This window comes from Numenius arquata, chromosome 24, assembly GCF_964106895.1.
Source record: "Numenius arquata chromosome 24, bNumArq3.hap1.1, whole genome shotgun sequence".
Classification (NCBI taxonomy): domain Eukaryota; kingdom Metazoa; phylum Chordata; class Aves; order Charadriiformes; family Scolopacidae; genus Numenius; species Numenius arquata.
This window is the reverse complement of record NC_133599.1, coordinates 559,344-628,963: the sequence shown is the minus strand read 5'-3', so window position 1 is coordinate 628,963 and position 69,620 is coordinate 559,344. Positions and strand designations below refer to the sequence as shown.

Genomic DNA, 69,620 nt, shown 5'->3' with positions numbered 1-69,620 from the left:
TATGGAGATAAAGCTAATTAAATTGAGACTCATGGATATAAAGGAAGGTGCCTTATCTGGTGATGAGAGCAGAGGGGAGGGACCGAGGACACCTGGCTTCTAATCTCAAGCCCCCCCTTAATGTATTCTGTGGCCTGGGGCAAGTCACTTAATTCCCTTTTTTTTCCATTTAGCCCTGCACTAAGATAAACCATCCGGCTCTTTACATGCTCTGCAGCATTTCTGAAGCTTGGAAATGTTTTGAGACCCCACATCATGGTACAGGCACTGGGCAGCCACCACCCCTGAGTGGGCACATCCCGGCAGCAGTTTCACCCTGGGGAGGGATGGAGAGGGGAATGTCCTTTACAGCTGGGGGCAGGCAGCGCGGAGCCAACGCAAAGGACTCTCGGTGCAGACGCAGGGTCACCAGCAGGGTTTCAGAGGGAGATGAAATAATATTTATGATATCAAAAAAGCCTGGGGTCCACAGCTAGTGGTGAAGGTAGCAAAAAGAAGATCAATATGACGGCTAATGGATACAGAAGGGCAATTTAATTGGGTGCTGTGTTTGATAAATTATTTGTAAAGTTAAACACACAATGAAGGTATTGCAGGCTTGCCTGCTCAGGAGGTAAATGAGTCAGCCAGCACAAATTGAGCCCAGATGATTAATGGTTATAAGCACCATTGTTTGCTAAACTGACAAGTCACCAAGAGTAAAAACAAAGCTAGAGTATTTTTAATTGGTTTTTATGTGCGTCTCCCTGTTTGGAACTGCTTTGGGAGCAGGTCTTTATTTGAGCAGCGGATCCAGACACGCTGTGATCACAGACGTTGTCCCTGTGGCTCGTCGCGTGGTGCCCAGATTGCCCAGGGAAGCTGCCTCTTCGGTGGCAGTGGAGGCAGGAGCAGCATCCCTCTGACCCACAGCATCCCCCCGACCCACAGCATCCCTCCACTCCAGCACCTTCCCCCAGCCTGGCCCAAGAGAGGAACAGGACAATCACTGCCCACTCGAAGCTCAGAATGAACGTATTATAGCAGATTAAGTGAACCTCTGCTGCAGCGAGCTTTATGCTCATACTGTTGGATTAGTGCATAACGAACAGCTATATGCATTTACATTTCAAATTAACTTTGGAAAAAGTATAGTAGTCTGTTGATTGCCTAAAATACATAACAGTTCTTTGGTCTCACATTTAAGCCCATAAAAATGCTGCTGTTACTAAAAAATGGCTATTTTGGGAATTTGAGCACCACATAAGCCAATTAAATTTAAATACTGACACCATTTCCTTACAACTTTTCCTATTATTTAAAAATGACTCCCATTCAGTTCTCCTGGCTGGCACTGAGCAGTGGCCGCAGACAGGCCGGGGCTGGGCAGTGTGTGACAGTCAGCCTCGTGCTCCCACACATGGGCACGTGTGGGGATAAAAGGGAAGTTGATTTAGCAAGTGATTTTTAAAAAATGCAAAAGATCCTTTCTCAGTAAGGACCAGGCAGAAGACAAGAGGTGGCAGCTTTCTCCTCCCTGCTTTGCTTATGTCCTGAGCCGGGACAGCAGTCCCTGGACATGCTCCTTAGCCTGTTATTTTAAGCCTTATTTATGTAAATCTGTGAAGAAAGCACGTGTGATGTCAGTGGAGAATTCGCAGGCACAAGCAATGCAGCCGCCGTGTCTTTCCTCCTCTGTTCCTGGTGGTGGCCGTGCCTCTGCTCCACAAACCCATCACCTGGAGTCGTCTCTCCATCACCTCCAGCTGCTCTTTCTTCTCCGTCCTCCTCCCTTCCTCCCCTCCAGCCTCTGGCCCTTGGATGCCTCAGCCGGGTGCTCCTCACATGTGGCTGTGCCTCGCCGCTTCCCCGGGCGCAGGATCCTGGCCGTCGGGTTCCCAGTAAATCAAGTGGGGGAGAAAAGCAGTTTTCTGTGAGAGGTTCTGCAGGAGGAGGGCAGCCGCCACTCCCCCTGGGACCCAGTAATTACAGCCAAACAGTTTGGAACTAATGAAAGAAGTGAGGAGGTCTCACAATGACCAAGTCTGAATGGAGTGGTTTCTGGCACCCTTTCAAATTGATTTTAAATATGAACTCCCTTTAATCCTCCTCCCTGTCTCATTCCCTCCATCGCTGATTCCTCATCAAACAGTTTAAATTAATTTGAGCCTGCCGTTCTATGCCCTGTTATCTTCTCCCCCCTCATTTATGAATTTTAAATCAACTTGTTAACAACCTACTTAGTTGCATAATTTTGCTATAATAATCCCTGCCCCTGGCCGATTGCATATTAATTCTGGAGATAACACGCTCTGCAACCGACGGCGCGGCAAGCTCACGGCCGGGCTCTCGCTGCCGGTGGTGACCACAGCACCGGGAAAATGCCTTTGCACAGACCAGTAGCCTGGTGGCCACCGGGACTTGGGTTACTGGTGCTTTGCCTCCTGCCCACTTCTCTCCAGCCCAGACCCTTCCCCACCGCGCTGGGGGCCAGCGCGGAGGGACCATGGCTTGGTGCTGTGTGGGGACACCAGGACGCGGGGTGTCTCCAGTCCGGGCAGGCGGCCGTGCCATCCCTGCCCTCCCTGCTTGCACCCACCGCCTCGGTTCATCCTCACAGCCCCCAGGCTCTGGAGCAAGCTGCGATGCAGACAGGTTTCCAAGATGGAAACTGAAGATACAATCTATAAATCATTTCCTAAGGGTTATGATAATGGCTTATTGATTAATAGGAGAGGGTAGAGAAAACATGGGAAGCACTGGAGGTCATAAATCCTGTAAATGAGGTAACTCTGCGTGTGCCAAGCGATGCGAGCTCCGCGCTCAGGTCTTCGTGTGGCAGCAGCTGCATTCCCTGCCTTGGAGAAGTTTTAATTCTCCCCGGCATCAGGGCCATCCCTGTCCTGCGGCACCGGGCGCTTGCCCTGGGCTCCCAGGCTGCAGGAACAATGATGAGTCCCCTGGGTTTTCCTCTCAGCTCCGCAGGTGAAGATCACTTCAATGAGATGCTCAGAGGATCCCTCACTCTCAGCTTCTCTGCTTTCCATCCCGGTGAGGTTTAATTCCCCTCCCACACTATGCTTTCATTCCTCCTTTCTTGTCCCTCTTAAGTCACTGAAAGCAGCACTTCTTCATTTGACCATGCTGTGCATTAATCCTCTTGTTCTACTTCCATGGAGACATGCTGAGAGTGCTGGTTCTTATTTCTCCTGCTTTCTGTTGTTTTTTTATAAATTTCATGGCTAAAGAAAAGCTGTCCATTACCTCTAATGACAACAAATTATCCAGAGGACTGCAATGAGTAATCTGTTCCAGCAGGGAAGTGTTTTACCTTAATTATAGAACATACCGCTCTTTCCTAAGAGCTGGTGACTCCTGTCTGTGCCAGTAGGTGACCAGGGGCCGCCAGCATCGCTGGCCCCAGCCCTCCTGCCGCTCGTCCCACGCCCGGGACCTGCTGTTCAGCGCCGGGCACTTGTGGGTCCCGGGTCCAGGGCACCCGAGGCCACCGGCGCTGGGAGCAGCAGCCCGGTACCGGCCGCACGGTGCCCTCTGGCGACTCCGCGGGGAAGGGCCACGGGAACGGAGCTGGGGTGGCCCCGTCTGCCGGGGGCTGGCCATGCCCGGACCCCCAGGGAAAAGCAGGGGCTGAGAGAGGAGTTAAAGTGGGGCTGAAGGGACCGAGGCGGGGGCTGAGCCCGTCCCGGACGGACCCTGCCTGTTCCCCGGCTCCAGCCGGCACCCACCTGAGCAGCCAAGGCAGCCGGAGAGACCTTCTCCTTCCCGCCCCGAGCTGAAAAGCGGGCTGCATGGGGCTTTGAGCAACCTGCTCTGCTGGGAGGTGTACCCGCCCAGGGCGGGGGGGGTTGGAACTCGATGATCTTTAAGGTTCTTCCAACCCTAACCATTCTGTGACTCTATGAGGTGTGACAGGGAGAAAAGGGGGCAGAAGCCGTTTGCGTGGCCGTGTCCTTGCGGAGCAGGGACCCCCCCCAGCCCATCCTGCCAGAGCACAAAGTGAGGTGGCATTAACTCCTGGGTGAAATGGTGCCGGGCACAGGAGAGCACCATGGGCTGCAGCCACCCGCGGCGACTCTCGGTGCCCTGTCCAGGAGATTATAATGTGCATTCAGAAATCATTATAAATAATTAGTAAGCTGGTATTCCGGGGTGATATCCCATAATTAAACATAATGATTTCATAGTGTTTGGCTGAGCTAGAACCAGACATTTCAAGATAATGGCTTGCTTTGCCTTTTATTTGGCATGTATTAGATCCCCATATGGTCTCAAAAGCAGTTATTAGCACAAGTGTATTTTATAATTAGGTTTGTTCTGACTTGTATGCTATTCATTACATGCTTAAAGTCAAACCTGATAAGATCTTGGTTTTAGGACAGGACAAAACTGTAGTTTCACCTAATGGGAGATCGTACCGGTTTTGACACACCACGGCGCAGTGAGGGCTGCCCACCAGGACCCTTTCTCCCCGCAAGGCATCGCTCCCGCCTGCCTGGGCTGGGGTCGGCTCCAGGCTGAGCAAATTCCCCCCCATTTTACTGGTGCTTCCCTTTGTGCAGGAAGAAACTTGAACGAGAAGCTCCTAACTTGTTTCATAGCCATTTGTGAGCGTTCCCTGAGCTCCTGCATGGGACCCGGCCCACCCAGGCCACTCGGAGCCGCTGGTTACGGAGCCCCGGAGCCGTGGGTTTGGTGGGGACGCACTTTGAAGGGGCTGATGCACTATAAATGTGTCTGTACATCCCGGCTGGGCTCGACGCTGGGGCTGCCTCTGTGCCTTTGCTGCGGGCTGGGACCGTGGCCAGATGTGGCTTTTCCCCCTTTGGCTTCGCAGAGGGACAGCAGTGGTTCAGGATGGTGCCCAGCGCCGGGCCAGGGTTTGTGCCGGGACGTGGTGCCCCGACTGGCTCCTCGGCCATTTCCTGACCTGCTGTTGTAGCGGGAATTGTTCTGGGTGAGATCAAGTGTTTTATTTTAAAATGTTGCTAGGGTATTAGTCCCTCACTGGCTCTCTGCTCTCACCCTGGCCCCAGCCTCAAGCCCTGTCACCAGCTGCGATCCCCTGCACAGCCCTCAAGGGAGTCCTCCTGGGAGCCCCGTGCTGCTCTTGGCTCTGCCTGGGCCACACTCGCTGGCAAACAGCCCCCGACCACCCTGCCCACGCTCACTGGTGCCAAACTGGACGTAGGTGCCGGGCAGAGCCGGGTCCCCGTGGCTGGGGACGGCCGGGGATGCTCCTCAGTGCCCGCTGACAGCGCAGGACCCAGCTCTCCGCCGGCAGCCTCCCCTCCTGCCCCAGTGCACTGGGGTGGATCAAGGGATTAACCTCTGGAACGTCTCCGGGAAGGGGATAATCACCAGCCCGTTTGCTGCAGTCTCAGTTGAAAGCCGGGGAAATCTGCTCCCTCCATGCAGATAAAAGCAATGAAGATATCAGAGATGTGACACTCCGCAGTGTGGGACTTGACTCTTCATTACCGAGCCATCCGACTGCAGAATTGATTCCATTTTCACACGGTTTATTGCAGTTCAAAGCCCGGTGAGCTTTACCCTCCCGCTGGCTGCGGGGCTGTGGGCGCTCCTGGGACAGACATCAGAGGGAGGGGAGCGATGGAGGGGTCAGCGGGGGCTCGGGCTCCGCACCCGGCCGGGCTCTGGGCCGAGGAGCCGCCGTGACAGCGCTGGGGTCCCCCGCAGCAGGGAGGGGGCGGCGGGAGAGCAGCAGGGCTGGGGGAGGGATGCAGCTCACGGCCTGATGGGGAGGAGATGAAAACGAGGCACTGATCAGTAATTGCAAACAATTAAATTCACAAAAACAGGCTCATTCTTATGCACAACATGCGGCCTCTAATTAAATTTTAAACATGTTTCATTTTCTGTCTCCCCCCCCCCCAAATTTTCCATACAAGGTAATTAGCTATCTTTTCTTTTTTTTTTTTTTCCTGTGGGTACGTAATTAATTAATACTTTGTTAATCGTGGCTAGGATCATACTGTTTTGATTTACCCGGCGTTAATCTTTCCCCGGTGCCGTTACTCCCAGCTCTCAGCCCGCACCTCCCGGCTCCCCCCGCCCGCACCGTGCCCCCTCCCCCCCCCCCCCGCTGCGGGCCGGGCTCCAGCAGCGCCCTTAAACGGCGGGAGGTGCCGGGGAGCAGCGCCCGGGACACTCGTGGGGCGCGGGGGGCAGCGGGGCCGGGGGGGTTCGCCACGAGGGGGTGCTCACGCAGCGGGATCCGCCGCCGGGATCCTGTGCGTGGGGAGGGGAGGAGCTCCTGCCTGCTCCTCCTGCCTGTTCCTGCCTTCTCCTGCCTTTCTCCTCCTGCCTTCTCCTGCCTGCTCCTCCTGCCTGCTCTTCCTGCCTTCTCCTGCCCACACACCTGGCAGCACCCCAGCCCCCCAAAGGCCACCCCCCCTGCAGTGATTTAGGCGGTGGGTTTGCCCCTTGGGCTGCCTCTGGCAGCGCTGCAGGGGGATGCCGGAGCCCGGCTGGTCCCCGGCCTGAAGCCCATCCCTCCATTCTGGGGCCGATGGACCCACCCTGGCCCCTTTCCCCCACCTCCCACCACACGTAGGGACAGTTGCTGTTGCCAGTTCTCGCACAAGAAGTGTTTCTCCCGGTCTCTAGCGCCGTGTCCCGAAACGGGCACATCTTGGCACCCTGCAACATCCATCACCCGGGGAGCGGGGCTGGCTCGGAGCTGCTGCAGGAGCAGGGCTTTGTGCTGCGCCGCAGTGGGACCAGGCCTGTGCCCTTGCTGTGGCAGAGGGTGGTCCTGTGGCAGCCAAGCCCGGAGCCATCCCCGGTGCAGGTCATCAATGCTCTGCCCCAGCCCTAATTCTACCAGCAACCGGCTGCTCCGGCTGTAAATCTTGGTGTCTGGCTCTGCAAGCCACCAGCACAGCCCCTTCTTGTGATTAATAGTAATAATTAAATTCATATCAAGCCACAAAGCAATGTCACGGGGCAGCCTGTCAGTAAAAGCCACTGTTGGGACAGTGACAGCCCAAGAGGGATGAGCAGGCAATGCACCATTGCCCCAGGAGGCTCTGCTGATTTACAGCAGGGTAAATCCCATCCCTGGAGGGGTTCAAGGCCAGGCGGGGCTTTGAGCAACCTGGTCTGGTGGGAGGTGTCCCTGCCCAGGGCAGGGGGGTGGCACTAGGGGGGCTTTAAGGTCCCTTCCCACCCAAACCATCCTGTGATTCCATGTGTGTCTGCCTGCCCGGTGTGTGCCTCCTGCCAGCTTTTCCCACAAACACCTCCTTTTCCTTGTTGGCCCGGAGCCACCCTGTGCACGCTGCGGGCACCCCGGCTGCAGCGTCCCAACCGTGCCTGGGCAGCACCACATGCCGTGGCTGTCCTCCAGGGCTGCACCTGAGCAACACGAGGACGCCATGACTTCCATGAAGCAGGGCAAAGGTCTGGGGTCCACCCAGGGAAAAGGCCCGGGCAAAGTGCAGCAGCGATTGTCCTTGGTGGTGTTTGCAGTGAACACAGCCCATCGGCCCCACAGGAGCCACCCCGGGGCACGCGCTGCACCCTGCCGTCACCTCTCCCTGCCAGCAGCAGCCGAGCATCGCTCACCTCCCCTGCAACAGCTCCACAACACCAGCAAAGGGCTCTCGTTAACAGAATAGAGTGTGCAGTGAAAATAATTGATGATCATCTTGTAGCCATTGATTACTTGTCTCCCATAAGGCAGTTTTGCTCACACGTTAAGGGGCTGTTGCTTCTCCCTGTGCAGTCCCAAGGGGGTGGTGCAGGCTGAGCCCCCAGCCCTGGCCATGGGCCCGCTCCTGCCCGGCTCCCACCACGCCACGGCAGGGCTGGGGGTCTGGGCCACCCTTGGGCTGAACCGGGCACTTGCTGCACGAGGGCTCCCTGGGGTGTGAGCCCAGAGCCAGCCCTTCCCGCAGGCAGCCCAAGGAGGAAGAGGACCCAAGGGTAATGAGTTCCTCCCACAGGTTCCTCCTTCTCCTCAGCCGGGGTTGGGTGACGCCTGAGGAAGCGTCTCTGCAGCCACAGCTCGTCTCAAAGCCTCTGTGGGAGCTGCAGGGCTGTTGTCATTCCCACGCACCCGCCTGCAGCAAGAAGGTGGCAGCCAACAGCAGCCACATGGATGGCACTGGCCACCCCATCACTTCTCCTTGCCCCTGTCCCAGCCAGGGCACCCGCTGTCACCCACTATGGCTGAGCCCAAGCTCTGCACAGCCACCGCGGGACAGACCGGACTTTCCCGTGGCTGTCTGTCTGTCCCCATCCCGTCCCTCGCCTCAGCAGGGCCCTGGCGGGCAGCTGGGAACTGCAGCGGTTGTTTGCAGAGCAGCAGCCCCGAGCGCTCGGCTGAAGTTGCACACTCAGCAGAACCCAAATCTCCCAAAAACCTGAATAAACTCGCTGGGCGGAGCGGGAGCCAGAGCCGGGCAGGGACCCAGATCCCCTCCTCATGCCTGTCACATGAATGAGCTCTGTGGCTGCCCCCCCCCCCCACCCCCCCCGCCGAGGGGATTGTGCTGCATTGTGGGGAGGATTAGGCTGTTTCAGAAGGCGGGGGGGGGGGGCTGCCCTCTCCCCAGTGTGCCACGCTCCCTGGGGGTACCAAGGCCACCACTGCAGGAGCTTCCCACCCCACAGAAAGGGCAGATGGCCCCCAGGGAGGTGGTGGGTGGGTGGAGGATGTCCCAACACCAGGGCATAGGTGGCAGCAGCTCCCCAGCCCCTCCATCCACAGCAGGGGGGGCCACCCAGTGACATCTCCCCCCACATCCCCTAAACCCCCTGAAACAAGGAAGGAGGGAGGGCAGCCTGGGTTTGCCTGGCTCACCCCCAGCTCCCACAGGCAGCACCGTCCCACCGTCAGCCGGCCGGGGCTGTCACCCGTGCTCAGCAGCCGGCAGTAGTTCCCGTCCGGCCGCTCCTCCGGAAGCCCCCCAGCCTCCCCCCCACCCGCTGCCCAGCATTTCTGGCCAGCGACCTCAGATGTTTGGGAAAACAAACTGCACGGGAATTAGCTCCCAAGTATTTCCTCAATTCCACCCGCTATGAAGAGAATTTTATTTTGCTACCCCCGGGAGGAAGGAAGGCCGCCCGGCGGAGCGCGCGGAGGAAATCTCTGCAATAACTCACGGCAGTCAGCGGGGGCCGGCCGTGCCCACTCTGCTCACCCGCTGCCACCGGGACCTCTCGGCCTGGGGAGGAGGGAAGCACCGCATCCCCACGGGCTTTCCATGGCCCTTTGCAGAGGTCTGGTCTCAGCAGCTCCCAGCCTGCTGTGATTTAAGCAGCCCCCCCCCCCCCCCCCCCCCCCCCCCCCGGGTTCAGCACACAGGAATATCCCTGCAACAGAGCAGACTCCCCCCTCCCCAAGGCACCAAGGGCTGGTTTGAGCAGCCACCACCCGCTCACCCATCACCACGTTACACCACACCACACAGGTTATTTTAGCTCCCGTTTTATGGGTAGGTAATGGTGAGGCACCCCTCACATTTCGCCGTGCTGGGACACCTTTGCTCACAGCAGTGACATGACTAAATATAGCCCCGTTCCTGCACGGCGGAGGAGGAACGGGCAGAGACGGCCCCGGCCTGGCCGCCGTGGGAGGGAAGCTTTGCCGCAGGGCAGAGTCCGAGCCCTGCCGCGGTGCCAGCCCTGCTGTGGCACGCAGCGAGGGCCCTGTGCCCTGCCCCGACAAGCAGAGCAATTACACCGCTCTAGACTGAGTCACTTTATGGCCTGATACAGGGCAAGAGCAAGTTTCTCCTCCTGAACCCACGCACCCTCCTTCCTCCTTTACCTGCACCTCCACGGCGGTGGCTCCTCGGAGCAGTCCCACAGGGGGTCCCGGAGCCGAGATGGTGCTGTGGGGCCAGGCTGAGACCGAGCTTTAGGCCCCCCCTTAGAAAACAACCCAGGATTTACTACTGAAGCGTTCCCTGCCAGCCAAGTCCAAGCAGCAGGAAATTATTTAAACACTTTTTCCTTAGAAGAAGGGTTGGCTCCCTGCCCTGGCTGCGCGAGCCTCTCCCGGGCAGCGCCGGTTACGGTAATGCCTGCATCGGCCACAGTGCTGCCGCAGCCCAGGGCAGGCAGGAGGCAGCCGGCAGGACCCACGTGGGGGTCTCGGGGTGCTGGATCAGCAGGTGGAGACCCAGGCTCTGCCACAGCCCCACTCACCTCTCCCCAAAACTGACCCTAAACACATGTCATCTGGCACATAGAAGCGTGATTCTAGGAAAGAAGTTCAACATTTGATGGGTAAATTGTAAAAAAAAACAAGTTTATTTGAAAAAAACTCAGCCTCTTACAAGATTTCTGATCAACATTTACTAGAACTTGAGAGCCATTAACCTGCTCCGCGTACGTTGAGATATTTTCCAACACTAAAAAATAAAAAATAAATACGTACAAATTCTTTCCTCCCCCTTACGTGTCCTAGATGTGAGTGGTTAGGCATCCACCGCCTTAAGATCTCAGTTGAACAGAAGCAAGTAAAAGAGGTTTCTCTAAGAGATAAAAGAGCAAAAGCAGAAGGCCTGTCTCAGGGATGTACCATCTCCACGCACCCACCCGGCCCCTCCGCTCTGCCCAGGGTCTGGCACCCGAAACACCCGCCCGGGTGGGATGATCAGCACAGGGATGCTCCAGTGGAAACCTACCCCACAGGGGGACGGGGCAGCACGGCCCCGCGGCAGGACTGAGGCTGGCACCCCAACACCCCGACCCGGCACCCCGACCGAGCCCCCGCAATGGCACCCGTTTCACATCACCCAGTGCTGGGCAGAGGAGGCACGGCCAGGGCAGAGTCAGGGGGCTGGGGGACCCCAGCCCTCCCCATGGAGGGCTCAGCTGCAGGAGCCACCACAGCCCCGGAGTGGGTGACACTGCCCGACGCGAACCACAGACATCCTTCTCCAACCCAAATATCCCATGAGAGCACAGCTACGAAAGAGGGATTTTAAAGAACTACAGTAGCTAAAGTGTTTTCAAAACATACCTAAAGACCACCTACAGAGCCAGGAGGCACCAGGCACAGGAGCCAAAGACCACCCTGCCCCATGCCTGGACCTCCCCCTCCGCGGAGGGCCTGCAGTAAGAAGCGTGTGAAGCAGTATTCATCCGGGGCTGGCCCTGAAGCCCATCATGCTTCAACAAATCCAGTATCCTCCTTTTTATGGCTTTTTAACAACAAAACTCCCCAAAACACACATGTACACACGCACACCCCCATCCCGAGCAGAATACACAGCTAAAGCACAGTTTGGAGTTAAGGCTTGTCCAGACTCAGCTAGATATGAAAACTGTAAGGCACGTATTAGTACATTCATGTTACTGTTAAAAAGCCAGACTATAAAAAGCCCCCCAGCCCCCCGACACACGAGGATACTGTGTGTGTAGCCCTGTTACCTTTGTTGAACACAGATGGACAGACAATTCAGAGCCTGGTTAAAAATGAACACCTGGTTTAAACACTTCTCACAGCGGAGCACTGCCCCAGCCACCACGCCAGGGCAGCGGCACTTCCCCGACACTCCGGGATTGAGACCGGTCCCTCACATGCGGCTCTCCTCCTCTTTGACACCATCCTCCGTGCTCTTCTGAGGCGAGGGGGCCACGTCGTTGTTTGCCTCTTTCTGCTTCTCAGCATCGTCGACGTTGGTCTCCTCCTCCTTCCCTTCCTTCCGCGCATTCGCCTCTGCCTTCTGCTCCCTTGCCACCAGCCGGTAGTTGATGCCCATCCCGATGAAGAGGTAGATCCCAGAGATGATGAGGATGACCCCACAGGCCCAGTACGTGTACTTATAGTCACCGTACATGTCGTTGAGCTTCCCTGGGAGACAGAGAGGGGACAGCTTAGCAGACAGCCCCAGCACAAACAGAACTGCTACAGGTTGTGATGTTCCCAAGAGCAGCCCAAACCCATCACCCTCAGCTTCAGGCCTTTATTCTTCCATCCCCAGCTCCCCCACCCCACGCCAGGGGCTCAGCCCCCACCTCCTTGGCCACCCCCCAAGGCACCAGAGTAGCCTCAGGGCCAGTGCTTGTGCCCCTCACCCCTGCCCCAGTGCTGAGAGCTTCCCACAGTTCAGGGGGACCCACCCCCCCCAGGGCAGAGCACCCCAGGCACAGCATACCCTACCTAGCAGAGGGGGTCCCAGGAGCACAGGGCAGCACTCCACGATGGTCACCAGCCCAACAGCGCTGGAGAACCGCTGGGCTCCCACCAGGTCCATCAGGGTCTCAAACAGGACTGAGCTCAGCCAGCCAAAGGCAAAGCCGAAGAAGCCAGCATAAATGCAGAAGCCAGCGTAGGTGGTGGAGAGGGGGGCCAAGAGATGGCACACCCCATTGTAAATCACAGAGATAGCAAAGAAATACTGTATTCTGGGTCTGATCCACTTGGTGTTTGCCACCAGTCCCATAGAAGGTCTGGCTACCATGTCTACGAAGGCCAGGATGGAGAGCAGGAAGGCTGCAGACTCGTTAGCGATCTTCTTGCTCTTTGCATAATTGCTGAGGAAGACCAAAGGAGTGAACAGCCCAAAGAACATGATCACGTTGCCTGACAGATAGAGCAGGAAGCCCCTGTGTGTGAACAGGGACAGGTCCAAGAATTTGTTGATCGTCTGGAAAAACGAGCTCTTCTGTTTCTTGGTCTTCCCACCGATGAGGTCTGTGCTGGTGTCACCATCATCCTTTTTCACTGCCTTCCCGGCTTCCTGCAGCACCTCCTTAGTGGCCTCTTTCTTCAGCTGGTCCGGCTTGGGGCCTATGGGCCGCATCAGGGATCCAGCGACGCAGCAGTTCAGCAGGAGACCGCCGAGGATGAGGAAGCTGCCGCGCCAGCCAAATATGCCAAAGAAGACCTGGTTCACGGGCGCCAGGGTGGAGAGGAACACAGGGCTGCCCGCCATCGCCAGCCCATTAGCCAGGGGACGCTTCTTGAAGAAGTACTTGCCAATCATGGTCAAGGCTGGGTTCAAGTTAAAGGCGAGTCCAAGGCCTGGAGGAGAGGAGAGAGGAGGGGCTCAGAGCTTGACCACCCCCAAGGCCGGCAGCACCGGCAGAAGGGCTGGTGGGACAAGCAGGGTTTCAGTTCTGGGGGTGTCACCGCTCTGTTCCCAACTGCATGGGCAGCACCCAGCCCCCAGACTGGGGAGGAGGCGCCAGGGCAGCAGCGAAGCCGGATGCAGGAATTCGGAAGCTAGAAGGGGAGAACCACCCTGGCTCGTAACAAACCTGGTGTTGACTGGTGGGGCACAACCCTAACCTGGGGCAGGAACAAGGGACGCTCTCTGTTCTCAGTGCCCAATACTACTCCCATGGAGTCTCACTAGTGTGGTCTCCCCACGTTACGTTCCCAGGGCCATCTCTTATTAGAAGGTGTAACAGGAATCTAGGAGTCACGCAAAATCATCATAGACGTTCCCTAATAATTATGGGGTTTAAGTTGCTCCTCTTGCTGCCCCAGGAGAGGACTCGCCTCCATCACAGTCCCGTCAGGGCAGAGCTGTCACTTACCCCCTACGACCCCGACACAGAAGTAGAGCTCCTCCACCGTGTTGCAGAAAGAGGCCGCGATGAGCCCACACCCCGAGAGGCAGCCGCCAACGATCATGATGGGCCGGCTGCCGTACTTGTTCACCAGGATGCTGCTGATGGGACCTGGGGGGGGAAGGAGACGTGCCCAGAGATGAGTTATCTTTGCACAAGAGACCAGACAGATGCCCGCAAGCACACAGGAGGTTCATTGCCACAGGCTCCCAGCTCTCACCCAGAGACACTTCACCCAGCAAGGGAACTGGGGAAAGGGGAAAGGACAGGAGGTCCTGAGACGGCCGAGATAAGAGCCACATTTGGTCATGGCATGGAAAGCTGAGACTTCTCTGAGCAAACTGCCTGCTGTGGGCTAAACCAGGAGCTGGGGGCCACCATGGGCTGGGAATCAGCAGCAAAGCAAGTGGAGGGCAACTGTCCATCTCCAGCGAGAGGTTTCTGATGGAGACCAGACAAAGCTGTGAAGGAACAACTTTGATGGACGCAGATGAAGCTCCCCAGGGGCCCACAGGAGGAGCAGCACCGCACCCCCGGGGAAGAAGGGGGGCTTCTGTTCCCACTGCTACCCCGAAGGTAGGAAGAGCCCAATTGCTCTGCACACCCACCTTTTAAGTGCTTCATTATCAGGAGCTTTAATCCAAAGCAAACAGTGATTAGACACTGCAAAGCATGCTCTACAGATACTAAAATGTATTTAAATAAACTGAATGAACATCCATTGAATATTAACAGACCTAGTTTTGCCATTAACAGATAGCAAAGTTGTCAACATGTTATTCATGGGTCCTCAGACGCTACTTGACCTTTTTGCCCAGTTTAAACAAAGCCTGGAAAAGGTTAGAGAAGTCCTGCGGCCGCAGAGGCTCCCCCAGCCCCACGGCATCCCGCTCCCCGCAGCCATCTCAGTGCCTACATGCCAGCGGCTCCGACCCGATGCCACCAGCAGTGGGGAAGGGGCGATGGCCCCCATCCCGTGAGAGGCAGCAGCAGGTCCCAGGGGCTGTCACAACAGCCCAAGCCCCACACTGTTCCCCGCAGAGCGCTCAGCACTTTGCAAAACTTGTACCTTGAACTCAGCAAATGTGATGCCCCTGGACAGAGTCTAAAGTCAGCAGCGGCCTTTCCTCCGGGAAATCCAGCCGGGAGCGGCAGGCTCCAAGGGCAGCCAGCAGGAAGCTGCCTGGCTAGGCAGCACCGTGTACCCTTGTGGAAATTTCCCCCTCTTGGTTTTTTTTTTTTTTCCTTCTTTATTAAAAACCAATTCCCACCCACTCCTATTTTCTAGATTCACATGGAGCATTTCTGACCAAACTGCTCTGTTCTGATTATTCATGCTGTGAAAACAGTGTAAGTAATGGAGTCCTCCCTAATTCTAACATGGAGCTGAGAAAGGGGCCTCTGAGATCACAACATTCCCATACCCTGATGGTGACTGCCTGGGGCAGCTGCATGGGGCTGTGGGACATGCTGCTCCACCGCCCCGGGACAGGAGCTACCCCAGCTCTGCATGATACCAGCAGCCCAGGACGTTTTGCCAGAACATGAGCTACTTTTGCCTCCAAGCAAGTGTGCAGCTCCTTTAGGAAAGCGCCCACGGGGACGGGGGAATAGGAAGCACACTGTGACCCCTCCAGCACAATTCAGACCCTGCAAAGGCTCTGGGCTGAGGCTGCAGGAGCCCTGGAATGAGTGAACAGTGTGTTCCCATCTCCAGCATCCGGGGGATGCACCTGGGGAGCTCTGGGGTACGCTCAGCATCCCTGCCACCAGCTCATGGGCAAGACGCTCAAGATCAGCAAGCTGCTGGGATTTAATGGCCAGAGTTCAAGAGGAACATGAGAGACAGTGTCAGCATGGAAGAAGGGGGACATGGAGATGACCCCAGGATGAAGCTCTCATCCCAGCTTCTGGGCAGCTCCAGACAGTGCCGCCCCCAGGGTACCCAGAGGAACCAGCTCTGAGCTATTAGGAGAGGAGGAATGGCCCAGATTGAGTCTCATTAAAGCAGTTACACGGTTTACAAGCTTGTTATACATCGGAGCAAGGAAATGTGCCGGTCGCTTCGCTAGCTGAGTGCGGACAAAGCAGAGCCTGTTCCCCCCAAAGGAAAAGCCTCGTGCTTGGCCGGGGCTGACGTCAGCCCCTTTCGATGCACAAATGCAACGGGGACATGGGCAGTTCGCCAGCTGGGGACAGCAGTGCCACAAGCGCCGATCTGCCTCTGAAGTGGACACAACAGCAGCCCCCAATACGAGCTTCTTTCAGCCGAGCGACCCGGTGCAAAGCTGCATTTGCAGGCAGGTACAAGACACTGGGGTTTGCAGCCCATCGCCCTGCAGGGAGCACTCTGCCTGCTCATCGCCAGTTAAAGACACACATAAAGCACAGAGCACGGGGATTAAAAGACTCCAAGAAGCAGTTTCTGGAGGATGGGGGAGGGGAGCTCTTCAGTTTAAGTAGTTTTGCTTTATTCCACTCATGTCTCTGCACTCGCAGTGCGCCCTGCCGCCCTCCAACAGCACAAGCTGCCCGCGGCACTGCTCCGCTCCAGCCAGGAACAAACAACACCAGGATTCAGTGCTGAGCTGTCAGAGCTGATCAGAAACTGGGGACAGATCCCCAGACATGGCCTCTGTTCACTGAGTTTAAAAAAAAAAAAATTAAAAATCGGTATCTTATCTAAAAGAAAGAGACCCCGTGAGCGGGGCTCCCACGCCTGGCACAGCGGCTCCCCGGCCTTCGGGCGGGCACTGGGAGCAGACACCGCGTCCGCAGCATGCTGTAACAAGGACAAGGGCAGAATTACACAAGTTGTAATTCCCCGGAAAGATTTTACTTACAGCTTTGCAGAGGAGGACAGATTAACCCGGTTTTTGCCTTCTGGGCATTAAAAAGAACTTTTTGAGCAACCTCCTTCAAGCAAACTCACTAAGGAAAGTTTTCCTCTCACTTCCAACTTTGGGCAAAGTTTTGGCTCTCGTCACTGCAGCAAGGTGCGAGTCGTCAGATCCAGCAGGAGAACCGCATCCTGCACGAGCCACATACCGCTGCCTCCAGCCCACTTACCTCCTGCATACATAACAGCCAGCATGATGGAGGAGATCCACGAGACTTTGCTGCTGGATGCATTGAAGATGACCTCAATCTCTTTGAAGAACACAGTGATGGATTTGGGGAAGGCATAGGAAAACCCAATGGAGATGAAGGCTCCGATGACAACGGCCCATCCCCACCCTCCTTCGGGAGGGGTGTATCCCACAGGGCCTCCGATGGCCGGTGGCATCTTGAAGCAAGTTGGCGATGACTCAGTTGGGGTTCAAAGATCTGCAAAAGGACAAAGTATTGTTTCAGCTGAAAGCAGAGGGCTGCATCTCCGCTCCCAGGCATGCAACAGCACGGCTACAGCCCCACTGGCCAGGCTGGCACGGCACCAGTGCCCCAGACCACCTCCAGGAGAGCTGAGCCCAGGGGCGAGCACGTGGGGCTCGCCACACACTGGCCTCAAGGCCGTCCCAAAGCACATGCTCAGATTGCAGCTGGCCTTTAAGAGCCCTGGCCAGCAGGTATTTATAAGCAACAAATTTAAGACATGATACCCTGCCCTAGGCTGAAAAGGGCAGGCAGTGTCCGTGCCAGCAGCAGCCAGGGCACAGCGGTGAAGCGGGCAGGGCTACCGGCAGCACTGGGGCAGAGCCCCCACAGCTTCTCCAGAAGCACGATCCCAGCACCGCCCCGGCACACCACGAAATCTCAGGAAGCCCTAGGCCACCCAGAGCAGCACAGCCAGGGTATTAAATGCCGACACACCAGGGGAAATGAAGTCCACACACAGGAGCCAGGACACCTCCGCTGCTGCAAGCAGGGAGCAGGCAGGTGTCACAGCACAGCCACCAGCCCGGCCGGCCCTGAAGGTCACAGGCTGGGGCTAAACTTAGCCTGAGCAGTGACGGGGAAGGCTCCCGCTCGCTGCCAGCGCTGCCCGGGGATGGGAGGTGGGTCGGCCCGGAGCAGCCCCGGCACAGCCCGGCTCCCAGAGCGCCCCTGGCCCAGCTGCAGCAGCCCCTCCTCCCCTGCCGAAAGGGCTGCGGCGGGTTTCACCAAAGCACCCAAGCGTAAAAACAATTCACCTTTAAAGCTCAAAACCAGAAGGGATTAGAAAACAAAGTAAACGGGGAAAAGTCATCCAGGCTTGCTGAAGTGTGGAATTCCCTTTGAGAGGCTGATCCGGAGGGATGTAGAGACCGGCAGGGTCGGGCAGCTCATGCCTTCCCCGTGCTGCAGCTGCTGCACAGCTGGATCAGCATCACCCCTGGAGCTGGGGCTACTCGAAAAACAAGGCTGCTTCAGGCAGAGAGCAGCACGAACTGCCCCAGGGAGGAAACGCAACCAGAGCAGCTGCTCTGCTATGCACTATGCAAAGCAAGAGGAATTGCTCCGGTCCCCAGAACTCCTGTGAGCACCAGCAGGTTTTAGAAGACGCTTTGACACCCCGTGGCTCTCCCCGGCCTCACAGCCAGGGACCCCTACCCACATTAAGCACCATCAGCGAAGGTGGGGACACAGAGCTCCTTCACCAGAGCCCACCCCTCGCTCTGCAGTTCTCCGCTCGGGTTTCCATGTGAAGGAAGAGCCCCCTTCGAGAAGGGGAGCTCTCTCCAGAGCTGCCCTGGGTCACACCAGGCACAGCGACAGCGCCAAAGCAGCGTGGCTGGCTCAGAGCAGCGCAGCCTCCTATTTATAGCACGCATCTGCTCAGGCTCACGGCGATTACCATCTCATCCACAGCTGCTGACGTGCCAGCATCTACCTGGCATGTCCCCTCAGCACACCACACAGCACTGTGGGTGCCCGCTCTGTGTCACTGGTGCACAGCTGAGGCTGGGATCTGGGTCCCGGCTGAAGTGCAGCTGGTGGCCCCAAGTCATGGGGAGCCCCCGCTCCCACCTGCCAGCGCAGGCACCGACGGCGGTTACTGGATACAGCACCAGGTTTGCCAGAGCCACCCGACACCCGGACATGCTCAGGTGATGCCCAGGACCCACATGGGGCGAGAGGAAGCCAAACACGGGAGGCCGGTTTCCGTAAGCCGCTAAGACTGGTTTAGCCCGACCCAGACACCAATTTTTCGCTGGCAGGATATTTTCCTGTGTCCCAGCCAGTGCGACACATGACCATCACGAGCAGATCCCAGCCACCCTGCGCTCCAACAAAGGAATCATTGACAAGATGCTGCCCCGGGCACGTCCACAGCTGAACTATACCCAGGAGCCAGAGGAGACGATTCCCCTCTCAGACCCCTGGGGACCCGCAGTGGCGCTGAGTGTCCCATTCGACACTGGCCAAGCCCACACCAGCAGGACCCAGCTGCAGGCAGGTACCTACGGCAGAGCCCGGAGCCAGCACACCCCCGCGGGCACCAGCCTGGCACCAGCAGCCAGGGAGGAAAGCGCCAGGCTCTGCTGAGGCTCATCATGTTCCTTTGGCTCCGTCTGGGGAGCCAGGCTCCTACCAGCCCCTTTCTGAGAAGCCGCCATGAGCACCGGGGTTTGCTCACCACCGCTTTCCCGCACGGGCTGCGCACTGGAGTTTCCAGCAACCCCTTGCTTTGAGTCATATTGAGCTTTCACAGAGCTCAGTGAACTTTAAAGCATCATCTAACTACACTGATTTGTCTGAAACATTTCTAGAAGTTGGGACTACCAGGTGTTAGCAGTAAAAACTATCAGCAAGGAATATCATTTACTTGTTAGCTTTTATTGCCAGTAGTTTTAGTTAGTGCTATCCAAAGCAAAAGCTGTGGGGTGCTGATGAGGCGTTGGGGATTTTTCCCCTTTGCTCCTGAGACACACACAGGTTTAATTCTTCCACCACTCCCAAGGAGCTCGACTGCAATTACTGTGGCTTGGTTCACCTATTTGTTGTCTCCCTGTGAGCTGCATTCCTCCTCCTGCGGGCACTCAGGTGGCATCCCTATAAAATAAAAGGCTTTGGGCGGGTTAGACATGACCTCTCTTGCAGTGCTGAGCCACACTAAAAAAAACCTTGAACTGAGCAAGGCTTGAGCCCGTGAAGCAAGACTCCCAAAGCCTGATGCCAGAGGGTTTACAGGATGAGTTCTGCATGCCACAACATTTTTCCCTGACTCACTGAAAATCCTTATTAAGGAAGACCAGTTTTAGAAAGCTCTTCCTTCAATTGCATTAAGGCTTCTTGCTGATTTCCTCCTTGCCCCCACACAGTAGTTTCAAACGAGGGAGGAAAAAAAAAAAGCACACGTAAAGCAGCCAGTTCAACTGGAGAGCTTCTCTCCTCTCTGCAAAAAGGAAAAAAAAAAAAAAAAACACACCCAGAACACAGTTATGACATTTACAGCTCTCTTTTGGAAGAGCTGCAACATGTAAGACGTGTATGGAAATCAAACTCACAGCTGCCAGGCAGCCAGCTACAGTTTGCCCTATTAGGAAATCAAATAACCATATTTGCAGTAATTAAGACTGATGAGACCAAGTAATGACTGCAAGTATCACATCTGCTCCCCGTAAATGCCTTGACTAATCCGCAGGAATGGGTAGCCTACAGCAACCCTCCTCTGCACAGCAACGGCAAGGGCAGGAATTGAGGCTCCTTGGGCAACAAGGACTGTATCATCGCGAAACAGATCCTGCAGAAGACTCAAACCCTCTCCATCTCCCAGGTCCCACGCACAAGCACTGTTATCCCTTCTCCTGAGGGGCTGGGAACAGGAAGATTTCAAGACTTTTAGTTACATAATGTGGAAAATTGCTGTGCTTTTAAAAGCCCCAGATTGGCAGGGCTCCAGGGCAGAAAGACAGAGGCTCACATTTATAAGGCACTGCAAATGCCGCAAAATATTTCTGGGGCAAATCCTTTATGAAAGTGTCCTCACAACGCTCCTTTCCGGGTGCAGAGGAAGAGGGACATCCCCTGCCCACGCAGGGGCCATGCCCGGGCACCTCGGTCCCCTCGCACACCCCTCCTGCCCCAGAGGCCTCCCCTGGCACCCGCTGCCCTGCCAGGCTGCAAATCCTCTCCCACGGCGCTGGGGCGGCTGGTGGGGCTGGGGATGGAGAAGGGCAGGCAGCAGAGCCCCGGCTTCTGCCCCGCAGCACATCACCACCCTGTGCCGCTGCAGCCGGAGCCTCACCCAGCACCCGGGTGGGTGTGAGGTCCACAGAGCTCATCCCAGCACCGCTGCGGGTGGGCTGCCTCCGCTCCCGGCCATCCACTCCTCTGGCGCTCTCCCGGCTCCAGAGAGGGACCCAGCAGGTCCTAGAACAGGATCTCAGCAGCAGCAAGGTCCCCGGGAACATCCCTGCCACACAACATGGGCCATCAGCTGGACCCAGCCAAACACTGGCACTAAAATGCCCAGGCCAGGCAGGATGGGCACAGAGCTACCCCTTCCCTCCCAAGGGGGCTCACCCCAAACCCCCAGCAGAGCAGAGGGACACGGGAAAGGGACACTGCTCCCCAGGAGCCTGGTGAGCACCCACTCCCACCAGCTCCATCCCAAAGTATTATCCAAACGAGAGCCTGGAACACACCTACCACCCCATCCTCCCCATCTCCACAGCGACTCAGCACGCAGTGGGACAGCACAGGGCCACACACCCCCCCGGGGACCCCGACCATCCCTTCTGGTCCCTGAAACTGAACAGATCTCGTACTTGCTGCTGGGGAAACGGAGGTGCTGGCAATCACCAGCTGTTGGCAGTCAATAACCTTTATAGCTACAAATTTGGCCTTTTTCTGGCCAGAAGCAAGATGAAATAGAGATTGTTAGGAGCTAATGAGACACCACTTTCACCAGTTTTAAGCGGGTTTATAGCATTAAGCGTGGTGCTGTAATTCCAGCGAGCGCCCGTAGCCGGGGTTTAACCTGTCGGCACATGGCCTACGTGACTGCCCAGTGCCTGCGAGGGCTCTGCACCGGGACAATGGCCGATTGAGGCCCTGCTCCCGCTCATCCCGCGGGGTGAGGCGAGGTCAGCAGCACGGGCAGGGAGCCCTGGCAGCCGACAGCCCGCACGGGCGAGCGCAGGGGTTTTGCCAAATGCTGCCCGTCCCGCTCAGCGCCTCTCGCCACCGGGGACGGCCAGCGCCCTCAGACGTGCCCCGGTCTGCCAACCCGGTGAGCCAGGCCGGGCCGGCAGACAGGCAGACGCCACGGGCCAGCTGCCCTCCTCCCGCCCCAGCTGCACCCGCCGCCCGTGCGAGCCCCAGCCTGCACAGGCACGGAGCAGCCCACTCGCCCCGCCGGTGGCCAGCGCTCCCCGGCCCTTCCCTGCACACCGGCCACGGGTGTCCAGGGTGGCCAGAGCCCCCCAGCCACTCCAGGATGGCTCCCAGTGCCACCAGCACGTGAAAGACCATGAGCTGCCCTGCGAAGCCGGACTTTGGGATGGTTTGTCAGGAGCTTTTGGGGGGAACAACCAACAACAGAACAACCAACCCAACAGAAGACAGGCAGCTATTTTTGCCTTCCAGACAGATACCAGATGAGCTCCTGTCCCAGCTGCCAAGCCCAGTTATAGCACCAGTAATGCTCAGCCTGTCTGAGCAAGGACCAAGCATCTTACTGGTACGAGAAAGCGTGAAGTGAAGCTTAAGCAAGCTCTCAACAAGACCAAGGCAGAAAGCTGGGCTTATTTCTACACCAGAGCCTGGCCATGGCTCTCCCAAAGCCCTCTGACCCAAAACCCTGCAGGCAGGTTACAAGAATGCCATGCAAAACAGCTCTGATGGGCATCCTCTGGGCTCACATCAACTTCAGCCCCATGCATGGCACCAGAGCCCCCTCTCCAACCAGCCCCACAAGAGGATGGCTCACCCCCAGGCAGCAGGGGCTGGCGGCCGCCCATCCCATGCTCACAACCTGTCTCACTGCTGGTGTTTCACCCCCAGAGCTGCAGGGCTGTGGAAAGGCTCGGCCTGGCTGGGCAGTTTCACAGGCAGGTTTGAAGGGACTCACCCAAAAAGCACCCACTGGAGCACAAAGTCCCAACCCTCCAGCTCAGCGGTGCCAAGGGAGCAAGGGTGATACAGCCCCAGACTCTGGTCATGCCCCCATTCCTGGGGAAAGGCTTCCTGCAGCACTGGCGGTGAGCCCCCCAGCCTCAGGAGGGTACAGGGGCTCTCAGCCCCTCCGCAGGGTTTCACAGTCCCTCCTGCAGCACAAGCCGTGCTCTGCCAGGGAGCAGAGAGGATCCTCCCCACGCCAGCCGTGCTCAGGAACGCTACCGGGACACCCCGTGCCTGCCAGGAAATCCTCAGAATGAGAAAAATGTGGTACCAAATAGCATCGGCATTCTTTCCTGAGACACCCGCTCCACCGGCCAGGGACACGCCACAGGGTCACACAGCAGAGCAGGGCAGCAGGAAGCTGCAAAACCCCAGAAAGTCACAGTCAAAACGTAACTGCCTCTCTCGTCCCCAAGAGCAAGGTCTGAGCCACCTTTGCTCCCAGGCACCGCCATATTAACCTTAAAGCCCCAAACTGGGGCAGAGGCAGTGCAGGGATGGAGGTGAGATCCCCTGACACCACTCAGGTGACTGCAGTTTCAGGAATTAACTACAGCTCCACATGGATTTTCATTGGCTGCTGTACAACTCCCCGCAGCCGCTTTAAGGGCACATTTGAAAGTGAGTCATACAGACACCGCTGCTGAGAGGCTCCCACTTTTCAAAAGTCGCTGTTATAGGCTGATTCCTCAGAAGGAAACAGGAAAAGCCATAAAAGTGCAACAATGAGATTAGCATTATAGTGCTTAATGAGATGCAACTCACCTCCCTTAGCCTACGTGCAGCTTTTCAACTCCTCATAAAGGATATATAATGTAATAGCGTGTAAGTCACTGGGTATTTTCCACCTTAGCTGCCAGATAAATCAGGCCAATTTTGTGAGATGGGAGCCAGCAGAAAGCACCCGCAACCATTCGCACCTTTTTCAGGACCCGCCTCCTGGGAGGGGAGGATGGAGGATGCTTCACACCTCCCCGGGGCCAGCACCGGGCACCCATGACTCTGGGGCAGGGAGGTTTGCGGTACAGTAGCAAAACACTTGGTTGTAATTAAGAGATCCACCGCCCCGGTGATTAATCCAAGACTGAGAAAGCCCCTTCTCAAAACAAAACACCAAAACCACCACAGAGGAGCTCTGGGGGTTTCTCCATGCCCCCCACCCCAGCACACACCAGCCGTTCCATGCACTGGCCCATTTCTCAGCCCTGCTCCTTCCCTTCTAGACACAGCCAGAAAAACCTCAGAGCAAAGACACCCAGGAGAATCAGCCAGCACTAAATTACCTCACTTAGCATGAAAATAGGATGCTTGTGCTCCACAAAAAGGCTTAAGGCTCACAGAAAAGCACAAAAACAGTATCATTAGATTTTGGGTTTCTGGTGATGCAACTAAAAAACAACCCCCATCGTTTTTCCTTACAAGAAACTTAAAGCCCAAGACCAGAGCAACCCTTGTGCAACGTGCGGGATGGGAGTCAGGCAGAAGGGGCTGTGCGGCACCGGGGCGAAGGACACAACTCCCACCTCTGATATTATTGTCCACCATTTCCCTGTGACGCTCCCAGTGGTGCTCCTCCGTCCCGCCGCTCAGCTTCCAATTCCACCGGCATCACTCAACCCCTTTGTGACACGTCCATATGCCCCTGGCCCACAGAACCCCGGCCAGGACCCCCACCCTGGGTGCAGCACCCCAGCAGCGTGTCTGCCGGGGCCCGCTCGCCCTCCTCAGGAGCCCAGGGGCCACCCAGCTCCCCAAACCCCTCATCCTGCCACGGGCCACCAGGCTTTCCCCAGCGTGGCTGCCGGGACGCCAGGCCGTGCCGGACTCTGGGACGCCAGGGAAGTACTTGGCCGGAGCCATCAGCTCCGGGAGCGTTTCAGCAGCCCCTCGCCACCCAGAGCTGGGGTGCGCCGGCTGCCAAGGGTCCCAGCTTCCATCACCGGGAGGCCCCGGCATCCGGGCGACAGCCCCCCTACACACCTGCGGGTGGGTGGGCACCTCGGCACACGTGCACGGCTGCCGGGGTCCTCAGTGGGTGCAGCCTCCTCCCTGAGCAACATAAAAACACACATTAAAGGTCGGGCACGGTCCCAGGGGCTCCCCCCAATGCAGCACACCCCCCCCGGTAAGCCCCCTCCCCAGCCGCGGGTCGCGACACTAGAAGGACCTGAGCGATTCACCCACCCGAGTGGCCTCGAGCAGCCGAGGCCGTGCTCCTCGGGGGGAGGCACCCCAGGGCCGGGGGGAGCGGCGCCGGGTGCTGTCCCCGGGCAGTCGCAGGGGGCCCCACGCGAACAGGGCCCGGCGGGAAAGGGGGGAGCTTCCCACGCCGGTGCGGTGTGTCCCCCCCCCCCAGCTCCCCTGCTCTTATCGGGCGCCAGAGAGCGGGGATAATCCTCTTCCCGCCGCACCCCGCCACTATCGGGCACCCGCAACACGCTGCCCACGGACCCTCCCGCGCAGCCCCTGGGAAGACCCGGCCGGGCCTCGGGGTGAGGGGGGGGGGGAGGCTGGGCCCCGGCCCCGCCGGTCCCCGGGGGGCGAGATTCGCCAGGCAACGGCCACGGCGGAGGGACGAGGAGCCCGGCGGGGCAGGCCACCTCCCCGGCCCTGAAGCCACCCGTGACCCCCGGGGCCACCAGCCGCCCCCCATCCCGCTGGCGGAGGTCACCGGGACAAGGGCGCGGGGCGAGCGGCGGGACGCGGCCCCGGGGCGCTGCCACCGGCGGGGGTCCCCGAGCGCCCAGACTCGCTGCGGGCAGGGCACGCGTGGGACCCGCACCCACCTCGGAGCAGTACCGAAACGCGGACCCCCCCCGTGCATCCCCGGAGGGCCCGCACCGGCGGCCCAGCCACGGGCAGACCCGCCGCCGGCGGGGAACCCCCCCCGTCCCGCCGAGCCCGGCTGCGCCCACGCGCGACCGGACGCCGGGCCCCACAGGCCGGGCCGGGAGCGGCCCGTCCCGACCCGGCGCCCCCGCCCGCCATGTCCCGTCCCGCCACGTGGGCCGCCGCGGCGCCGGGCCCTACCTGCGCGTGCCGCCGCCGGCCGAGTGCCGCCGCCCCCGCCCCGCCGCTATAAGGGGCCGCGCCGGGGGGGGCGGGCAGCGGGACGGGCCGGGGCCGAGCGCCGCCCCCCGCCGCCACACGTGCGCCGCCGCGGCCCACGCGAGCCCCCGCTCCCCCACCGGCCCCCGGGGTGGGCGGTGGCGCCGTGCGCCCCGGCACGTACCGTCCGCAGCCCCCCCACCCCTCCCCCCCGGCTCCGGGCCCTCCCGTCCCGGTCCCCGGGTGTCCCCGGCCCCGGCGGCGGCGGGGCTTCGGGCCGGTTCCGCCGGCAGCGGGCGGGGGGCCGCGGTGGATGCGGCCGGCGCGGCATCGGCTCGGGGGCTTCTCTTAACTTGTCCCGCAAGAGTGACACCCCGTCCCTCCCCCGCGGCACCACCGGGTGGGGCACCCACGGGGAGAACGGGGTGTCCCCCCCCGCGCCCCGCCGCCGGAGGACTCGCTGCCTTCGGGTGAGGAACGTCGCAAACCGCGTTTGTTAAAAGCCATCAGCCCCTCTGGCGCCTGACTGCGGCACTTTACGTATTCACCACAAAATTGTGGCTGTGGCTCGCCTGAGCTGGCAGCTTCCCCGCGGGGGCAGTGACGTGCCCGTGGGGACGCTTCTGGTGTGTCTGCCATCACTTCCGAGGGCACCAGCCCCGCGCAGCCCCTGCTGCAGGCGGCTGCGGCTCGGTGTCCCCGGCAGCCGGGGACGGGCTGGATGCCGTTGCCGTTCCCCTCGCGATTCGGTTTCGTGGGAGAAAACAGGCCCGGGCTCGGCGTGCCCAGCGCCGGCGTGTGCGGGAGAGGCCCTGGCTGGCACCTTGTCCCCATCCCAAGCAGAGCTCCTCACCCTCTGGATGCGGAACTGGCGGTGGCACCCGGGCATGGGGTCCTCGTCACTGCCCCCGTCTACCGAAGGCTGCACAGAAGGAGGGTCACCTGTGAATGTTCCTCTTGAGCTGCTGTCTCCCGCAGCCTAATGACGCTAATTGTCTTCTGGGCCGCATGTCTGATGCTCTAATTTGTTTTAGAGCCAGAAGAAGTGTGGTGCAGTTCAACTGGGGAGGGGAAGAAGGGCAGGAGCAGTGACACTCCGCAGATGGAGCCCGCAGCAGCTGCAGGGGAGGCACGAGCGCTCTCGTATCAAAGGAAACCACTGCTCCTGGCCGTGGCGGCCAGCGCGCTCCTGGGTGTGCTCCGTGCATGTCAAGGCACTTAATGGACCAGGTGCACTCGATGAAAGACGACCAAGGACTACAGCAAACTCATTCACCTACTTCTGAGGCAAGACAGCGTAAACCAGAGAGCGAGTGGGTGGGAGGTTTTCTTGACACATCTCCCCCTGCGTGACTTAGCCCAGGCCTCAGGGAGAGCTCTGCACTCTGTTTTGCTTAGGCAACAAGATGAATAATAATTTAAAAGGGCAATTTTGGATCAAAGTGCCACTGAGCTTTGCCATTCTTTAACATCCTCGCCGGGACCGAGCGCCCGGCGCTGCCCGGGCCCAGTGCCACCAGCAGCAGGGGGGAAGTGCCGTGGGGGGATCCCAGCTCCCGGGTTCCTTCGAGGGGACCCGGGAGCACTGGGACGAAGGAAGCCGTCTGACAGCCGGGGAGCGTGTCCTTTCCCTGTCGCTGCTGCGGGATGCCCCAAGCGCGACCGTGTGTCAGAGAGATGCAGAAGCCGGGAGGGCAGGCCTGGCAGAGCCCGGGGGAGCGGGAGCTGCTGGGGCAGCGACGGGCTGGAACGGCAGCCGTAGGACTGAGCTGCTGCTGCTGTTTCTTCATCTGGTGGAAGGTGGAAAGCAGTCCTTCCTGTCCTGTGCCACCGCATTTTTGTCTCCTTTAAAAGACGGATTTAATATTAATCCCATTAGGAATTTTTTTCTTGTGAGGAAAACAGGATATTGTTTCAGGATATTGGGCAACAAAGCTGTCCTTGAAAAGCAGCTCTGAGCAGCCTCGCGGTCCTGCTACTGGCTGCATTTGTTGTGGACACTAATCGAGTTCAAAGTTGGGTACAACCAAACCATTTCACTTCCAGAGTCCGAGAGAGGCCACGGCGGAGCAATTCGAGTCCGGGTTTTCTGTGTCCTGTTATAAACACTGAGAATCTGTAGTAATCTTAAAATATAATCATTAGCTCTGGTTTCTCTTGGAATTAATGTATTTAGCAGGCGTGAAAGTCTAACCCGCTCATCTGTCATGAGTACGCATGTCCTGCTTGATAAGAGAGGTAACAACATGAGTCCAAATCCAGGAATTATTGGAAATCTCTTGGGAAAGTCTGTTCTTTTGAGATATCTATCCTAGTTTCCTGACTAGGCTTTGGAAAAAGGTCTTCTGAACTTTTGGATTCACATTTCACTTTAACTAGCTTCCAGGCTTTGAGTTTACTGATCATAGCAACGCTGTGACAATGGATGGGGAAGAGAAGGCGTCGGAGTGCTGTCCTCGGGGGACGCGCAGGTTCTGCCTCCGTCGGACGATAAAGGCACGACATTGTTCAGGGGTGTGTTGGTGTAACGGCCTCTGTCATTGTTTAGAAAATCATCTGTCTTGGGAAGAAAGTGTCTGCTGATAAGGTGTTCAAAATGGCCACTAATACGCCACAGAAAACCTCCGCAGTTGTGGTCATCTTGACGCTCGTTAGGTCAACACTTCTCGCCCATTGGGACTCCTCTCACTGTTCTGTCCTCCGCCTGCCGCCAGCCTCACACACACGTCCCCGGGGACACAGACGGGGGCTGTGTCTCTGCAAAGCGGTCTGGGGTCTGGACAGCAGTGACGGCCTCAGCCAGACCTGCATCTCGGCATGAAGAGGAGCTGGGGTTTTCCTCACGCTCGCTCCTCATGTTAATTGCACCCGAATCGTGTTACCCAACAGCAGCAGAGCTCATTCCTTCTCAAAATCAGTTGCAGGGGCACAGCGTGACCAGTGAGGGGTGAGACAAATCCAGTGGTTTGGGGCATGAGATCACGGAATCACAGAATCACGGAATTATCAGAGTTGGAAGGGATCCCTAGAGATCATCTAGTCCAACTCCCCTGCTAAAGCAGGATTGCCTAGAGCACATCACTCAGGACTGCATGATGTGAGATGATGTGAGGCCAGCAGAAAGAGGACAGTCTCCGGCAGTCTCTCCCGGGTCCAGGGCCAAAGGGTGGCTGCCACCTCCCTGTGAGCCCCGGGGGAGGTGGGAGAGGCACATGGCCGGAGGTGAGCTTGCCCCACTGTTGCTGGATGGGAAGAAGGCTGCCTTCGCTTTGGCCTGGCTTCTCTCCCTCCTGCCTCGGGAAGACGAGGCTGTGCTCTGCCTCCTGCCCGGCTCCAGCCCACATCCCGGCAGCCATCACGCCTGATCTTCACTGTCAGCAGAAAGATGCTCTCCTTGGCCAGCTTGCCTAGAAATAAGGGGTCCTTGACCTCATGGAGACCACACAGCAGATGTTGAGAGATGTCACGCGTAGGCCGTGCTCCTCCCTTGACCCTTGCTCTCTGCCTCTTCCTCATCCTCTGAGGTGAGCGCTCTCTGGCTGCTTTCCGTAGGCCCCTCATGCTGCCTGCACCAGCGCGTCGCCGGCTGCCAAGGAGCTTATCTGGCACAAGAAATAGTATCTCTCTTCCTCTTCCCTTGCCGTCCCTTGAGCCAGCGGAAAGTGATGCTGTTGGATGTACTTTCCAATGCTAATTTGCTGCTCTGCAAGGACTCGGGAGGGTCTCTGCTGGCTCTTCAGGGAGTGTGGGTGCTGCCGTCCTTCCCTGCAGATTGCCGTCCCATATGTTCCCAGTGCAGTGACTCGTTCCTTCCACGCTCTCCTTCCCCGTTTCCCGAGTGCTGGCAGCCTGACAAGCACATCTTGGCAGCGCCGGTCCTCTGCTCAAGTCAGCGCCCATCCTGCAGGGTCCATAGCGGGGGCTGGCAGTGCCCCGGAGCAGGCAGGGGCTGGGGCCAAGGTTTCCCCTGGCAGGGGGGGCTCTGTCCTCTGCCTGGAGGCCAATCTCACCCTGCACCCCTGCCAGTGTGCAGGCTGCTGGGATGGGGCATCTCCATGTGGGTGACACAGAGGCCTGTCCTCAGGGTGATGCTGGTGGATGAACACCCAACTGCAGCCCATGGGGTCAGCGCCCTCGGGGACACCCAAACCAGCCCGACCAGCCACAAGATCCTGTTCTGCCACATACACCTGGACGCTGGGATCACCTTCCTCAAAAGGCTTTCTGGCAGACCTGGGGACCCCTGAGGAAAGAGGGGCCCCAGGTCAGGCCATAGTGGCGGACGTACTCCTCACCGTGTCCAGCTCTCCCATGGGATCACTGCTGTCCCAGAACATGCTGTTTTAATGACTCTATTCCTGTTCTTAGGGTGGGAAGGAAAAGGTGGGGGCTTTGCAAAAAATTTAACCATATCCTGCACCAAATAACTTCATATGTCAATAATGCTGCCTCACCTGCATTTTACTCCCCCTTGTATCCCTGCCCAGAGAGCTTGTTCCCCGCTTGGTTCATAGCCCGCCTTGCGTGATCCCCAGCCATCAGAGGCTGGTGGCATCCATGGCCCACGTCTCTTGGTCTTGAAAGAGACTGCAGCCCCTCTCCCTCCCCACACAATGCATCTTTAGGATCGGTTTCCACTTTGGTGACTGGGCTGCTTCTGGGAGGATGGCACATGTGATGATCTCAGGGTAGCATCACCATGGGGATAAGCCGGAGCTCCAGGCTGCTCTCCAGCTCTGCTCCTGCTTTGCAGCGCCTGTAGCAGCTGTTTCCTTGGGATGTTGCACAAAGCCCGGCTCCTCTCCACAGTGCTTTAGTACTTGAGATTTTTGGTCCTGCGTCATCTTGGGGGAGCCTGGGGCGCTCGGAGATCTGAAAAGGAAGGGGGAGGACTGCAGGCAGCCTGGGAGCCAAGAGGATTGCAGCGTCCTGCCTTCCGCCAGGCACAGGGCTTGCCCAGCTGGCTCTGATGCCTGTGTGTGGAGATGCCTCTCGGTGCACTGCGCCCACTGCCCGGTTGTGCAGGGTTCCCACAGCACCGGGGCTGCCGTTCCTGCTGCCTCTGTGACCCCCAGCCCTCAGCCCTCCCAGGCTGGGGGGACACCGGGGGGGCCTGGTGGAGTCAGAGCTTTGCCACGTGAGCACGTGGAGCCCGGAGAGCCGCGGGGCAGGGCAGGAGGGTCAGGAGGCTCCGGGGCTCTGCTGGGCACTGCTTATGGAGGAGGAGGCTGAGGTGGAGGGCAAGCACTGGCCAGGGCAAGCACCACGGACCCAGGTGTGAAACAGGGTGTTGCCAACCCCCCCGGATGGCCTCAGCCACCATCTGGCCACTCCTGGGTGATAAGCGGGGCCGAGCGCTCCCAACCACGGCGCACAGCCCATGTCTTGCCTGGCACAGTCCCCTGCCGTGGCCGAGGGCTGCCACTGGGACGTCACAGCTGCGTGAGTCCCCAAGGAGGCAGCAAGCGCTGAGCCAAGCGCCTGCCGAGAACAGACAAAACACAACCCCCAGTATTTGTTCTGAAACCTGCCCAGAATTGCTTTGGCCTCGATGAGACTGGAGGATTATTTTCCTTAAGTATTTTTAAACCTGGAGCCTGGCAAGTACCAGAGGGCTGGGATTTCCTGGCGTGAGCACACAGGTTGTGGACGGTGAGGAGCCTGCTCCTGCCGCTCCTCCGGCGAAGCTCTGACTGCCCAGTTCAGTGCGGCCGAGCCAGGACGACCAAGCCGGCAAGCGCTCGGGAAGGAAGCCACCTGCGGAGCAGGCCCTGTGTGCCACCCCAGGGCTCCGTGCGTGCCACCCCGGGGACCGAGCACCCATCCATCCTCCCAGAGGCACTGAGCCCTCTCCCTCGGCCAGGCCGGAGCCGGTGCAGAGCTCTGTGCCGAGGCATTGCCCAGCCTGGGCTGCTCCGTGTCTGGGCGACCGTCAGGAAGGGAAGGCAGAAGTTCCAGGGAGGATGTCAGGGACGTGCTCACTCTCTCCTGTACCAGGAAGGGGAATGCAGAGCCCTCGGTTGAGCTCCTGGTGGTTCAGACTAGGGGCTCAAGCGGGAGCACCTCTGGAGCCCCATTCATGTCTGTGGAGTGAATGTGACCCAGCTTGTGAGGCTGGCACAGCTCCACACGGGGCTGCGGGGAGGCAGAGTGGACGTTGGTCCATGTGTCTGTCCCCTGGTGCCCTGCCCAGGTGCCCCCACCACAGGGATGGCAGCAGCATGGGACCATCCAGCTCTACTCTCCCTCTCTGGGCTGGCAGTGCCTGGAGAGAAGGGCTGGCTCAATACCTGAAAGTTCCCCCAAAATAACCCCCCAGAGCACATTGGGTGGTGAAATCAGGCAGAGCTGGCAGTGCCCCAGCCGGAGCATCCACCTGCCCATCTCGGCAGGAATGGCTTCCCTGGCCGCGTCCCGGGCACCGCGGCACTGAGGGGTGAGGACGGGTGAAAGGAGAGCGAATGCAGAGCTTTGTGCGCTGGCAGTTTCTTCGTGGCTGAGTTTGTGGGTGCTGCTGTCTCAGCCTTCCCTTCCTGGCAGGACCCGCAGCAGGACGGCCACAGTTTGCCCCCGTTCAGCGCCAGTGAGCACACGACCCATTGTGTGCACGTGTAAATACACATTTGTGCTGCTTGTTCCAAAACCCCACTTGTTCCGTTCCCAATGAGCCAGCACTGACAATGCCAGGAAAGCCTCCGTCCCCCGGCTTTGTGTGACGGTGCCTGTTTGGAGGAAAGATCCCCGGAGAGGAGCTCGCAGCCGCTCCGTGCCCCGGCACAGGCTTGGTGTCGACAAGGAGCAGCCCCCGGCCGCGGGCAGAGTGGGGGAGCCCCTGGGCTCTGCTCCCTCCCAGGGCCCAGCTCAGCATGTTCCCAGCCCCGGGAAGGAGGGAGCAGGGAGCAGCGCCCGTGGCCGGCGGAGCGGGGAGAGGGGGTGGTGGGGCCCCGGCGCTGGCTGGATCCCGGCCCAAAGGCTCCCTTGGAGCCAGCTCCTTCTGAAGTGGGTCAAGTCCCTTTCTTGCACAAACACGGGCCTAAGTCCGGCACCACCAAAGTACACTGAAAGCTGGAGGCAGTCCTGGCCCCGGTACAGGCTCTTGGGACTTTGCCTTCTGCTGCTGGGGAGGCCGGGATTTCATGCCCTGCCAGCGTGAGGCTCAGGGCGGGATGTGGGATGCGGGTGGCTCGTCCCTGGGAAGCGGCTGCTGCCTCATCGGGGACCTGCCTGTGGCAGCGTCTGCATCCCTCCTCCCGCCCCTGCCCCACCGGGATGCTCTGCCCACCCTGCCCGCTCTGCTGGTGCCGCTCCTCTGCCTCCTCCTCACCCACAGCCCCCCCCAAAACTCCCCCCGCATTCCCGCTGCCTCAGGGCCGGCTGCTCCCCTGGATTTGGGGCACAGTGCTGTCTGTAGCGGTGAGCAGGGAGGAGACTGCTGCGGAGGACAAAACACGCTCACAGCCCCCGAGTCCTGCCTTCCAAGTCTGCGTTACCAGGGATAAGTTTGGGTAAATACTGCGAAGTGTCCGTCAAAACTAGCTCTCGCCAGCAAACTCAGTTCTGCTTCCTTCATGTGCTCTTTGTGTTTGGTTCACACAAGCTCTGGTGGCTGAGCTGTACAGGCAGGAGAAGTTGCATAAAGCAGTTTAATGACTCTGATGTGCAAGCCAGGACTGCTTCTTCACCCGGGCCGGTGCCCCGCGAAATGTCTTCTGACCCCCCTCCCTGCCCGCCGCGGCACGGCAGCCCACGGCAGCAGCGCTCCATCACCAAAAAGCTGCCAAAAAAAATCCTTGCAACAACCACAATTACCATCTAAACAAATCCCAGACCTTCCATAAACAGAGAACCGGGTTAAATGTGCCTAATAAGCTGCTCATTCTGAATTATCATCCCTGCTCTAATAATAGCTGATAAGTTGGTCTTTTGTGGGACAACAAACATTTCTGTTATTCCCCAGCCCTACTTCAGGATAAATAAAGGCAGCCCTTGTTTCTGAGCAGGAGGTCATGCTCCATCTTGGGATAAAGGCGCTACTACCCTTTCCCTGCTTTACAGGCTTAGAACAACAAAACGTATCGAGTGACACAAAAAGTCAGAGAAAATTAGAGTAGGAGCAGCGAAAGACAAGTCAAACACGCTGCCATTAAGCTCCCTTCACATGTGTGTTTAGCAGATAATTTGTTATCACCCCAGTCCAAAGTTAACCTGCTGTGGGAGAGTTGGCTGCAGCTGCAATGTTTCAGATTTCAGTGTTTCAGCTGGGCGCAAACAAACCAAAAAAAAATACTATAAAAGCTTGTTTTTGATTAAACCTGTTGCTGCTGGGTACAAATACTTATTTTCTGGGTGGAAGTTCATTGGGGCACAAGCACCAATGATCATTAATCCCCGGTAAAGCACAGACTTTGTGCCCAGTGCGGCGGCTGGGCCAGCAGCAGCTCTCGCGGGGCCGGATGCCTCCCAGGTTCCACTTCCCCATCCCGAAATGGAGGGACAAGGGAGGAGGAGGAGGAGGATGCCAGGGTTTCCTGCTGCCCTCCGGCAGCCCTGGGGCTCCGGGCAGTGGTCCCTGTGGGCCAGGGTCTGCACGCTGGCTGGGCGGCTGCCCACCCCTCCCGGCATTGCTCCCGAGCCCCCCGCGCAGCTCCAGGCGCCCCAGCGCAGGAGCGGTCTCCACCGTCTCCGTCTCCTCAGGCAGGAAGCTGCGGTCACGGCTGTTTTTCTGCCCTCGCTCGTCTGCTATTCTTACACACCTCAGGGGGTGAGACGTATTCCCACTGCCAGAGACGGGATTCGCCTCTGGTTCGCCTCGGAAAAGCGGGCACTGCGTGTTGGGGAGCAGAGGGGGCGGAGGGGCAGGCGCAGGGTCTGGGCTCACAGGAGACATTTGTCACGGGGCCAGCAGCAGCCACAGACCCTGATTCCAGTTCCCACACAGCATCCCAGCCTCCAGCCCACTCCTGTCCCCAGCAGCATCCCAGCCGCCAGCCCCTCCTGTCTCCACAGGATGCCCTGACCGAGCTCCCTTGGGACACCTGGGGCTCAGCGCTCCCGGGACGGGCATTTTGGGGGTGTCTCCAGGTCCAGGCTCTGCCAAAACCAGCTCGCCCAGGGGAGCCCAGCACTGGGGGCATAGGTTGGCCAGCTGGCTCCGTATGCCGGTGGGGCAATGCTGCATCAGGGACAACACCTCTGCCCAGGGTCACCATCCCTGGGGTGAGACCCCAGCCCCAGTGCCACGAGGGGCAGGAGTGGCCACGCCGCTGCCTGCCAAGGCCCCTCACACCCCCGGGGGCTCTGCCTCTTGTGTGCCTTGGATAGTCCCAGGTCCCAAAGGTACTGGCCACCCTTGGGTAACGGCACCCTCCTCTGCTGCTGGTATCAGACCAAGGTTCAGCAGAGGGAGGTCCCGATGTGTCACCAGCCACAGGCACACCGGGGCCGTGCGTGCACGTGGCTGTGTAATGCCGTAACAAGATTACCCTGCGACATGGTGACTGTGAAATAATCCACGGTATCATTCAGTAAATCCCGGGATCCAATTACCCTTCCACATGACACCCCTTCCCAGGCGCGGGGAGGCTGGGGGGCTGCAGCCCAGTGCCCTGCCCCTCCGGCGCCCGCTCACTCGGCTCCTCCGCTCCCCTGCACCTCTGTGTCATTTAAGATTAGCAAAGTTTGTGTTAACCTGTGGGAGCTCCAACCCTCTGCCAGGCTCTGTTGTGTTTTCTCACCCGGCTGCGTGCTCCCTGGCTCCGCGCTGACCTCCCTGCCCAGCCAGCCTCGTGCTCCCTCCCTGCCCCGGCAGCACCGCACCCGGTTGGGCGGATGTTCAGCTGGCCCAGCGGCAACACAAGCGTCCCTAGGATGGAGACAGAGCTGGCCCAGCCATCCGGGAGGCCTCGGGATGTGGGAGAGGTGTGCGGTGCCGCCCTGTTGAACCCAGCCGCATGGAGCCCGGCACACACTGCGCCTCCCTCCGCAGCACAGTTGTTTGCAAACAGTTTTCCAGGGCATTTTCCTTGTCCCAGCAGCTGCTCTCTGCAGCCAGTGTATCCCTTTCTGTGAGAATAAAGCCCGGGGCACGGATACGCCAGCACTGCTGGCCCCGGCAGCGGTGCCAGGGCACACTCGGTGCCCTGCGGCTGGTTCGGCGCGCTCGGCTGCCGGCGCCGCAGTCGCTCCTGGCCCTGGCAGGTGCTCAGACACCAGCGCTGCTGCCAAACCAGGCAGGGAGTGTGGCCAGCTGCAAATTTCGGCTTCATTTTTGGAGCCTTTGAATCGTTGGCCAGTCGCCAGGTTTGTTATTTGTTAGTCTAAGTATTTTTTTCCCAAGTGAATTTCGAGCTGGCGAGAGGAGCCAGGCAGAGAGAACTTGGCGGGGGGCCCTCAGCATCCTCTGCGCTGGGGGAGCGGGGCGAGGGCAGGATGCTGCGGTGAGGTCCACCCTGCCCGGAGACCCTAGGAGTGGCGCAGTGGGCTGCGGTGGTGCCGGCAGAGCCCTCACACCAGGAAACCTGGAATTTCACCTCAGCTGCCAGGGGAATACAGCTGAAACTCCCATGCACGGTGGTCATGGACCAGCCTCTCTGGAGCAGAGTTGGCACCTCTGCAGACCCCTGACGCCGTGCAGGGCTCCATGGGGTGCCAGAGGCTTGTGACCCCAGGCACGGCCCCCCAGGGTGAGCGGGGGATTCGTAACACCCCTTTCTGTCTGAAAAACCCCGGGGTCCCACCTGAGCCAGGGCTGAGGCCATGCTGAGCGTGAGGTCTGTGTCCCGGCTATGTCGGCTCAGCTGGGAGATGGAGCCCACAGAGGAGCACCCCGGCCCCGCACTCGGACCCCCGCTCTCTGGCCGCCCCCAGGCATAGGGGGCTGCTCTGAGCCACAGCTTTGGGCTCGGGCTGTTTGAGCTTACCCAGCCCAGGGGTGAAAGGCTCCCAGCTCCTGCTCCCGGCCATGCAGCCACAGGGGCACGGGCAGAGCTCAGGGGCACTCGGGCTCGCCAGGGTGGCTCTGGGAGCTGATGAGAAGCCACCACAGCACCTGGGATCTGCCCTGGCCTCCAGCCTGTGCAAGCGGAGTCAGTGGGGATCAGGAAACCTAGCAAAATAAGGGCAATTTGCAGGGGAATAAATTGCTTTTCCACCTTGGAAACATGAGCCTCAGGTCCATTTCCCTCCAGGGAAATAAAAGCTTTGGAAGGGAAGGGCCAGGTGGCTGCCTTGGAGGGCAGTAGCTGTGGGGAAGGGAGCCGTGGGTCAGGAAGACGTGGGACCAGGGACAGGACCAAGGCCAGGAAGCAAGTGCCAGCAGGAGGGAGCCTGCTGGTCTCTGGCAGGAGCAGGGCACAGGCGACTGGAGTGTGTCCTGTGGTCCCCCCCGCACTTCCCCACTCCCCGCTGCCTTCCCTGCCATTGTTCACAGCCCCAGGGGTGAGGCACGGCGTGGAGACCAGCTGCCCTTCCTCCCTGCCACCCGCCTGCCCTTCTGCCCTGGCTCCCCACACACCACCTTGCAGGCAATGCCCGTGCCCCACTGCCAAGGCACGTGTCACCAGCTCCCGGGGACGTGGGGCCAGGGCACCCTCCCCTCCTGCCTGCCCCACAGCCCAGCCGCTGTGGGGAACAGCATCCCAGGGGTGGCAGTGACCAGCACCTCCCCAGGAGCCAGCCCAAGGCCAGGAGCGGGGCCAGGATCTGGCCCCCCACAGCCTGGGATGCTGATGGCAGCCAGAGACAAGGGGCTTCGGCCACCCCCTGCTGCCCCGTTGGCCTCCCTGTTCAGGCGGATAAAGCCTCCATGATCCCAGCCGCAGGCAGAGCCATTTCTGTCACATTCCTTCATTTCCCTGACATTAAGGTGGTGGATTTTGTAAGGACACCTTTCCGCAGAGCTGTCTGTTATTCCCGTGGCTCGGCAGCTGCCGCTCGCTGGCCACCACAGCCGGGCCACTGCCTCTCTCAAACAGGCAAACCCACCCCATCGATGGCCGTGTCCCTGCGGGCTGCGAGGCTGCTCCTGCCCACGGAGCAGGAAGGACGTCGGTACCCAGCGCACGGCGCAGTGCCCTGCAGCCCTCTGCTCTAGGGGGACGGTCTGGACCCCTGGGGATGGGACCCTGTGCAGGGACCCCACCGACACCCCCAGCACAGGGCCAGCAGCCTCGCACACAGGGGGCCCCCAGCGCCACGGCTCCCAGCCCCAGATCAGCCTGAAAGAGAGGGGAATTAATGACCTGGTTTGGGTGTTTGCTTTAGGCAGAGCCCTCGCTGCAAACCAGAGTGCCCTGGGGCCTCGTGCAGATAACGGTCTCGGAATGAGAATGAGCTCCCCTGGTGAGGTGCAATTTGGGGAACTTGAATGAGGGCTCCAAAATTGGTTGCAAAGAAAGAGATTAAGATCAGTATTTGTCCCTTTTTTTCCTTTTTCCTTCCTACTGGAGCAAAAATATTCCTGTTTATTGCTATAAACCCTTCGGGGGGCTGTATGGTAAACTCCCAGTGGGAATTACTGTCTCAAGAGATCAGAGATCCCGAGAGCATCCCCTTGCCAAATTTACAGTTTCTGTTAGCTCTAATCAGCCTTGTTTATCTCTCCCTGCGGTGGTATTTGGGAAACTAGTACAGGTCAAACGTGGGACAGTTCGCTCATTGTTATCAGATATCCCAAACCCTCAGGCCACACCGAACCCCTCACGGCGTGGACACCTTCCCCGCGCTCTCCGGGAGCTGGCTCTGGGCTCCTGCTGCTGCTCAGGCTCGGAGCGAGCTGCCGGCAACGGGCCGGGCGAGGAGGAGCCCCGGCCACTCCCGGCGCAGGCGGCCACGCTCTGCCCCATCATCCCAGCCACAGCCCAGCCCCAGCAGCCACCGGCCACCCGGCCCGGCCCCACTCAGCAGAGCCACGGGACCCCGCAGCCCCGTCCGCCCCAACCACTCGGCCCTGCCTGCTCCTGGAGCGGGGACGGCTGCGACGCCCGCACACTCACATCCTCCCCGCTGTATATTCTTCCTAGGAAAATAAAGCATCACTGTCCTATTAATTATGTGAGTTATGGAGCAATATTTTTCCCAGAGTCACCTACTGGTTCACATATTCGTTTTCCAGGCAGCTTAGCCAGTAGCCTGGCAACACGGTGACCTTATGCTCTGCTCAGCTTTGAGCGTTATATTAGCCACACTGGACTCTCTCCACTGCTCCATATTGCTGAGCCCCTCATTAGTACAATTAATAAGCCGCTTCTGTCAATTCAATCAAATGCCAGGCTCGACAGCAGGAGAAAGCTTTGGCAGATCAAGTAGGGGAGATTCTGGGTAGCACTGGGAAATTGCAGGAAACCTTTCATCTCCCCCAAGGAGCTGAACAAGAATGGAATTGTGGGATTGGGATTCTCTCAGGTCATGTTTATTTATCGCCGGCTCGTTAGTATAATAAATCAGGTCCCCTGTCACTTTGAATGAAGTCATAGGTTTGCTGGAAGGAACTTGGCAGAACACCTTGATATTATTAGTGATGGTGCAGACAAAGCCTCATGGAAGGCGATGCCCTGACCGGGGAGCGCAGGCACCCTCACGCACCCCCGCGCATCCCTGCACCCCGCCGGCAGAAGGCCACCTCCAGCCTGGGCCAGCACGGTCATCCCGGGGCAGTGGCCGGGGACCGGGATGGTGCTGGGACACACCGTGGGGCGCAGCTGCGAGGGGCCGGCAGCGTGGCCACAGCGAGGTACGTCCCAGGTACCTGGCAGCCACGGGAAGAGACGCTTCCCCCTGCTCCTGCTGCCTGCTCTGGGAGACATCGGTGCTGGGGACATCCGGGTCCCGGCCCTGCTCTCCTCCGCCTGCGCCTGCTGCCGGAGCAAAGCACCGGGTGGGCAGTGCGGGCGCGGGTCCTCCGCCGGCCGTCACGTGGATCAGGCACACGTGACGGTGCTTTGCCTTTCACACCTCCTGCCTCCTGCCAGACTTTGCCCTGGCTCTGATGTCCACCTGCTCTTTGGATCCCGCACCAGCTCCGGGGCTGCCGCGGTGCCCAGAGGTGCTGGGCAGGACGTGGCTGAGGCTGCAGGGTGGCAGCAAAGGCCCAGGGCTCACGTGGCGGCGTGGCTGCGGTTTCTGAACGTGGTCGGTCCCTGTGTCCTCTGAGCAGGACCTGCAGCAGCAAGGGACCAGGAAGTGGCTTTGCAGAGCCTTCAGTGTGTCACCTCCCCCTGAACCGGGCACCCCAGCCGGGGTGAGTGGTTGGGGTGCTCTGCCGGAGATGCTGGGGAGGTCACGGTCTCCTTGCCTGGATCTGGCACTTTTCCACACCGGAGAGCAGACCTGTGGGGCGATTCCTACCGTACTGCTGGATGTGGTGCTGGGTGGCAACGAGGAAGAGCTGTGACTGGTCTATCATAGTCTGAGTGCCCCAAATAGAGCGACACCAGAGATGTGTGTCCCGAAACCTCCCCAAGAAATCCTTTGATCTGGTCTGATGATGAAAACATAAATCTGAATAAAGTCAGATTTTCTTAAAAGATTAATTTCTATTTAGTTTAAATATAACTTAAAGGTTATAAAATAGCAGCTCCGTTTATCACAGTATTTGGTCCCAGTTCCACAGACCCAGCTGGGCCTGCACACTGAAATGCAGGATCACCCAACTCAGCGGCAGGAGCCTTCCCCAGGGCAACCCGTCCCCATCCCCGTCCCCACCCCGGTCCCCATCCCCATCCCTGTCCCTGTGCAACGGTGAGGGCCTGGGAAGCGCCCGGGGCCCTGCTCCCGCTCATTAGCTCTCTTGACTCCAGTTGACCCGTAAATGCTGAAGGAAACAAACACCGTCCGGGAGGGGAGGGAGAGGAAGGGCTGTAGGTGTTGGCCACACGTCTGCAGAGCCAAGCCGGACCCGGCTGAAGATGCTATTGTGTTGCAGTGATTTCCCAGGAAAAACAGGCCTGGAGATCTCCTTACTGTTCCTGGGAAGCGCTTGGTGACCGGGAGGGTGTGGATTCGGGGCGGGGGCAGCCCAAAGGCTGTGGGGGTGTCTGAGGCTTTTGCTGTTTCTCTGACGATGCCGCGAATGACACCCCGAGCAGACACGACTGCAGAACTGCGGCTCCATGGCTCCAGGCTGCGCTGTGGCAGCACTGGATGAGGTGCCGGTGCCCCACTCCGGCACGCACGCCATGGGAGCGCCGACGGCTGGCAGCACTGGGGCTCTGCTCCGGCTCCCGGCCAAGCAGCGGGTGTTCCAGAGGACGTGCCGGCGCTGTGCTTGGGGCGGTGCACGCACTCGAGCGCTCACGCAGGCACGGCAGCGCCTCGGCCGCCACACGTCAGCGGCTGCGGGGTTGTGTTCCTGCAGCCACCAAACCAGATGGATCTGGGGCCAGCGGGGTGTCCCTGAGCTGGACCTGCGAGCCCTGGCCAGGCCCACGGACGCCATTCTCCAGACTCTGCCACCCCTTTGAAGGGCTGTTTGCGGGCAGGGCAGCTGTGGGAAGGCGGGCACCCAGCTCCCGGAGCGGGTGCGTAGCAGAACACTGCATCCCAGTGATGCTCGGGTGAGCCAGCAGTGCCACCAGCCCCCCAGCCCTCACCCCTTCCTGCCAGCCAAGCAGTGCTCTAGACATGGGGGCCACAGGGCTCACAGCCAGGGTCACCCACTTGCATCCTCCCCCTCGGGGGTGGGATGGTGCAGCTGCCCTGGGAACGGGCTGAAGGAGAGGGGGTCACTCCACCAAGCCCCCAGGTAGAGCCTGGCCAGGCCCCAGGCCCTGGACCATCCTCACTTCTCGAGCATTCCTGCCCCATCAGGAGGGAGGGGCTGTGGATGAGGGCATCCTCCTCCACAGTGCCCAGCCTCTGCGAGGCTTCTCTGGCAAATCACTTGCGTCTTTCACATCTGCAAAGTCTGGCCTAAATAAACCGCTGTCTGAACATCCTGTGGATCCCCAGTCACTGCCCACCATCTGTGTAGCGGCATGGCAGCCTGTCTGGGGACAAAACGTCCTCCCCATCCTGCGCCACAGGGGACCCTGCTACATCCTCCATCCCTGGAAAAGCCCGTAAATGCCCCCTCCCTCCTTATCTTCCCTTTAGCAGCGGGGGTCTTGGCATCTCCTTAGCCCCTGTTTCCTCTCCCAGCTCTTGTTGACAAAGCGGCCGAGGGAGAACAATGGGGCCAAGAGGGAGACAGCCTACCCCTTCCTCTGGCCGCCCGCTCACCTTCCCGGGCACAGCCAGGGGCACCTAGGCCCCTGGGACCCACGGCACGGCCGACGAGGTGGTGGCACCGGGGCAAAGCCAGGGCAGCCTGAACGCACAGGGGAAGCACAGCCTGGGCAGTCTGGTGCTGCCCCGTCCCAGCAGCGCAGAATGGGGCGTCCCACAGCACCCTGCATGGCCCTGATGCTGGCGGGAGCCGTCCCAGTGTGTGGGGGGGACGCAGAGGTACCTCTGTGCTGGTGAGGTCCTCCATCTCCTGGTCCCCGGAGCCAGGACAAGAGGGCTGAGAGGGTGACAGAGGCAGATGTGGGAGAAGAGGCTTGTTGCGGGGGAGAGAGGTTTTCGTTGTGAGTTGTCGGCCAGGCTGACACCCTCCGCCCGACACCAGAGTAGTTGGCAAGAAGGAGGGTGTTAAATAAAGATCTTGTTCCATCCCGTGCTTGTCAAGGCCGGCAGGTTAAAGACCCCCCCGATTTCCCAGCCCTCCGACAGGGCGGTGAGCTCGCCCCTCTCTGCAGGGACCGCTGGTCGGGAAGAGCCTTGCGGGCTGCCGGGGTACGGTCCCGCTGGCCCCCGAGCGCCGCTGCTCCCGGGTGCTGCGAGGAGAGAGCGGGGCTGCGGGGCCGGGACCCCAGCACCCCCGACAACCCCCGACATCCCCCGACACCCCCCAGCACCCCCAGCCCGGGGCAGCCGGGCTTTGCACAGCCCCCGGGACCAGCCGCTCCTCCGCCGGGGCTCGTGTGCCATCCAGTGGCGGAGCCCGGCCCCGGTGCAGGCTCGGTGCCGGGAGGAAGGAGCCGTGCTGGGCTGGAGCCCCGGGGCCTCTCCCCGGGGGGGGGCGGGCGGGGGGACAATACCGGCACTGCGGCAGGAGCCCGGGTGCGCGGGGAGGAGGAGAGCGGCCCGGGGGGTGCTCAGCCAGGCTGGGCTCCAGTAGCCTCCTGTCCCTGCCGTGGGGGCCAGCAGCGGCCTGTGCCGAGGAGGAGGGAGACCCCTCATCTCAGGAGCCGGGAGCCATGCGAGTCCTTCTCCGGCGAGCCCCTGGCCACGCCACTTGCCCCAGCCAGGGACAGACGGATCGAGTGCCACCCCCATGCTAAACCACGCTGGCACTGCTGGCCGGGCTGGAAGTACCTCCAGCAGGACCACTTCTGTGCCACTTCTGCCCACTCCACAAGGGCTTGGACCCTCCTCCCGCCCTCAGCAGGGACCCGGAGGGAGGCACGGGACACCCCGGGCACGCAGGAGGAGCGCAGCTACAGCATCAGCCAGGGTGAGACCCGGCCTTCACTCCTAAAATGGCTCTGTAGGTGACTGCGCAGATCCCACGGGAGCCGCAGAGGCCTGGGGCTGGCACAGGGAGCAGCAGTGAGGGCTGAGAGGAGCTCGGCTGGGAAGGCAGGGCCCCCAGCAGCGGCACTTGCAGCTTGGTGAAACACAGCAGGCTCCTTTCTGCTCCGAGACATTAGGAGCAGCTCAACAATTAGGACTGGCTTCTATTAATATGCAAATTTCTGCTGCCATGGCAATACTCTTATAAATGCAAATTGCAGTGGGAACCATTGTGGGAGAGACCTGAGCTGGGCCCTGGACTTTCAGCAGATGCTCCTAATTGAGGTCCCCGAGCCTGCGGCCCTGGGCAGCGGGGGACAGCACTGCCAGCGGCCAGCGTGACACGGGCAGCAGCTTCCCCCGCTGACAGCATCTCTTGTGGTGCCCCTGTCCCCGCGCAGAGCTCGGGCCTGTTTGCACAGATGCTGACGTGCCCGCCAGCAGCAACAGGCAGGGTGGCCCGGCCTCGCTCCTCCGTGGGAATCTCCCCCCACCAGCCCCCGGCATCTGACTCCGGTTTCCGCAGCAGAAGCCGTGCCCTGAGCTGCTCTGAGAAGCCGGGATGTGCGCAGCTCCCTCGGCTGGGGCGCTGGGGAGAGCATGCCTTCCCCGCGCAGCCAGACGCGCCGGCAGCAGGACCTGGCTGCAGCCCAGCCGCGCCGCGGGCAGCCGGGGAGGCTGGGGCTGGCCCGGGACCGCAGGCGCTACGAGCGCCAGCCCCGGCTTGTCCTGCTGGCGGGCACTGCTGAGCCACAGATCCCGACCCGAGGGCAGGGGGGATGTTTTCTCTTGGGACGGAGCCGCCGGCAGCCCCACACCGACTGGGTGGGCTGGGTTTGCCACCATCCCGAGGGCTGCGGTTAGGAGCATGGTGCCCACCCCTGCCCCAGCCAAGGCCGCTGCGGTGGGCAGCCTGGCCGCAGGAGAGCAGGGCCATCATAGAATCATAGAATTGTCTGGGTTGGAAGGGACCTTTAAGATCATTTAGTCCAACCATCAACGTAACTCTGACAAAAACAAAAAACCACATCACTAAACCATGTCACTAAGCACTATGTCAACCCGTCAAGTTGTGCCAGGTCACACCAACCCCCTGCAGCGCTACAGGCTGGGGGCAGAGCAGCTGGAGCTGCCTGGCAGAAAAGGACCTGGGGGTGTTGGTCGACTGTCAGCTGAACATGACCCATCAGTGTGCCCAGATGGCCAAGAAGGCCAACAGCATCCTGTATCAGGAACAATGTCGTGAGTAGGACCCAAGAGGTGATCGTCCCCCTCTACTCGGCGCTGCTGAGACCCCACTTCAAGTGCTGCGTCCAGTTTTGGGCCCCTTACCACAAAAAAGACATTGAGGTGCTGGAGCGGGTCCAGAGAAGGGCAACAGAGCTGGTGAGGGGTCTGGAGAGTAAGTCTTATGCAAGAGGCTGAGGGAGCTGGGGGTGTTCAGCCTGGAGAAAAGGGGGCTGAGGGGAGACCTTCTCGCTCTCTACAACTCCCTGAAAGGAAGGGGTAGCCAGGGGGGGGTTGGTCTCTTCTCCCAAGGAACAGGTGATGGGACAAGAGGAAACGGCCTCAAGTTGTGCCAGGGGAGGTTCAGATTGGAGATTAGGGCCATGCCACACGCACGTCCCGTCCCAGTGGTGGCCGGGACCAGGAGGTGGCAGTGTGTGAACAGCATCCACGGCCCCCGGCACAGAGACCCCTCAGGCACTGGCCCAGGTTGCCCAGAGAAGCCTTGAACCCCATCCTTGGAAGGCTTCAAGGCCAGGTTGGAGGGGGCTTGGGAGCAACCTGGTCTGGTGGGAGGTGTCCCTGCCCCAGGGCTGGGGGTGATGGCACTGGGGGGGGGGGGGGCTTTAAGGTCCCTTCCAGCCCACGCCATCCAGCGACTCCAACACCCTGGTGACAGCGCGTGGCTGGCGGGGCGGGACAAGCCTCCGTGGGCCGGCGGCGGCCGGGACCGGGAGCGGAGGGTCCCGCATCCCGCACGTACGTGCGGGATGCGGGACCCTCCGCTCCCGGTCCCGGCCGCCGCCGGCCTGCCCTGCGGGGGCGTGGCTATTTGGCGCCACGCCCCCTCTAAGGCCATGCCCCCTTTTCTCGGCCACGCCCCCCGCCGCCTGCGCGCTGAGGTGGCGCCGCGGGGCGGGGCGGGGCGCGGCGGCCGGGCCGGGCGGGCGGCGCGGGGCCGGGCCGGGCCGCGCTAGGCCGGGGGATGCGGGGAGCGGGGCCGGGCGGGCGGATCGCTCGCGGGGCGCCGCCGCGGACCCTGCTGGTGCTGGTAGCGGCGGCGGCGCTATGGGCGCGGGCGGCCGCCGCCGAGCCCTGCGCCGCGCCCTGCTCCTGCCGCCGCGGCCTGCTGGACTGCAGCCGGCACCGCCTGCCCGGCGGGCCGGGCCCGCGGAGGATCCCACCGCTGCCCCCCGGCACCACGGGCCTGTGAGTGAACGCGGCGGGGCGCGGCGTAGGCCGCGGGGCCTAACGGGCGGCGGGCTGCGCGCAGGCCGCGGCCTAACGGGTGGTGGCGGGGGGGGGGGGGCGTGTGCGGGGCCGGGCCCGGGCCCCCGGGCCTAGCGGCGCCCCGGCGGAATGCGGGGCCCGGCGGCCGAGGGCTGTCGCGGGGGCGGGTCGTGGTGGTGCTGGGTGCCCGGGGGCGGTTCTCACGGGCCCGGCGCGCAGAGCCCGGTAGCGCCGCGGGCAGGCCCGGGGCGGCGGCGGCAGGGAAGGCCCGGCGGCACGGGGGCTGGCAGGAGCGGCGGGCGAGCCGTGGGGTGAAGAGGGTCTGGGCCCTGCCCCAGCAGCCGCCCGAAGGAAGGGGGTCGCCACGGCATGGGTTTCATGCTTCTCTTGTCCTGCTGTGTGAGGATAACGTTGGAGAGGAGGCTGAAGCAGAAGCAGGTTGTGGTTTGTAAGACGCTGGGGAACAGCAGCGGAGGCAGGACTTAATGCTTTTTCAGGTCAGGCCGTAGGACACAGTCCCTTATGATTGTGCTTGGAAATATTCCTTCCAGCCCCCTGGTTCAGCTGTGTGCTGTAGCAGTTCCTACTGCTCCCGATTTCCTCTGTGTCCCTTTGCTGCTTTGCAACGCAGTGACTCCCTCCTTTTCCCTCAGGAAAACCATTGTGGACTCCACATTTGCTGCCGTTGTTTTTCAAAAAAACCCACAAAACAATTAAGAGCTACGCTTAGTCTCTGCTCCCAAGAGTTTAATTAGACAACACACTAAATAGTATTCACACAGGGTTGAGTGCTGTAATGCCTTTATCTTTCATTGGCCTTTACTGTCACAGTCACTGTTGTATTTGTCACCTTTGGCTATGGCGTGCTGGGGTGGAAGAGGTGCTGAAGTATGAGGGATATGAAAAAACACCTTTGTGCACAAGGGAGTTCTCCCATGACCCTTTTGGAGTCATTGTGTTTCCTTGTTGATAGAAATAACAGTATTCCAGAGCAAGAAAAAAAGCCTGTTGGGGAGATGGCATAAGTGTGGAAGCTGCTGTTCAGTTAACTCCAGGGGTTCCTCCGGCAGGACTCGAGGGTCGATCTGTATTAAAAACTGGGCATCTCTAAGGAGGCCTTGTCACCTTCTTTCCCCTTCACAGTTCTGTAGTTCTCTTCCTTCCCTGCATGGGAAGCAACAGGGAATGTTTAAGAGAAAAATGTGTATGTCAGCATAGAAATACGACTAACTTGTCTGTAAAACTTTTTGTGCCTATAAAAAGGTACCTTAACATTAGCACTTCTTGGGGAGGGTGTCAGTGCCTGGGAGGGTGAGTTGGTGGTTCCTCAGGGGGCTAATGAGCAGAACGATACCCAGCGATACCCACGCTGTCTGCAGAGCAAGTTTTCGAGTTCCAACAAATGCTTGTATCTTTCTCCGAGCTGATGGAGGGTGTGTTTGGAAGTGCTTGGCACACAGTGCGGTGGGAAGAAGCGGTGCTGGCGCTGGGCTGCGTTATGCAATCTGACATGTGCTGCAAACAGTAATTAAGTGTAGGTTCTCTGTTGTGGCTTTCAGGATTTTGGCACATGAAGTGTGTGTGTGGGGGTGACATTTTTTCTTCACTAGAACTACTATAGCAGTTCTGAATCTAACCAAGCTATAATGCATACAAGCTGTATAAATTAATCAAAGCCTTAATTTTTCTTGCATGAAAAAGTTCCTGATGTGTTTTTCCCTCTCAGTTCTGTGATACCATTTCACCTAAATTTGAGGACTAAAAGTTCTCGTTTTTCCTAACTCTTTCAAACTACTTGCAGATGATGCTTCCAGTGTGTGTGGATTTTGATTTTGTTTTGTTTTTTTGTTTTTAATAAGGCCAGGAGAGCACCTTCAGAACTCTTTTTTCATGACGGAAGTATTCAGGCAACTGTAACTTCATGTTTCCTGCTAAATTACATCTGTTTTGTGGATAACCTGGCAGGTGATGAAAAGGGTAGGGAAGTCAAAGAGATAACGAATATTTTTTTGTGTCTGCGTCTTAACATTACATTCTTTAGAACAAGGAACACTGGCCCTGCTTGTTGGGGAAAGGGAAGCACGATGCTGGTGGTCGCTGCCTTCCAGTCACACACTGGTGCCTGAAAGTGTGTTTATATGTGCTGGTAACTAGGGAGATGATGAACAAAAGTAGATTAGGTATCAGTTAATGAGTTCAGCTAGTGCTGTTCACAACAGGTTTTCTGTGTGAGCGTGTGTTTTCCAGCTGGAATGGCTGGTGTGTTGCTGCATCACCACCTGTACCAGCGCAGTGCCGCAGGGAGCCAGCTCGGTTGGGTTGAATTAGGATCATTCTCCAGGACTAAGTATACAGTAATCAATTTGGTGTGTGCATTCTGTTTTGTTTACTTGAGATGAATAACCACTTCAGCTCAAAAAGAATGTTTAGATGATTTTATATACAATACCAGATGCATCTCTAAAATACAAATTTTGCATGTTTGCTCTGTATCTTGCATAACATGGGCCTAAGTAAAAATGCAAGAGCTTCTAAAATGATGGCTTCTTCAGTTTTGGGTTTTTCAGAGCAAGGGTTCATATCTGGTTCTGCAGGATAGCAGAAATCTTAGGTGTATGATTGAATGATCTATAAACACAAAATCATACGATGTATTTCAGTTTGTATTTAATGATCAGTCAGTCTACTTCAAAAAGAAAAGCATTGGTCACAGTAACTAGATATAAATAATGTTAGGACTGGTTGAAGTATGAACTATACCCAGCTTCTTGAAAGAGAACTTGCTGTTAATGAAAATGTTGCTGTAGTCCAAATCTGAGTAAATAGAAAAATACTTTCCTGGGATTTCTAAATTAAAATCTTAATTTCTAACTTATTACTAAGGCAGTAGGCTTCTGAGGAGAGGAACACCCGAATGTTAGCAGATCTTATCACCCAGGCCCGAGCCTGTCAGTGTTAAAGAGGCGTTTGGACAATGCCCCTAATAACTTACTTTGGCTTTTGGTCAGCCCTGAAGTGGTCGGGCAGTTGGACTAGATAATCGGTGTAGGTCCCTTCCAGCTGTAATATGCTATTCTATTAAACCATATTCTTCCTGAAAACCTTAGGAAGAAATGAAGTTTCTGTTTTCTTTGCATATTAATCTGACTCTCGAGATGTTTGTCAGTGCCTGCTAACCATGCCTGACACACAGGTTGTTCTGGCTCAGCACCCACGGCATGGTTCTGCTCGTCAGTGTGGTATCTGGACACCTTGAGGAGTGTGGTGTTATCTTCTGTGTCCACTTTTGCGTCCTTCCTCCACTGGTTGCCCTTGGGTCCTTTGGAAATAGCGTGGCTTAGCACTGCCCGCTCCGGTTAAACCCACTGCTGCCAGCATTAGTCTCCTCGGCACTGGCCGGTGCCTGCCTGTTTGAAAGATCCAGGAAAGACTCTTCCTCTGGGATCAGCGCTGCTGCTCGCTGCCCCTCTGCTGAGCGTGACTGATGGCTCCTCGGGCCGTGCCCAGAGGCCCTCGGCACTCGCAGCACTTCATACTCAGTTGTTTTTATGTATTACTGGCATTTAGGATTGGCCTAATTATTATATTTATTGAGGGAGCAGGCCTGCAGAGTAGTGTTCAGTGGCTGCCTGTGCATTGTCCTCTTCTCCAGGTTCCCTTGATTCTTCTTTTTTTAATTGTAGGAATGAATAATTATTTGCAAACCTGTTTGCAGCTGTATCTCTATAATTTGCATCTTGATGTAGTTGAAAGAATACATTAACAACCGTCTGACTTGCAGTGACACCCAGGATTTTAATAATTCATTGCCAGAAGAGTATCTTTATTGCTGAGCCTGAGTGGAAGTTAATGACAGCCTGTCAAGTCCCTGCTCCCTCCTGACAGACCCTGGTCCTGCAGATCAAAGGTGTCGGTAGCGCCACGGGCACCGGCATGAATAAATCCAGGTGCTGCTCCCGTTGGGTTCTGGTTAGCGGCAGGTCTTCCCTGCGTGGAGGGTTCCTGTGACAGCACTAACACCCTCCGAGGGACACTTACTGGTACTCGGTGAGGGTTGAATTTGTTCTGCAGCCCCTCTTCAGTGGGGACACCAGTTCAGTGTCTTTTCTTCCCCCGGTCAGGGTCTTGGGGCAGGTTCAACCCTCGGTGTAGCTGATGGCGCCCACAGGCCCAACGCTATTTCAGGAGCAGACCTGCGTGTGGGTGCCGGGAGTGCCCGAGCCTGGTTGTGATCAATTCCATTTTAATATGCTGTTTAACAGATATATGGTAGTCTTGTTCTTAAAGGATAATTTTGTCTCCTGTGTCAGTGTAGCTGTAGCCTGCCTGACGATATTAGAACTAGCCGTAATAAACACGTACCGTGTTACTTCTGTAATTATGAGGGAGAATCAGTGATACAGGACCTCATCAGGGGAACTCCTCAGGAGGAGAACAGGGAGTGCTGCAGATAGCTCATTATAGCTCTGTATTTGATGTCAGAACTGGAAGTGGAGTGAGAAGCGTGATGCTTCACTGACAGCTGGCACTGCTCACGAGCAGAGACAGATTTTTGACATACTCAGCAGTGTTCGGTGTTATACGCACCCAGGGACGGTTTCCTGGCGGTGGCGAGGGCACCAGCCGTGTGTCACACGTGTTCCTGGCGGTGGCGAGGGCACCAGCCGTGTGTCACACGTGTTCCTGGCGGTGGCGAGGGCACCAGCCGTGTGTCACACGTGTTCCTGGCGGTGGCGAGGGCACCAGCCGTGTGTCACACGTGTTCCTGGCGGTGGCGAGGGCACCAGCCGTGTGTCACACGTGTTCCTGGCGGTGGCAAGGGCACCAGCCGTGTGTCACAGGCCCGTGGCCATGCCGGGTTGTTCGGTGCCCCACGGCACGGGCTGTCGGCACGAGCTTCAGGGGTTGTCTCAGCTCTGGGCTTGTGCCAGAAAGGGCTCAGGAAGACGAGCAGGTTTCACCCTTTGGAGTGACGTCCGTTTGTCCTCACTGCTGCAGTTGGAGCCAGGTTTCCATCACAAACCTGGCTGGCTTTTCGGTCATGCTTTGAGTCACGTCACAAAATAGAGATGGCCCGTGCCCAGGGAGTTGGATCTCCCACATTGGCGTATATTTGTTCTTATAACGTCTCATGCACCAAGTCCGAGGTAAAAGTCAAATGCTGCTTTAAAGTTAAAGCAATAACATCAGCATCCAGCATGAGCATTAAAAACAGATTTCAGGACTCTCTTGCCCATTGAAACAACCCAACTCCTGCCTTTGTTTCCTGCAAGCAAAACCAACTGGTGCTACAGCCTGCCTTCCCTAAGCTTCCAGCCTCCCCTTTCGCTCCCCCCCAGCTCCCTGGGGGATTGTGTGTGTGTTGTTCCTTCACAGTGAGCCTGCCCTGCCTCCTCTCCGCTTTGAGGAGCTGGGCAGGCTGAGAACACAGGGATGGCTGCCACAGAGAAGTGCTCAGTAACAGGCACTTCCTCAGAAATTATTTTCATGTCACTGGCAAGTGTTTCTTTTTTGCGATAGGCAAGTATTGTCAATAAAGCTGTGATTTAAAGGAGAAACACTCTCAGCAGATGTGATCTTTCTTTCAAGAAGCCTTTTTAGCAAAAAAGTTATTTGATTCAAACAGAAATAGAACTGTTTGGACTTTGATTGTGAGTGACTACAAGAACGAACCAGAAGGAACCTCTTCCTCTGGTGAAGGAGGAATTGCATCTATCAAAAATACGGTTTAAAACTTTTAGGTTGCATAAAGGGTATGTGTTTGGCTTTGGTATTTTTTTTTTTTTTTTTAATTCTAGGAGCTAGAATAACTTTTCTCTCTGTTCTCTAGGGATTTAAGTCATAATCATTTATTGTCATCCAACTGGAGCATTGATTTGTCTGTTCCTACACTACAAGAAGTGTAAGTGGTTTTTTATGAGGATAAACTCTACAGATTTCCTACCTGGTTCTAATTAGTACATTCCATTGCATGTCTAGATACCGTGTCTGACTCATAGAAATAGTCAGTGCCAGTTAATTAAAACTGGGTGCTCTGTGTTAGCAGCACACTTCATGTATAAAACCCATGCTTTGTGAGCGGAAAATGTTTTCATAAAAGATTAGAAGACAAATATTTTTTAAAAGAGACAAGACGTGTTTGTTTTGACTGTAGCTGATCTTAAGTTAAAGAGAAGTAACTGTATCCATGGAAAAGGTAAACATAAGCACACTTCACTGTTAAATTGCTCAAATTATTAGTATTTAAGCATTCAGGGACTCTTTTGACAACTGCTAAGTATTATTAACATAACAAGATTGTTAAATGCTTTTGTGTTATTTCTGCTGTGTAAGGGAAGGGTTTTTCTTCTCTTTGAACTGCCAGTAATCTTTTTTGTTTGGCTGTTTTTTGTTTTTTGTTTTTTTTTTAAGGAAAATGAATTACAATGAGCTAAGTGAAATTCCGTATTTTGGAGAAACGACTTCTAATATAACTCTTCTCTCACTGTAAGTAATAGCTTCGTTTCCTTTTTCTCTTTACAAAAGGGAGAATTGTGAGAGTTCTGCTATCAAGCTGCAGAAAAAACATTGTTTCTTTTGTCTTGGAACACTACTCATCTAAAGTGCTTTAGGGAATATGTAAGCACTCTTTAAAGTAATACAAATCAGTTAGACAATCAAGTCACCCTAAATTACCAATAAAATGCAGTCAACCAAGGCAGGCAGCTTTGAAGGGGAGGGATTCAGTCTGGGAATGACAGTTCCCACAAGGAGCAGCCAAGCTACAGGCCCCAGAATTTGAATCCATTCCTATGCCAAGGTGGCAAATAGCTCTTGGATTTTCAGTACTGCTTTAGGAATTAACACTCTGAAGAGTGTGGTATGTGTGCTTTTTGAGGGGCTTGCTCATAATGTTGGTATACAGAATCCTATACAGCTTGAAGGATGGGATGTTTTGATAATCATGTTTGTTGCTGGTATTTTTCAGGGTACACAATACCATTCCAGAAATAAATGCTGAGCAACTCCAAGTTTACCTTTCATTGGAAAATCTAGATCTTAGTTCTAATCTTATCTCAGAAATTAAAGCATCGTCTTTTCCACGGATGCAACTGAAGTACCTGTAAGTACGAGTGATCTCTTACGTCTGGGATTCCAGGCTCTACAGCATTAACTCTGCTCTAAGTTCCTGTCTTAAACCCAGCAGCCCTGGGTGCCTTTGAACTGGTAGCAGTGCTCAACGTGGCTACAAAAGTGCTTGAAATAAAATATTTTTCATACCAGTCTGTACTGCATTTTCTCAAATAGTTTCTCAACTAACTGCTGCTGTCAGAGCGCAGGTAGTTCAGCCAGCAGGGACCTGGGATGATCTCTACCCATTTTGAGTAAATCACTGTTGACATTGTCTTGACCATGTCTAACTGAAGCATGGGCAAGCAGTAAAAATCAACTCCTAGCACTGATTCCTTTGGGAAAATTATTTAGTTTGGAATACCAGAGTGCAGATTTCTGATACTATTTCACAGGGGACTTGAGTTCTAGTAATAAGTGGTCGCTCTGAATTGCTTGTGCAGTTCTGTTCATAAAACTCTTTGTGTTCTGAAAGGCCTCTTTTCCTTTCCTAGGAACCTGAGTAACAACAGAATAACTACCCTAGAAGCAGGCTGTCTTGATAACTTGTCCAGCTCACTAATGGTGGTAAAGCTGAACAGAAATAGGATTAGTGTGATTCCACCAAAGATCTTCAAATTGCCCCACGTGCAGTTTCTGTAAGTAGCTGTCTTGAAAGCTTAACAACAGCCATTACAGCTGTGGTGTTTATCTCAGTGTGTGTTCTTGACTTGCACAAATTGGTGCTTATCAAAAGATGTCTTAATATTTGAATGTTATCTTTATAAAAGGGAACTGAAAAGGAACCGGATTAAAATAGTGGAAAGCCTCACATTCCAAGGACTGGAATCCTTAAAATCCTTAAAAATGCAGCGCAATGGGATTAGCAGACTAATGGATGGAGCGTTCTTTGGCCTGGGTAATATAGAAGAATTGTGAGTATGCCCAGTCGTGGAATTTCTTTGAGGGACTCTGACTGGGTAGGGTTGTGTCCTGTACGGCTTCCTGTACATCGAGGCTGTGCTGAGATACTGATGAGCATCACGGGAAATGAGTTTACGGATCTGTATTTTCCCGTTATTTTGACATCATGTTTGGTTACTTCAGAGGTAGAAAGATAGTGGCTCTGTTTCCACCTCCTTCCCGCATGGTTACCAAAAATGCTGTGGCTCTGTAGGTTGCTTTTTGCTGGTTTTCATTTGCACTCCCCATAGGATGGGATGGTTCTCTGTTGTGTGACCAACTGACAGAGACAGCACAGGGTGTGCCCTGCAGTGGTAGCAAAAGATTTTTTTAAAAAGGAGGAGTCTTTGAGAACAGAGATTACAGTTTTGCTTCTGCCACACACTGCAGCTGTTGTCGGGTTATTCAGTTCTTCATATACTTTAGTTCGCTGTTTTGGTTTCAGTGGAATCAATATAATTGTGCATTTTGGGTTGCCTGAGGTTTAATGTTAGTAAATCATTTTGAGATCTAGGAGATGAAATTTTGTAAATATGTGTTTCATTGATTATCTATTTGGCAAATGTTTTTCCTTCTAATTCCTTAGAGAACTGGAACATAATAACTTAACAGAAGTAAACAAGGGCTGGCTGTATGGCCTGCGGACGCTGCAACAGCTCTATGTGAGCCAGAATGCCATTAACAGGATCAGTCCAGATGCATGGGAGTTCTGCCAAAGGCTTTCCGAGCTGTAAGTCCTGGGCTGCTTTTCTTTGGGATTTTGTAGTGTTGCAATAAGGGATTGGCCAGCACACATGTAGCAGGACTGAATTACCAAAGGAAGTACTCAGTTTCCTTGTTGGGCCTTCGTAATGCTGTGTATTTTACTTATAAAAATAAGTGTTCCGTTAGAGAAATTAAAACACAATAGTTAATCAAGTTTGATAGTATCTTCATAATTAATTCCCGCCCGCTTGCCCTTAAAGTGTGTGTTCCATGTTTCTAGAGACTTGTCGTACAACCAGCTGACTCGCCTCAAGGAGTCTGCCTTCGTGGGACTTGGTTTATTGGAGAAACTAAACCTGGGTGACAATCGCATTAGTCACATCGCTGATGGTGTGTTCAGAGGTCTGACAAATCTTCGAACCTTGTAAGTACAGCCAGCTTCTAGTTGAAATCTCAGTTTAATGCGGTGAAGCTTTTGCAAACAAAGACAAGAATCTTGCAGTGTGGAGGCTGAGATCAGTGGTTTGGCAGTGTTTGTGTCCTGCCCACAGGTGGCAGGGCTGATAATTTTTGGTGTGCCGAGATAACAGAATTCTGGCCCAGCTAAAACAAACCAACTACTTAATTTTAGTGGTGATAAGGAAAGTTGAGTGCCCGGTTGCATCATACGGGTTCTGGGAAGGTGTGGGTAGGCAGCTGGCATAAATGCCAGTTGTGAAGTGAATGGTCAGTCTGGACCTCTTGTTATTCCAGAAGCTGGAACCACAGGACCCAAGCGGTGAATCCCTTTGGTTGCCGAAGGTGCCATTCAGCTGGCCTCGCTGTGGCCATGGGCACAGCGTCCCAGAGGACACAGTGTCCTAGAAGGCACAGCTCTGCGCTTGCCAGGGCCTTCTCCAGCAGCTGTTTGGTACTTCTGACAAGAAAAGCCTCACTCCTGGCTCTTAATAAAAACCCAAGTGTCCCAAGTAGATCTGAGCAGTTGTAATCATCCTAAACAATGGTAGTTAAGAAAGGAGTGAAAGTTTATAACCCCTCTGTCAGTTCATTAAATAAATGCTTAAATAAGCAAACTCACCAGAGAGATTTATGTAAGCGGTCATATTCTGTTAACCTTAATGCAACCTTTTAATGAAATAATTAAAACTAATTTCTTAGGTTTAGAGTACCATGAAAAAGAACAAGAGCAGATTAATTAGTAGGTTTTTCTGGGCTCCTCGGGGGCGCCCGCAGCCACGGGCCGGGCCATTGGCTGCAGGGCTGGAATGTGCAGGACGGAGCAGGGGTGATTAGCTGCAAGACGGAGCAGGGGTGATTAGCTGTAGGATGGAGCAGGGGTGATTAGCAGGGCTCCAGCATTGGTGCCCAGCCGGGCGTGAGGAGCCAGGTCCTCCGCTCACACAATGAGCGGCTTTTCTTTGGGGCTGCTCTCTCATTTTGCTTAGTGGTCTGAGTAGTGGAGTGTAAAAATACTTCAAACAAGAGGAGATACCGTGTTGCTGTCGGATTAGTTCCACTGTTGCTTGTGTATGGGCTGGTTCAGTGCTGAGGCTGGGGTAAATATTTCTCCATATGTTCAGCTCCTGCCTCTATTCTGCAATGTGGCTTTAATTAATGAGAATAAACTGTAAAACTGTATATTAACAACAAAGTAACCAGAGGAAGGTAGGAAGGAATAAGGTGTGTCTAAGAATAGCACTGAAGTTTTGAAGTTTTACATATTATCACATTATTTACTTCATAACCCTGTGAGTAGCTTGGCATTGACACCCCTCCAGCATTCCCAATCGAAAATTCTGGAGCAGACCTGAAGGTAATTCCAGAAACAAGTTTCAACTCACAAGAATTAGCAACTTGGAAATAAATTTGGCATATTATTCATCTTGTTGTTCTTCTCATTAGATCACATTGTTGAGTACTTTAGCTTGAATAATTTTCAGAGGAAAATACTTACTGTGAGCAAGTATCAATGCCGTATTTGTTAAGACCTTGTTATACATGAATCATGGAATTCTTTTTTGTCCTAAACTTTAAAGTGTTTTATACATTAATTGTGGAAATGACTCCTGCATGGTATAAAGAACAAGAACAATAACTTCTATTTCAAAGTAAGAAAAATGAGAAGATAATGTGTTTCCACTGATAATGTCCTGGAGATGGATCCCTCCGGGATGGTGTTCTGCGCGTTTACAGTCTCACCCAAGGGAAAGTAGATACTTCGTTTTTCCACCATTTGCACAAGGAATGAAGTGTTTATATGAGATGGTGTCACCAGTTGCAGCCTGCGTAGCTGGCTTTCTGTCTCACTTGGCTTGTTTGGAAGTTCCATCAAGCTGATGCATGTAATACCTGGTAAAATGCAGTACAGGCTGCTCTTCACTGGTGAGTTTTCCTTTAAGCACCCTTCTGTCTGCAGGAACTTGGGTGCTTAGTGGTACCAAACCAGACAGAAACTGTGGCCTTGACAGAAACTCCTGGCTCAGTCTATGCCATGTAGGCTAAAAATGCAGCTGAATTTATTTCACCTTCACTCTTAAAAAGTGCTTAGTCCTTCCCAAACCATATTGCTTTTGCTGTTCAGACGTGAGGGGCCGAAGTGCTGTGCAGAGGTCAGACAGGAATCCCATTAGCTGGTAACAAGATTTGTGAGCAGAATATCAACTTCATTCTGAAAATCTACTACTTTGTTCCTGGCAGCCTTACACTCTAACCTGTGTGTAATCTCTTAATATGCTAATGCTATTATAAGCCTGTTACTTGGGAAGATTAATGCTGCTGGTGTATTGGTTAATTCACTTACATGAAGCAACTTGCCTCAGGAGCCTCTCCCAGCTCCTGGTGAATAGTCCATCACATGACGGGTGCTGGTCAGACTGGGTCTTTCCTTCACTCCCACATCGAGAAGTTGTACTGCAGAATTTGTTTGTGGTTCTGTCTGTGGAACTGATCTTGAACAATTCTATTTTCCCTTGCATCTCTGGGATGGAATATTCATCTTCTGACAGGCTTAGCTTTAGCATAGATTTGAGCCCCCGCAGGTGACACTGTGCCAGAGCACTGTCGCAGCCCGTACACCAGTACGGCTCTTCCCGAGCAGTGGCAGTGACGGTGTTACAAGGCTTCTTTACAAGAAAGCTCTTCTCCTGCAGGGACTTGCGGAACAATGAGATCTCCTGGGCCATAGAAGATGCAAATGAAGCGTTTGTGGGTCTCAGCAGGCTGGACAAACTGTACGTACAGCAAACCACTGAAATGACAGTACTTCCCCGCATGCAGAGTAGAGGGAGAGGGCAAATACTAAGTGATGGTAAATCAGTGACACGAGGCAGAAAGCCTTTCTGCTTGGCAGCTGTATTCAGTGTGTTTCCCCTCCTGTGCTACAAATTCTTGGTACTGGCTTGGGCTCTGTGTCTGGGAGCATGGATCTGTGTAGCTTAGGATCACCTCACAAGTAGCAATTTGAAGAAATTAAGCATAAGTATTTGACTGCATTTAATATTGAACAGCCCAGTCCTGCTGCGTGATTCTTTAGTTTGGGTAAAAGCTATCACTTTTCAAAAAAAAAAAAAATAATTTTTTTTTGAGCAAGTATGAGCCACTATTGAACTAACAGCTTTTCAGTGCTTAGACCATGCACTTTTCATCCAGTGTCACGTGCTCTGTAGGAAGCTTCATCCTGTGGAGCTACAGACATTACTTACAACAACAGGTTGGTGTGAGGGTGCAGTCTCAGGCACTAATGGGATCGCGGCGGATTGGGATGTTACTGCTTCATTCCCCAGTTCTACTTGTCACTGCTTCCTTCTGCTGACTTGAATTACCTTCTGACACGTCTCTAACTCAAATCCCAAAGTTAAAAATGGAAAAGAAAGCCTGTTCTTGGTAAAATTAGTAGAGCTGTTAAACTCAAAAAAAAAAAAAAAAAAAAAAAAAAAATTTGATCTTTTGACTCTGGTAGAATTTGAAAAAAACTTAGTTAAACATCACAGGGAACTTCCTTTAGTCTTATTTGTGAACTCATATTGACATTCAGACTTGTTTCTGGGTTCGGGGGCTTTGTCTTTCAGAATCTTGCAAGGAAACCAGATTAAGTCAATCACCAAAAAAGCATTCTCTGGTCTTGAAGGACTTGAACATTTGTAAGTAATTTACTTTATAGAACTTGTAGTTATTTGTCAACTTCAGTCTTGTTTTGCTCTCAAATTTTTAAGAATTTAACTGAAGGTAGCACATGAAATCATATGTACCCATTATTGTTCTCTTTGCTTAATTTACAGGGATTTAAGCAACAATGCGGTAATGTCCATCCAAGAAAATGCATTTGCCCAGGCTCACCTGAAGGAGCTGTAAGTTCATGACAATTATTTACAGATTCTTTACAAGTCTTATCTTGTAAAGAATCCTTCAGCCATTGTAGGACTGGATGAAGCTGACTGTGTGTCTGCTTTCATCATGAAATAGTTAAAGTAATGCTGATAAATTTCCAACTCAAATTTGGTAGCGGTGTACTTTGGATTTAAGGTTTGATAAAATCTGCACCTCCGTTTCCTTAGTTGCAATTAGTAGAAAATCATTTTTTCTTGCTGTGATGAACCATTAGGTTTTTAATATCTGAAGATTTTGCAGCAAACTCAGCACACACTAGCATGTAGACAGTGAACAAAAGAAATTCATCAGGAATCTTTCAGGGGGGTTAGCAAACGCTACATTTTGTCATCCCGTTTTTGGGGCTAAGAAGGGGCTTTCATATTCACAGCTAGCCAAAAAATTTTTACTTGCTCAACAGATGCTTAAGCAGTCAGAGCCTCTTGTGATCTTCAGACATTTAAAGAATTATAATGTGAAGTGACCTTCACACCCAAGACTAATCCTACTGTAACACAGTTACCTCTACCTGAGATGAAGTATCTGAATTTCGTGTAATCTGTTTTAAAACTGTTACTCAATTAGTTAATCTTGGCCAGATGGACTGTTAGTCTGCAAAATCTGCCACTTCGAGGAGAAGTATTTTAGGTGTTAAGACAAGACTTTCATTGCATTGTCTAACGTATCTTAAAAGTGAGGAATTGTAGGTATGTACGGGCCGAAAGCAGGACAGAACCTTGGGCTGTTGTACTGCTGCTCTCCCTGCTGGGTTGCTCCAGCTGCGGGGCTCTCCAGGGGGTCCACAGGGCTCTCTGGGGGAAACGGGGCTTTCTCCAGTTGGTTACTTGTACCTAACAGTTGGGAAACTTTGGAAGCAGGTGCTGGGGGAAAAGTGACCCATCGTTGTTTCCTGCTTGCAGTTCTGTGGAGCAGAGAAAACAATCTGTAGTACATACCTGTGTGAAACAAATCACTTTCATTCTTAAAATGATAGCATGAAAATGAATATTGAGGCTTATTTCATAACAGCAAGTATTTGAGACATAGAGCTGCTCTGTAGTGTTATGTTCTATTTAATTGCTTTAAAGAGGGATGAGATAATTGTAGAGACAGGCCTAATGTTTTTTTATAGTTGAAAATCTAAGATTGTTTTCTTTAGAATTAAAAAAAGATGTAAGATTTTAATGCTGTCATAAGAGGGAAGGTTTTCCTGGATTGTTTATAGTATGTATAGGTCACACTATAATAAATACCCACAGACATACAAGAATACTGGAAATCTTGAAATATCTGAATGTATATATTTTAAGTTGTTTTGCTGTATGAAATCACAGGTAGGAATGTGAAATACTAAACTTTAATCACACTTTTATTTTGCCTTGTTTCTGCAGCATTTTGAACACCAGCAGCTTACTCTGCGATTGCCAGTTGAAGTGGCTGCCACAGTGGCTTGCTGACGGCCACCTCCAGCTGGCTGTCAACCTGAGCTGTGCCCATCCCGAGTGGCTGGCGGGGCAAAGCCTTCTCAGCGTGGACCCCGATGACTTTGTCTGTGGTTTGTATTTTTAGTGACTTCTGGTATAAAACCATGGTAACACAAACCTGTGCAGATGCCTTGCTGCAGTCAGGCTGTGGCACTGCTGGTGGTGCTTGGGCTTGGCCGTGGCGCACGCATGGGGCTGTGGTTGTTGCTGGGTCTGCTTTGGGGTGTGGGATTAACTCTGTTTCTCTTTGCTCTGTTTTGTTGTATTTGAGCACTGCGAGAGGCATTGTTTTTCGTTTACTGTTAATACCTGATTATGCTTCCGTTCTCCCTGCTTATGAACACATTCAGCTTTGAAGGGCTGTTTGACACTTCCTTACTGGTGCTTGTCCGTACCAGCAAGGCTGGAGTAGTTAATACTCTGGAACATTTTCTGATGCTCCGTATGTGTAATGTTTATCTGGTCTCTGCCACCACATTTTCAGACATAATCCTGTTTATTTTTGTAACTGAACTGTGAGATGAAAAACTGAGAGACTCTTTGCCCAGAGTCACGTGTGAAGTCTGTGGCAGGCTTGGAAATAGTCTGGTGTTCCATTTTCTGGGTTAGCACTTGTGCATATGCAATTCTTTCATTCTTTTGGTGGTAAAGGCTACAATAATCATCATGTAGGTGCAAGCACCCGCTTCTCCATTCTAATATCATCACAGTGGTGCCTGACACTGAACGCTGTGTGTGCCTACAAGAATGTCTTTGCTGAAATAATAGGTATTGGAATAACCCATCGAGTGGGATGAGATAGGGTGAACTGCCAGCTTGCTATGCTTTGTAGTTGTAGAACTTAAAGGCTCTTCAACATATTTAAAGTATCTGAAAATAAGCCTCAGTCCTTTGTAAAATAGTCTTGCTCTTCAGCTGACACGGCTTTTGTGTGTGATCTAAATATAGCAAGTTCCAGACAGTTGTACAAAATACAGACCACTGCTCAAGACCACACTTCTACGCTGACTGTGCTCGATGCTTACTCTGTGATGCTCACTCTGTGTGCCTTCATGTGGTTCTCATCCTCTTCCACAGCTTGATTTCCAGCTGAAAATAGCTGAATATGTGCACCTCAAGCAGCACATCTGTTCCCAAAGCTTTCTTTCTGCTTACATTGTCTTTTGAGTGAGTTCCCTTGCAATATTAATTGCAAGTTGAAGAGGAAAGTAGCTAACCTTGGTGCTTTTATTTTCAGATAATTTCCCTAAGCCGCAGATAAGAGTGCATCCTGAGACCACCATTGCTCTGAGAGGCATGAACGTGACTCTGATGTGCAGCGCTGTGAGCAGCAGTGACTCCCCCATGTCCACGGCCTGGCGCAAGGACAGTGAGGTGCTGTACGATGCGGAGGTGGAGAATTTTGCCAGATACCAGCAGCAGAGCGGTGAGGTGGTGGAGTACACCACCGTCCTGCACCTCTTCAATGTGAACTTCACTGATGAGGGGAAGTATCAGTGCATCGTCACCAATCACTTTGGCTCCAATTACTCCAACAAAGCCAAGCTGACTGTTAATGGTAAGCAGTCATGGTCGCCAAGCAGAAGCACTTGTAACCTCAAGCTTTATTTAAATAGCCATACGTCTGTTTTTCACTAGAGCTGGCCCAAAATAGTCTTGCAGGACTGTCTCACTAGTATTTAGAAGCATCAAATTTATACTACTTTTTGTAAAGCAGGAAAGAAGTAGTTGGGGTTTTTTTTTGTGGGTGAGAAGCCTTCTGTTCACTTCTCAAAAGGGGCAGATACCTCCCATGCTTTCATTGTAACACAGTTGTTCATCTGGTTAATGGAGGTAGAAGTCTCTTAAACTAAAAGCTCCCTCTGCTGTCTCTTTAGAACTAAGCACCTTTCCTATGTGTTTGTAAAGCTGGGGAAAATTCAGCTAAAAATAACTTGTGGGCCTGGAAACAAACTCTGAAAAGTCTATTATGAAGTCCTTTGGTTTTAGCCATAATGATTCTTTTTATTCTGGCTTGAGGGAAGGGAGGTAAGGCGCAAGCATACCCATCAGTCAGTACGTCACCGATCCCCCGTGTATCCAAGAGCAGGGGTGTCTGCGCTGCCTCTGCTTGTCCGGAACAGATGATGCTGACTTGGATGGGCAAGGTGGAAGTTCCTATTACTGGGGAGAAAAAGTGTGTCAAAGGGCTGATGAAGAAGGCTAAACCTCTTCCCTGTCTTTTCCCTATGAGCAACGTTGTTCTTCAGATCATCTTAAATGAACCCTGTAGATACTGTACTTGAATTTAGAGGATAGGGTCTTAGAAATGACCGCTGAAAATCTGTGCAGTTCTTCAGAAGAATCTGCCCCTCTCTGTTAGGGAGAACTGCAGGCGTGTTTCAGATTTGCTTGTTTTCAGGTATTCTCTGTGCTGTGCAGCTTTTGCTGCTTTTCCCCTGCTGAAACTGTGTCTACTTTGATCCAGAGCTTCCTTCTTTCCTGAAAACCCCCATGGATCTCACCATCCGCACTGGGGCAATGGCCCGGCTGGAGTGTGCTGCAGAGGGTCACCCCACTCCACAGATCTCCTGGCAGAAAGACGGTGGCACAGACTTCCCTGCTGCACGAGAGAGGAGGATGCACGTCATGCCGGAGGATGATGTGTTCTTTATTGCCAATGTGAAAATAGAAGACATGGGGATCTATAGCTGTATGGCACAGAACACTGCGGGGGGATTGTCAGCAAACGCCACCCTGACCGTGTTGGGTAAGTGGTTCTGATCTCTGCTTGCATACAGACCGTTTCACTTCTGCAGTGGTTGAGTAGCTTAGCTGTAAGTAGCAAACTTAAGTCCTAAAGAATTAAGTTAAAATACAAAGATATTGTATTTTTTGTATTGATACAAAAATACCTACACCTAGCCATAGGCGTAGATGGTATTCTGCAATAAGGAACAAGAGAAGACTTTTGAAGTTTAGGGATGCTGCCTCTGGAATAACATCTCTATCTGCTTTGCATGGTTTGGGGGCATTTGGATGCAGCACTTGACATGATTTTTGAACAGTGAAGCTTTAGAAGCTAAACTACAGCGCTGACCAGTGGAGTTAGTGTGGTCTGTGCAGAAGAGAACTGAGGGGCACATCTCAATCCAGCCATGTAAATAGATAATTTGTGTTGTCTTAGAAGAGCTTCAGTCGCAGGTAACATGAACTACACGGAGTAATGCTGGAAGGACAGTTCCTTCTAGAGTGCAGTGTATTTTGAAGACGCTGACGTTTAACATTATGGTCATATGCACATTTAGAATTGGAGCACGTGAAGCAGACTGTGGCTGGTGTAATTTTGGGGATGTTTGCTGTGCCTGCAGTTACTGCACTGATCCATGGAAGAGCTGAACTCATAGGATTTCCCGAATCCTGTGTTTCATTGCTCACGTTTATGTTCAGATTGTAAGATCAGATTTTTAAATATCATGGAGTACATACCGGTGTTGCACAATGACATTCTCTTACAATTATTTTTTTTCTCTCCACTGTCACAGAAACTCCTTCCTTCATCAGGCCCCTGGAGGACAGGACAGTGACACGGGGCGAGACAGCTGTCCTGCAGTGTATCGCTGGTGGCAGCCCTGCCCCTCGCCTCAACTGGACCAAAGATGATGGCCCTTTGACAGTCACAGAACGGCATTTTTTTGCTGCGGCCAATCAACTCCTGATCATTGTGGATGCAGGACTGGAGGACGCTGGGAAGTACACCTGCATCATGTCCAACACCCTGGGCACCGAGCGGGGCAACATCTACCTACACGTCCTGGCCTCCCCAAACTGTGACTCCTCCCAGGGTGGCATCGTCCACGAGGAGGATGGCTGGACAACAGTGGGCATTGTCATTATTGTGGTGGTGTGCTGTGTGGTGGGAACCTCCCTGGTGTGGGTTATTGTCATCTACCACATGAGAAGGAAGAGTGAGGATTACAGTATCACGAACACAGGTGAAGTGCAGAAAGAGCAGTCCTCAGCCCTGTTTCTAATCCAAAGCACTCTTTAACAGTGGTGAAGTGTCTCAATTCATTACAGATGGATTAGATTGAAGAACAAAGGCTTCCTTCTAAAATCTCTTTGGGGATTTTCTCAAATTCCTTAATTTTAGAGGCTTTTTAAAATATCAAAAGTGTGTTAATTTAATTCCTTACACACTAGATTTGTTCTACGTTGAGGGGAATATAGTAAAGTTTGGAAATAAATATTTGAACAAACTAACAAATGTTTTCAGGACCTGGAATAATGTGTGTAAGTTTCCTTTCTGGCCCTGTTCGTTTTGAGGTAGCTGTATGGACTTCTAGTGACTGAGGTAGAAAAAAGGTAACTGTGAGTTACCTGTGAGAAATTCTGGATGATGCTTTTGTTAATGTGGGTAATAGTGTTAGTACTACCTTGAAATCGTCACACTGAGCCATTAATGTCCTCAATCTTCATTCTGCCTTGCAGAGGAAATGAACCTGCCTGCAGACATTCCCAGCTATCTCTCCTCCCAGGGAACTCTGTCCGAGCCTCAGGAGGGCTACAGTCACTCAGAGGCAGGAAGCCATCAGCAGCTCATGCCTCCCGCCGGTGGCTTCGTGCACAAAGGTGCAGACGGTAAGCAAAGCCCTCGCGTGTGTGCTGTGCTCCCGCAGGATGGCAGTGCGCCGTCTGGCCCTGGGAGCTGGCAGCGGCATGGCACAATGCAGCCTGGTGCTGCACGTTAGCACCAAAGGTGACTTCTCCTAGAGAAGAATTCAGGTTGATCCGAAAATTTCCATTGGTCATTCTGAGTTTGAGGCATCTCCTGGTTTTCTTCTAGTGTTTGTTCATATTCTGCTATCAAGGCTTTTGCATTCTGTGTGCATTGTTTAATCTTTGGTCCAGCAATGTCGGGACTAATGTCTGCTCCGAGTGCCTTTGCACATAGATGTCATGACTGCTGTCCTTCAGGTGCCAGAGTAGTACAGTTCCCTCCAGAGGCTCTGTGCTTCAGGGTTTGTGATCTCTTCAGCACGGTGGGGATGCCATTAGAGAATTCCTATGTTAAATGGCAAGGTAGATTTTTATGTTGTTTCTTTCCTTTGGCACCTCAGGAGTCCAAGAAATGGAGGTGGAAATAAAGTTCTCTTAGAAGATGATTTGCTGTACCTTTTGTCCTTGCCATAAAATTACTGCCTCTGCCAGACATAAAGTCCACTTCCTACAATCATGATTAAAGGGTCTGCACTATTTCCCTACCTCATTTGCATGCTTTTCGGGATATTTGTGTAATTGAGTCTCCAGAGATGCCATTTTTTACTATCCAAATGCTGAGGAGGCATCCTCATGTAGGCTGGCTTTCAAAAGTGACTGTTCAGTGTGAGTTTTTCACATCTGTCCTGTGCTCCATTCCCTCTTGTCTGTTGTCCTGTGACACTGGAGTCTGACAGGAGGGAGAAGCAGCTCCTCTCAAGGACCACTTTATCACCCAGTCTGAGGTGTGTGGGCACGCAGGTCACAGGTCTGGAGCAGAGTGTGGGCCGATGTGGATGGGTGTTCTGGGTTGGCTCCAGGGCTGGTTGGACCTGCTTGAACCCTTCTGCCCTTGAAACAGGAGAGCAAACAGGAGATTGCTCTCGCTTCTGGCCATGGTTTCCCCTGGTCCGCCTCAGAAGGGCAGTGCTGTTGACAATTTGGGTCGTGGTGAACCTAGAGCATTTCTCCTGTGATTTTGCAGTGAACAGTCACACTGGGGACTCTGTTAGCACCTTAACTGTGTAAAGGCCTGTCAAACTGTCCCGCTGCAGTACCATGATCATGCTAAGCATGAAAGAGTCTATGGAAATCAAGCATCCTTATCCTCTCTGAGAGCATTTTGGTTTTCCATCATGTTTATCAGGTGGCACAGCGCCTTTGGTGATCTGCTCGGACTGTTACGACAATGCAAACATCTACTCCAGGACACGGGAGTACTGTCCCTATGCCTACATCGCAGAAGAGGACTCCCTGGATCAAACTCTCCCTAATCTCATGGTGCAGATGCCAAAGGAAGCATACACAGCACGTGCCCAGCATGACACCAGTGCTCTTGAGAATCTCCTTGCAGAGAGAGACATATCCATCTTCCTTACCAGCCATGACAAAATGAGTGAAAAGAAAGTCTCCTCCCAGCAGATTAATGGTGAGTGTCCCCTTTTCCCTTTTGTTGCTCTGTATTCCCTCTGTCCATCCCTTCGCTGCCCTTCGCTGTTGATGCACAGCTAATTCTTCAAGTGACCATAGTTTGTGGAGTAACTCTGGTTATTAACTGCCTGTTCTCAGAACCGGCCCTTGGTTTGCATCCAGTACCCAAGAGGTGAAGAGGTTGATGTTAAAAAGTAGTATTTCTTAATCTGCAGTTCACCTCTTAAAGCTTGTGGAATGCGATCCCTTACATGTACTTCAAAGTCAAGCCAAGAGTTAAAGCTTCACACAGGAAGTTGAAACAGCCCTTCTGTTTGAGCTGGCCTGACTTTCAAAGAACTCCAAAAGATCTTTGTGTGTATGTGTGTAAATTGATTGGTTTTATCTTGACTTTCTTCCAGGTAGCCTTTTTAAAAATTCAGGTGGACACTATGCGTGTTGCTTGTGGCCACGGTAACAAATTGCTGAAATGGGAGGGCATCCAGTAAAACATGCGCTCAAAAATAGAGAAAATCACCTCAGAAATACTGTTATTCCTGGGTTGCACGACTCAAATCTGTCGAAACTTTGTGTGTGTTTATCATGAACTCACTCCTGTTCGTCTTTTAATTCTTCTTTCTCAGAGCCCTTCCAGCTGCCTTTATGGGGAGTAAACCCCGACCTCGCGCTCTCTCACCCCCACTTTCTGCATCAGCAGTCGGCCCGTGAGACCCCGCGGCCTCCCCGAGGCGAGGGCGTCACTGAGAGCGACCGGGAACATGCTGCCTCACCCAGACCTTGCCACAGGTTACGTGAACATAACTTTGACTTTAATAGGACACGGAACATTCATGACTACAGTGAAACCACGTAAGACACTAATATGAAGGCTTGAAAGCAAATCCGTACCAACTGACTGTTTGTATTCACTACCTCAGGACTAACCCAAGGCCAAAGATGCCTGTGTACGTATGTCTGCGGTGCCAGGCTGGCTGAGCAGAGCCAGGCTCCTAAGGAGGAGGTGGCACATGCCCCTTTTCCCTGGATTTCTGTGTATTGGAAAATGGGAATGTGCAACAGAAACATGGATGGTTAGTGATATCCACAAGAATAGCATTAAACCATGGATTTTCTGATGTTGGGAGCAGCCTTTTTGTTGGTGCATGCTTTGAAAATCTCTCAAGAATGCAGAGCTATTTCACACTGCATTGTCTGCTTGGAAACAAATGTTCAGGGCCTCCGCATGGAATTCCCCAGTAATTGTAAGCGTAAAACTCTTGGCCAGCTTTTTGTTCCTTAGACTGTTGGCAGGCGCCTGTTACCAGTCTAACTTTGGGGCTTGTTTTCTCCTATGAATAATGGACTCTAGTTGTAAATAAATTTGCATTTATAAATATTTTGTATACACTAAGCATATAAATGTGTTGGCTGTAATGTAAATATATTTTTTATTATGCCAAAGTATGTATCATACTGTTAGTCTTGACAGCTATGTATCAAGCCATATGGGTTTTGGGTGGGGTTTTTTTTGGTGGGACTGAAAACTTCTTTCTGAGGGGATAGACCTGACTTTGTTTTGGAAAGAAGTGAATTTACAATAGATGTGTGGTGAAACTGTGACATTTCATTGTTACCTACAACCCTGTAGGCGTGAAGCCAGGCTGACCTGACTGCAAGGATCTGTCTCATGACACGATCAGAGTTCCAGGTTCGACCCATTCGAGTGTTGAGGGAGTCCTTAAATCTCTGTGCTGGGCCCCTGTCTGGCCCAGCAGAGCCCGCACTGAGGAGGGGGTGAACCTGTACTCCTGGCCGGAGCGTCCAACTTCCCAGAAGTTCTTGTGAATAGCAAACAAAAAGAACAGTACACAGAATGTTTCCTTCCGGCCATCTGTAGGTGAGAGCTTGGAGTGGCTTGTTTCAGAAGTTTATCTAAGCTTTTAGCTTGAAAAAAGCCTTTGTGTTGTCAACGTTGCAGCGAGGTCTCCCTGCATTTTCCCTAGCTGACAGTTAAGTGAACTTTTTAAAAGAGTATTGTGATGAAAAGCATTGGATAAATTGGGAGAACATTTGATGAATACTCAGTGAACTATGCTGTGGATTTTGTTTCCTCTGCACAGCCAAGAGGCCTGTGCAGTTTAAAACACTTGTGTCCTTTCCTGCTGTGAAGTATCAGTCAAGATTGTTGCCCTGTTGAACTCTCATATTAATTCCTGAGACCTCAGCGTGGCCAAAACCTGTACATATCTGAGAGGTGAGAAATGACACAATATGCAGAGAACCAGTCAATGTTGGAAATCCGGTACTTGCTGAGACAGAGGAAGCACAAACTTCATTAATTACAGAGGAACATGCCTGACAAAACTAGGAGGAAGAACATTATAAGGACTTTCTGGAAAGTTCTTTCTCCTGGGAAGATGCACCTTTGTGTAGCAGGGGTTAAAGGCTCAGCAGTGATGGGTTTTCAGGGAGAGTTTGTGCTCAGTGCTGGAGTGCGTCAACATTGTGTTCTGTATTCGTGCCCAGAGAGCAAGGGACTTACTGCCTAGTCACTCTTGCATTTTTTCAAGCCGTGGGAGATGTACTGAAATGAAAACAGCTGTGTGGTGTATTTTTATAAAGACAGAAAAACCTATTTGGACCAGCCCGAGAGAGGTGTGTCAGAGTTCCCGTGGCTCCCTTCCTAGATAGACGAGGTGTGACTGAAATCAGCTGCAGTTGCGCGAAGTCACAGCTGAAATTTTTGAGACTGTGGATTATTTGAGTAAATGAGGAAATGCTGGGAATAAGGGTTATTTTCCCACAGCTCTTTGGACATGAATAATAGTCAGATCTATGCAAATGAGCACATACTATCAAGGGCTCTTACCATGCTCTCCAAGTGGCTGTGGTTGCTTTATAGTCAGCAGCTTTAGTGGGAAGAGGATCTGATTGTCCTTGACCTTTGGATCAAGTAGAGAGAAACACAGGTGTGTTAAACTCTTTTTGGGCTCTGACATCTGAAATAGTTAATAATGCTAAAAGAAGAATCTTAAGTTCATTTCTTTCGGTTTTTTTTCCTTCAGGCTTTTCCTTTCCAGACAGCATTTAAGACATGGTGCTTATTTTCAATCCAAAGTCCTCTCTCTTGCAGAACCCACCTCTGTCAGTTTAAATCCAGATGGGAGAGGTCAGGGCATGAAACTACAGCAGCAGCAAAGCCTCATCCTTTTG

The 69,620-nt window shown here is 54.6% G+C and overlaps 2 protein-coding genes across 3 annotated transcripts; one reads left to right on the top strand and one right to left on the bottom strand.

Annotated features, from left to right (window-relative positions):
- Positions 1 to 10,252: 10,252 nt before the first annotated feature.
- On the bottom strand, positions 10,253 to 16,969 carry SLC16A1 (solute carrier family 16 member 1). 2 transcript variants are annotated; one of them, XM_074163279.1, is made up of 4 exons: positions 16,624 to 16,969; positions 13,522 to 13,665; positions 12,140 to 13,003; positions 10,253 to 11,830 (listed from the first exon to the last, which is right to left on the bottom strand). In XM_074163279.1, exons 1-4 carry the CDS (start codon positions 16,838 to 16,840, stop codon positions 11,553 to 11,555), a joined length of 1,503 nt encoding a protein of 500 aa, XP_074019380.1. In that variant the 5' UTR covers positions 16,841 to 16,969; the 3' UTR covers positions 10,253 to 11,552. The 2 variants fall into 2 exon arrangements, with proteins under 2 accessions (XP_074019380.1, XP_074019381.1); XM_074163280.1 differs by having other exon boundaries at positions 10,259 to 11,825; positions 12,135 to 13,003; positions 16,624 to 16,840.
- A 28,563-nt stretch (positions 16,970 to 45,532) lies between these two features.
- Positions 45,533 to 67,281, top strand: LRIG2 (leucine rich repeats and immunoglobulin like domains 2). The gene is given in 18 exon segments (XM_074163163.1): positions 45,533 to 45,633; positions 51,485 to 51,556; positions 52,066 to 52,140; positions 52,622 to 52,756; positions 53,259 to 53,402; positions 53,535 to 53,678; positions 54,293 to 54,436; positions 54,692 to 54,835; positions 57,561 to 57,641; positions 58,479 to 58,550; positions 58,689 to 58,757; positions 60,168 to 60,331; positions 61,498 to 61,818; positions 62,728 to 63,009; positions 63,785 to 64,234; positions 64,731 to 64,880; positions 66,145 to 66,432; positions 67,052 to 67,281. Coding segments are annotated over 16 exon segments (2,889 nt in total). The 5' UTR covers positions 45,533 to 45,633; positions 51,485 to 51,556; positions 52,066 to 52,069.
- The last annotated feature ends 2,339 nt before the right edge of the window (positions 67,282 to 69,620 follow it).

Excerpts from the sequence above, each read along its gene's own strand:
- SLC16A1 (XM_074163279.1), bottom strand. The coding sequence starts at position 16,840 with ATGCCACCGGCCATCGGAGGCCCTGTGGGATACACCCCTCCCGAAGGA. Across the intron at positions 13,666-16,623 it reads GGCTGTTATGTATGCAGGAG|GTCCCATCAGCAGCATCCTG; the intron begins GTAAGTGGGCTG and ends TTCCCCCCCCAG. Across the intron at positions 11,831-12,139 it reads CCTGGGACCCCCTCTGCTAG|GGAAGCTCAACGACATGTAC; the intron begins GTAGGGTATGCT and ends TCTGTCTCCCAG.